The 72,089-nt window shown below is 37.7% G+C and overlaps 1 protein-coding gene across 5 annotated transcripts; it reads left to right on the top strand.

The window, feature by feature from the left end:
• Positions 1 to 14,012: 14,012 nt before the first annotated feature.
• Positions 14,013 to 20,826, top strand: adcyap1b (adenylate cyclase activating polypeptide 1b). 5 transcript variants are annotated; one of them, XM_088918777.1, is made up of 7 exons: positions 14,014 to 14,305; positions 14,809 to 14,913; positions 16,333 to 16,467; positions 16,895 to 16,999; positions 17,638 to 17,772; positions 18,251 to 18,368; positions 20,348 to 20,826. In XM_088918777.1, exons 2-7 carry the CDS (start codon positions 14,810 to 14,812, stop codon positions 20,354 to 20,356), a joined length of 606 nt encoding a protein of 201 aa, XP_088774903.1. In that variant the 5' UTR covers positions 14,014 to 14,305; position 14,809; the 3' UTR covers positions 20,357 to 20,826. The 5 variants fall into 5 exon arrangements, with proteins under 5 accessions (XP_088774906.1, XP_088774903.1, XP_088774901.1 ...); XM_088918775.1 differs by lacking the exon at positions 18,251 to 18,368; XM_088918776.1 differs by lacking the exons at positions 16,895 to 16,999; positions 18,251 to 18,368.
• The last annotated feature ends 51,263 nt before the right edge of the window (positions 20,827 to 72,089 follow it).

A 72,089-nucleotide genomic window follows, 5' to 3' on the forward strand; every position in this document is an offset into this window, starting at 1 on the left:
TCTTGCATTTCTTTGCAAAACTCTATATTTTTTTTTGAGGAGTTTGAGAGAATTGGAAAAATACCAAATGTATGGATACAAGTAACTCATTGTATTCTGAGTGGTGTGAATGTATTTATCAAGAGCAAAAGCCATTTAAAACCAAAACCAAAAGGGTTCCTGGGGTGTTAAGGTATGTCTGAAACTATTTCATCTTTCATTGACAAGATAACTAACGTGCAGTCTCTGGATTACAGTAATGACCAGATCAGTCTTAGATGTTTTCTGTTGTTATACGGAATAATGCAAAGATGTTGAAGTAAAGCATTTTTGGTAATAATGATGTTTACAGCATCGTCCAGAGAAGTGTGACAGAAAGCACCAGAAAACTTGGCATTCTCCTATATTCCAGAATGATTGTGTTCTTCCACATAATTTACCGTTCTCTTTTCCTTGTCAGTGAAATAAAAGACAGATATTTTAATGAAGACAGGCTTTGGCAGATTGAAGATTTACATTCTCAATAGATATTAATTCTCTGTCCTGTCACTGTCTCTGTCTACATACAATCCACTGGACTGAGCAAAACTTTTCTTTTAAAAGTTTCGTACTAATTATCGGCAACTCTCATTGTTCAGAATATTGGTTTTGATGATCCAGCTTTTAATTTAAAGAATTCCAATGTAAATTTGGCTTTCAAAACTCAAAATCACCTAATGATTCACTTACTGTAAATTGTCTCACAGGTGCCATTGTGTGGAGTTTGTTCCAAATGCCTTGTGTATGCTTTTTCCACGGAGGAATATGGATACCTTTTTACACGTCTTGGTTATGACCAGATGTAGTTAAGTTCTAGGAATTGAAAATGTTTTGGTTGGCTAGATTCACTAAAAAGATGTTGACTCAGCTCTCTTCAGCTTGGATCCATGGTTCTAAGGAGTGAGGTGATGGGGTTGTTGGAGGCTAGGAGATATTTTTTTGATCATCAAATCTTATTGGGCAGTGCTTAACTTTAGATACTGAGGCTGTCTGAGTTTATTTATAGTACCCATTGTTAGAAACTTGAATTGAGGATAATAATGATGGGGGGGGGGGGGTTAGGGGCTTAGATGGTTGCATTATTATGTTATGTTTATGGAAAATCTAAAATAAATAAAAATTTGGTCCATAAAAAAACATCCTGTCAAAATGGATGAATAAAGATAATGAATATTCACTGAAGAATAGCTGTTAGTTTAGAGAGTTGTTAAAACGGGATAACATATACAGTAGTATATTCTTACCACTGTTATACTGGATGTATATTGAACATGTATGTACACATGTTTGTTTAATTTGTTAAACTACATTGAGATTCTGACCAACATCAAAGTACTGTCATAAGTTACAAGGAAATCTCTTAACCCACTATCCCAAATACTTTATTACTTTATTTCTAGGTTAGCCTCTAGCCAAACTTAGTGAAAAAAATAGTGATGATACCTTGAATTAAGCTGTAATCAAAGGTATTTTTTGCCATCCACACAAGTTAAAACTTGTTGAGCAGATTTATTGCTTATTAAAGGAGGTAGTATTTGGGTATACTTACAGTAAACATTTTAATGCATGACTCACAAGCTGTTACCAACAGTGTTATTAATCTTCCCGTCAATGTGCAATTACATTTTGTTGGCCTAATTACCATCTTTGCCACCTTGCTTTTAATGCTAAAAGTGATGCTAATGGAATATTGACATACTGCCCACAATTTGTAATACGTTTTTATTTTCCTTTGTTTTAAAGAACGCAAAGGTTCAGCAAGCTTTTTTATTTTTAAAATAACTTTTACAGTAAGTTCTTTATGTGTGACAACATCAAGGCACTAAAAAGCACTACTGCTGGTCAAGATGTTACAGATTTAAATGAGGGCATTACATCTGCAGTACATATAAAATAATACTTTAGTGAAAATGTCTGCCAGCTACAGCTCATTGTCTCGTTTTCAGCTTTCAATGTGTTGTTAGTCAGGAAAACACATATGCCGTCATACAATAGTTCAGGCCACGACACAGATATACAGGGAGGGGCTTTTGAACTAATGTTCCTCAGACATTTAAAATAATTAAGAACAAAAATTATAATATTTGGTTGCATGGTGGTGCAATGGTTAGCATTCCTCTCTTACAGGGCTGTGGCCTGGGGTTAAATTCCTAGGGTGCTATCGGCATGGAATTTATATTTCTTCCCCTGTTCTTGTGAGTTTCTTCTGGGTAATCCGTTTTCCTCCCATAATTCAATGACATACTGGTTAATTGGCTTCTGGTAAAACTGGCCCTGGTGTGAGGGTGTGTGTCTGTGTGGACACTGCAATGGTATGACTTGTACCCACTGCTAGGTAGGCTTAAGCTCCCCTTCACAACTTTGTATTGGGTAAAGTGGTTAGGAAATGGATGGATGGATTAGAATTGTAAAAGGCACTTTTGTATAGTCACCAACGGATATTTAATTATTTTTAATATACTCATGCCACTGTAATATTATATGACGCTCATATGGTAAAAATGCATTCATTAAATATACTGACACGATACATGGAGAGTATTCAGTTAACATTCCACTGCCTAACAAAGCACATTCATTTATGGAGGTATTACAGATGTTATTTTGAATGATAAAATATACATTCCTTTCAACCAAATTATGGACCTAGATGTCTTTTCACTGTCTTTAACCATTAGGACTCAGGTCTTTTTCATATGGCAGGTAACTTCATTGGAACATAAGGTGGTAAAAATGTATGGAGAAAAAATCATAGTGTTTTAAATATTCTCACTGAATAATTAGTCTTAATCTTGCATGGCCCCTTAAGTATACTATATTTCTTCCATTGAGGGTGAGTGCTCTTGAGGCTAATACAATCAGTATCCACATTTATTTTTCATTGTAGGAATTCTGTGAGGCCACCTGGAAGCACTGATTTCCTGTACCCGGTCTGTATCTTCCTCACCACGTGGAATTACTTGTTTCAGTTGGCATTGCTGAACTTCCAAAAGCACTGCAGGAAGTGTTTGTTAATTTTAACACAGATGTACTGTAGATCCTGAACATTTACACTTCTGGTTCAAGATTTTCCATCCAGAATCAATCACAAAGTGCTTACTTTATCTCTCATTTAAATCATGTTCCTATATATTTTTTTCGTTCAATTAAAAGTTGTGCAGATCTAAATCTGGATATTTCTGACCAATGGCCAGCAGCCATATTACCCTGCAACTCACAACTGGCAACCCACTGAAGCTACTGTAAGTAGGTGTGAGACTGACCAGTACTGGGATGTGAGACCTCCTGGGACAAACTAAGGTTGCTGCTGGAAGAGGTGTTAGTGGGGCCAGTCAGGGGTCTGTGTGGGTCCTAATGCCCTATATTGATGTGGACACTATACTGTAAAAAGATGCTGTCTTTAGGATGACATGTAAAACTGAGGTCCTGACTTACTGTGATCAATAAAAATCCCAGGGTAGGGGTGTTACCCTGGCATCCTGGCCAAATTTCCCATTGGCCTTGACCAATTATGGCATCCTAATAATCCCCCATCTATGAATTGGCTTTGTCACTCTGTTCCCCTCCCCACATATAGCTGATGGATGAGCCTACTGGGTGTACTTTGGCTGCTGTTGCATCATCCAGTTGGGTGCTGCACATTGGTGGTGTAGAGGAGTCCCCATTCCCTGTAAAGTGCTTTGAGTGGAGTGTCCAGAAAAGTGCTATATAAGAGTAAGGAATTATTAATATTAATGTTCTGGTTAATGGAGTTCTTAAATCAGTACAAATGCCTGTGTATACGCAAATGTTTGATTTAGCAACCACAATGCATATTTCATGCTGACAGTCGTCAGCACTTGACAGTGAAGAACCTAGCATCCATGGAATGTTAGGCATGCATGGATTGTATGGCATCAATGGATTTTCATAAGACATCAGTAATGCATTGTACTACCTGTAGTCATAAGGCAAAGCTTACAGTGACGTTGTCAGGCCTCTAATGAGCAGATCCAGCTGCAGCATAAGACATTGATCTTCATGGCTCACATCTCTAAGTGCTTAAAGTCCTGCAGGTGATGTCAAAGATGTAAGAGGTGTCTCTCAGTGATGTCCAAAACATGTTGTGTAGAGAACAGGTCCAGGAACATCACTAGCTAAGAGGTGTCAATATTCCTAACATGAATATTGGTGGAAAGTGAAACTACAATAAAAAGTGTGAAATAAACCGAGATATTGTAATCCTAGAAAAGGAATATGTCACTATGATGGCAAGCAAACAGTATGATATAATGCTTGATGATTTTGTCCTGTTTTTACTAGTTCTGACAGCAGTTGTGACATGTCTGATAAACAAAGAGATCAGTTCCGCCTTACCAATGGTAAAGTGGATCCCTCTTCTTTCTTTCAGAAGTGGTTGTCACAGTTGTGTCAACTAATTTGCCACACAGTTTAAAAAATGTTTTTTTTCTTTTTTCAAGTGGTAGATGCCCAAGCTTTAATTACTACAACAAAACATCATGCAAGTTTTTTTAAAAGGGTGACAAATTACATGCTTTCAAATTCTAACAGTGCTTTACCATGCTACTGTTTTAGAGGATTTGCTTGTGATTTATTTCATTCATACCCTTTATATATTTTTATATTTGCTATTTTTTATGAGAGGAAATTAAATCAGGAATTATTACAAATTGCTGACAGCTGAGGTTGATTGGACATGCTTGTTGTTTCCCTTCTGAACTTTGGTTATAAACTTCACATTAAATACCACAGTATGAATACATAGTCCATGAAACATTTCCCTGAAATGTTCTATCATAGTATTTGCCAGACACAAACTGAACATTTTGTTCCTGATATGTGAGACACATTTGTTACTTCTGGTTTCTCTTAGTCTGTAATAGGTACTAAAACTCATGCAATATTTGCTCTCATTATACAATGTCTGTTTTTTTTTTATCTGAACTGATTGCTATCCTCAGTGTTAACTGCACTCTTACAGCTTCTACGCATACACTAGAAATTTGACCTGAGCTATCTGCCTGTGAGCTGTAAGGATCTTGCTCTCCCTTTTTAAACTTGATTCTCTGCTGACATTTTGTATTGTCCCACTGTACTTGTACTCTCCTCTTGGAAGCACAAAATACTTGTTGTATTGATTTTATACACAGAAGGCCTTTTTGTGGGTGAAATGAACCATGACACAACCAGCAACTCCTGCTTTTCCATTCCATTATTCCTCTATTCATTATTTTGTTGTAAAGCAACTCTGAATGCACAAAAGATTTCACACCTCCTCCACATCTTTATGTCTGGCATCAGCTGACTAAGTCACAAAATGTGGGGATGGTTGAAAAACACATATTATGGACATATCACAGATCTGTCTCAATTCTGAGTACAATATAAGATACAAAATGCTGGGATTTTAAAACACTTTTTTGTAAACATATTGTCCTTATTTTTACATGATCAGAAATAGAAAAAAAACGACATTTTTTATGTTCAAAATTTTCAAACATCTTGGTTAAGAAATAGAAACGGTGGTGTTTCTCACCACTGTTAGATCCAGTCCCAGTTGTCAGAGTGCAGGGTTTTCTGACTTGTAGGGTACACTGTGGATTGCAGCCTACCTGTTGGTTGTAACTTCTGTATGCTTACAGTTTTGCATGTGGGCAGCTGAGCACTCAGCCTTCCTGTAGCTTGTTTAAACTCTCCTGCTCTTGGCACCAATTGGTCATGTGACTTAGTCTTCATACTATCCATTCATACATTCATTTTCTAACCTCTTAAGGAAACTGGAGTCTCTCCCAACAAACAATGAGTGCAAGACAGGATAAGGATACACCCTGGATAGGATGTCAGTCCATCACAGGGCAAACAGAAACACAAACACAGACATACAGGTGTTCACACTAGGGCTGCTTTTTACAGAAGCCAATATTCTTACCAGTATGTCTTTGGACTGTAAGAGGAAACTAAAACACTCAGAGGAAACACACGTGAATATGGGGAAAACATATAAACACCACAGAGACAGCAATCCAAGTCCAGAATTGAAGACCCCAGCATTGTGAGGCAGCCATACTAACCACTGCACCTCCATGCTGCCATACTGCCCAGCCTTCATACTGTAGTAACCAAACCAAAACTTTACCTCTAGTTCTTCCACTGGCAAACTTCAAATAAAAGTGTAAATGCAAAAAAAAACAACATGTATGTAGTGAAAGAACACTGTGACAAAGTATGAAATTTGCATGTCAACAAGTTTATTTTTAAAAAAAGAGAGGATGTAAATGCAATAAAATTACTGCTGGGTATGATATTGTATCATAAATACTATAATAATAGTTCAGGAAAATGTATGTGACCTAAGCGTACTTCTTATCAAAAGCTGAAAAAGAAAGCTTTACAGGAACATCTATTTATTTGACATTTGGTCCACATAACAACCACAAAACAAGTCATATGGCAAACATCTGTGTTGTCAGCTACAAAAATAATTGTAATGCCTTTGGCTAATTTAGGACTTTTTTCCACAGAAAAAGGCAATCATACTTTAATGACTGGAATATTTTATATCACTTCCTGACAGACAATTAAATATTTGATGTTTTTACTAAACAAATAACCACCAAGCAGGAACGATAACAAAACTTTTAAGTAGTGTGAAAGCAATTTTGGTAAATGTTTTAGGGCAAAAAAGGACAAATAGTTCCTGCAAGCGCTGTAAGAAAATCTCCGTCATTATTGATTTAAGAAACCTTTTACAAAAAGAGGAGAAATTATGCTTTGTCTCTTATAGGCTATATCCGAGAAAAAAGTAACTATAGTTGCTGTATAACTAGCAAGTCAACTTTGAAATGTTTTAGCTTTCCTAAAAGTTTTGCAAAAATTAACATTATTAAAGGAGGATTTCACAGTACAGGTAACTAAGCTATACAAGATAAACAATGGACTGACATAAATACTTGAAATAGCATAACTGTAGAAAAGGCTAAAGATATAGTAATTCTGTTTAGCATTATTGTTCATATGTTTACAGTTTAGGTTTTGAATTCCAGTATGCCTGATTTGCATTCATTCTGACCAATACTTTTGGTAGTTTGATCAGAAAATATTGAGTTCATCTGGTTTTAGTGGTAGTATCAGCCAGTTAAGTTAGACAAACAATACAACTTTATTTCAGTTAAATCTTTTTCATGTTTTTAATCAGTTAAATGATTAACCAAGTTTCTGAATTATACAACACTCAAGTCTTTGAGTGTTAAATCCATCAAATGTCTAATATATTGAACTGAGAAAAAAAAAATAATTAGAACAATTTTGGTATGTTTTGTATTGTCCTTGTACTGTTTGTGTTGTCATCATACTCAGTTCAATAAATCTCATAACATTACTCAAAAACAGCAAATCCACATTTTAAATGCATTTTAAATTTTTAGAATTTGAGATAGCAATTGTAAACAAATTGCATGACATTTTCAAAGGGGAAGGTAAATTCCTTCTAGTAACAGCCTCGTGCCAATATCTGTCCTTATTAAAACCAATTCAATTCACTTGTAAATTAATGACTATTCGTTATTCACAAAGTGCTTCTTTATTTGGATCTTGCCTGCAGTTCTGCCCCCAAAAAGCCAGAGGCCGCTAATTTTGGTCCAAAAAAACTCACTGATGCGCTTGTTCTAGGCATGAAAACTGAGGGCAAATTATGAATATTATTATTATATTCACATATTTATTTTTAATGATTAAAACAGTATACAAACAGTGCACACCGGAGGACACGCAGTGTTGTAGAGTGTGCTCTGGGCATTTAGAAGATGCGCTTTCGATGCCTACACAAATCATAGAGGGGTTTTAGATTTTCACCTTGGGTTCTTGTTGGGTGTGTTATGCTGCACAACATTGCAGTGCACGCTGGCATACGCCTTCACCATGATGTAGAGGAAGATGAGGACGAGGAGACAGAGGAAGAAAACATTGCTATTGACTTACCGGGAGAGAAGAGAGAGGGACTTCACCAGGTGGGTTTGGATGCATGAAGGCATATAATTACAAATGTTTTTGCTTGATTTGTATACTGTTTTTATTTATGTTTGTGATATGTGGATTGTGTTTGTTATTTTACATTGTGTTAGTTCCGTTTTATTTGTTACATCATTAAATACACTGCATACCGCTTCTTGAGTCATCTCATGGTTCCACTCAATTCAAACTTTATTGTCTTTATGTCAGAGATGCAAAAGAGTGCAAAGCAAAACAAGAAAAAGGGCAACTGGGGTGTGGAGCTATATTTCAAGAAGGAGGCTCCATTTGGTCTGTTGTGCCTACAGTATGTCTGGAAAGAGAGTACATAAATTATTGACACAGCCACAACATGTCATGCTATTGTTTTATGGATCTGTCATACAGAAATCGATGTAAAGCCTATACATCTTTCATTTTGACTTGATTAAATAACTCTCCTTGTTCTGAGGGCAATATAATTGGCACTTAAATGGAGGGCCCGTTGAATTGTGCCTCTGCCAATGCGAGCTGTTTAGCCAGGATGTCAAGTTTTGCCTTCTTTAACAGAACCAGCTCCTGATGGTGCCTCTCCCGCTGCTGGAGCTCTTTTTGTTTCAGCTGGAGCTGTTCTTTCTCTAGCTGAAGCCTCTCTTTTTCCAGTGCTATCAGCTCTTGACTACACCCACAAGCATTAGATTCTCTGTCCTTCTCAGGTGGAGCCCTTTGACTGGGCCCTGTGTGTGAGGGTCCTGGAGATGAGCCAGTACTGGAGCTGGGGGAAAGATGCACCGGAGAGGCAGGTTGTGGTGAGGTAGATGGAAATTCATTCAAGTACACATCTACCCTTTCAGATATTCCTTCTGTCACTGTTGGCCCCAGCATGCCAGGACCCTCTCCTCCTCTGTGGTGAGAGGCATTGTGAGTAACTGCCCTCCACCAGTTTTAGACCTCTCTCTCCTCAACTCCGTCCCCCTTCTTTTCACCAAACATGAACAGTCGCGCCATTTTTTTCTGACTTCTGCTCCAGATCTTCTAAATGCACCACAGGCACTTATGCTGTTTGCAGTGTCGCCCCATTTCTTTTTTTTCCTCTGTGCGTTTGTGAGACTTTTTCGAGCATTGGAAAACAGCACTTCTCTGTTTTTTTTCTACCTCCTCCAACAGATGATTTAATTCTTCCTTTGAAAAGCGTTTTCTTTTACGGCCGCTTTTTGCCATTCTTCCTTATTTATGCAGGGAAGGAACTTTGAGCCTATTTATAGAAGTGTGACTAATTGATTGATTGACTAAAGGATTTTGTGTGTGTGTGTGCGTGTGTGTAATGAATGCTTTTCTAATACTGGTTTTAAAACGTTTATACTTTTCGGGTGTAACAGTGAAGACATATATTTGACACTAAGTGAAATCGATGGTTCAGTTTTCGACTGGCGATTTTCTGATGCAGGGAAGGAATCAACAAAAAAGTACTTCAAACTCAGTCGTTAAATTTCGGATTACGAAACCGTTCGGGAAACACTCGCAGAATTGACAAGTTATTTTCTCACGTCCTTCTTTTGTTTGTTAGTTATTCACTAAGATTAATCGTTTTCGGGAAACCCACCCCTGTACAGTTATAAAAATCTCTGGGCACTGATTAATATAGTGTTACGGCGTGTTCTCCCCCCCTCAGTAAATTTATACCGTCAGCTTCTACAAGACCTGCAAATCCATCTATGTTCTCATTTACTGTATGTCGTCAAAAAAACTGACCTCACAGCCAGTGAACCACAGCTGGATGCTTAAGAATTCCAGTTCAAAGATAAACACAATGCGAACGAGGTTTGAACTTTGAAGTTTATGTTTCAATTACAGTTCAAATAACACTTGTAACACTTCAAAGTTGTCTGTAATCACAGTTAGTAAAAAGAGCAATAAAAACATCAACGTGTATATATTTTGGCGGATTACTGCTTTTCGATCTAGGCAACATCAATAACCATAGATCAAGTCAGTTTAATCTCAGATCTTTCTGGTTAGGCCCCCTACTGACCGGACTGGCAGAGTATAGTGTCACTAGCAGTGACGATAAATGTAGAGCTAAACAAAGCCACTTATGCAGACAAGTGCTCGTTGTTGTACGGACTACAGTATTTAGGCATGATAGATCACGATTCAAGCCTCCTACAGTTTTCGAAGACAACATAGTTCATATTTTTAAGAAAGGAGGAATTACATTGAAAACGAATGGTTTTCATTCATAAATTCAACCAAGTTACTGCGTAGGCTGAAAGCTTTCCAGTGCTGAGCGAAAATGCCCACGCGTACCAAAGAATGGCAGATTCATAACAGTACAAAGTTTTATCCCTCAAAATCAGATTTTTTCTTTTCAAAGTGCAATGAGAACTACAGCTGTAGTTCATAAATTGGAAACTCAAGGATATAACGCAAGTTGTCTGTACAACCCATAATTATGTCAAATTACAATGATTAAAATTTGTATTACTGTAATAATGTTTATTTATTAATATTATAACTATTTTAATGGATCAGAGAATGTTCAAGAAAAGGCTTAGTCTGATTATTATACATGCTCTTAACATTTTACGATTGGGGATTATGCAATAGACTAGATTATGTTGTAATTACTTTTAAAAAATTATCTTTTATGTACACAAGGGTTAAATAATCGTTTTAATTGCGGGACGTTACTACAGCAGTTATAATGAAAAAAAAACTATATATTTAAAACCCGATGGGGTATAAAGAATCTAGACATTATTTTTAAGATAAGTCGCTTAGTCGCTTTAAAATTAAATTGCTTTGTAAACTGAGCAAAGTATAAAGATTACAAAAGTAAATACATGAAAATTAAAACAAACAATTCCATGTTTTTACTCTGCAATAAAAAACCTATAAAAGTATTACTATCATTAAATTCCAAGAGAATTATATTAAAAATGTCTGTTCGAAAACCTAGTAGTGTATTAATCGATATACAGTATAAAGCAAAACATAATTTTATGAAAAGATACTCTAAATCGTTAAAATCACGTAATGTCAAAATAGTGTAGCGCAAATGCATATACAAATTCAACACTATAAAAGCCTAGTAACATTTTGTAATATACAACAATTTCATATAAACAATAAATTATGTAGTACAACCCCTGGTTAAGATCATAGCTGTTCTTTGAGGATTTATCTCAAAAAGCATAGATAGCTGCATCTAATCCATATTTTGTGTCCGCATCAAAATATTCCACTGTTAAAATATTTTAACAGTTCAAATAATTCCTTTCTGATAGATTTATACTCTCCGAATAGCACAATACTGTGAAAAACACCATTTATCACTCTAATCTCTTCTCTTTCTGATGTAATGATAATGAATAAACTAACTTCTGTCTGGATGAAACGTTAAAGTACGTACAGTATAGTGTATGTAAAATGTCAACCAAGCCAAGCATCTCAGTACCACTGAACACTTCATCCCTTTGCTGTGAAAAAAAGTACAGGCTACATGTCAGGAATTTTAGAGAAGGCGGAAAAGGAGATAAGGTCTTGAACTCAGGACGCCTACTATTTTTCAGCCACTGGACCGAGAACTGCCTGAGTTTTAGTTAAAGGCGAGAAAGGAAGAGGGAGAAAGTGAAGATAATATCTAATAAAAAAAGTTCTAGCCCCTTTTTATGCAAAGCTTTGATCTTTCTGTCCCGAGGGCGATTAGAGGACTACAAAATCTCTTCAACTAATCATCAAGTAATTGAGATAGGGCTGGAAGGTTTTAGATTAAAAACGTGACTACAGAACATAATATATAGACGACAAGCAAAGCTTTATGTAAAAAAACCCACTCAATTATATCACTGTATTTGTATACTCTATACATCTAAGACGATATGACTTTCTTAGGACAAATGCATTGATATACAGTATTCGGATTCGGAAATAATTTTTAAGAATTCCAGGAAGAAAAAGATGAGGTAATGACATCTGAATTCCTATCTTCAAAGGGGGCTTGTTAGAAAAAAAAGATATCCCAGATATCTCAAATTACATCATAAGACAAATATCTGAATGCCTTAAAAATCTAAGCTATAGCAAAATTCTTTCCTTAAAAGATAAAATGATTGTACTTCATATTTGAGAGTACACAGAGATCATATTTCTTTTGTAGTTCAGAATTGTAATGTTTTGTAGTTTGTAATTGTAATGTGCAGTCTTAAAAATCTAATGGATTTTCTGAACAGGATAATTAAGTGAAAAACATGGAATCACTCTAATGACAATTCTAATGAAAATGAATTTGGACTGAAAGCTTAAAAGTCGTAAAAGAATTCAGCAGAGATTAAAATCCCAATTAGAAACTGAAAGATTTTATTGGCATTTGGAATTCATTACTGAAAAAAAGGAAATTCAGGGGGTTCATAACAAAACTTGGGAACATAAAATGAATAAACTTAAATCTCGGTTCTATGTGAGAAATCGTTTTTTTTAGTTGTATGGTAGATGCATATAAAAGAAAAATTTTATGATCCGCCACTTGATGGCACTCGTTACATACTAGTTACGAATGGTAGTGTAAGTGAGGATGGGTTGTCGATGTCTCATTTAGAATGAGTCTTGAATACAAAAAAGTTCTATCTCTAGGAACTTTCAAATGTTCGTCACATGACGTCAAAGTAAACTTCTAGCTTAAGACTGGGTGACTCACTTCATCCTTGCACGACGAAGCACATTCGTGAGTCTGCTGCTGAAATTGAATCTTTTAATTTATTAAAATTAACTTTTGCCATCAAGGATTTTTCTTAATTTGAGTCTATTTCCCATTATTATTATTATTATTATTATTATTATTAGTTTCACTAGTGAGTTGGTAGCTATCTGCTGCTGATAAATATATCTTATATACTGTATATTTTATAGATAAAACTGTTTAGAAAAATTATGAAGAATGTTATGAATCACAGAAATCGAACACATATTCTACTTCTTTCTTTATTTATCCTTTTATGTTCCTTAATACAAGACCAAAGAATAGTCACACACTTATTCTCTGAGCTTGACATCCCCTTTGGGAATTTCCGTATTAATTTACTTCGTAGTTTTGATTCTGTCATAAACCGATATAATAAACTTCTTATCCTGGATATTTCAGATATACTAATAGATATTTCAGTTTTAAACGTATTATATACCTTATTGCATCTTTGCAATAAAAATACAAAACAAAAAATACAAAACTGATGATCTTTTATTATAACTGACAATAAGGTAAGTATTCAAACGTTTCATGTGTTATTAGAGATTATTTTCACTACACACATAAGGTAATCCCATTTATACAAACGAAGTAGTAAATAAAATGTAGATGAATTACCGAAAACAACGAAGTGTTCCTAGAAACGGTTCAAAGACTAATTGTAAAATCATCTTATTAAATTCACTGTCGAAACGTGAAATTATATTGACAACATTTTCACGTTGTTTTTATTTTAATAATATATTTTATGGCTTTGCATCGTACTTTTCAATATACCGAGGACACTAAACAATATTGATGCCTTAGTATTTCTCGTGTTTCTTAAATTACTCAAAACGATCTGCATCTTTAACATTTCAGCACCACAGGAATGGACAGCGCCAATAACTGCTAAGAATGCATGAAATTCACAGGGGTTCGGGAAGCCTGTTCGTTTCCACTTGTTATTCCTTCCATAAATGCCATCGAAAAAATAAACATAAAATATAAAACAATAAAAAACTCAAAGTGCCTCGTTCGTAAAGCTTTGAAAACGCCCACATAAAATGACCTCAACTGCCCGTAATATCGTTTAATAGGTACATTGACAAATATGATGACTTTTCTTTGTCTGAAAATTAAGTTTTTACTAAGCATCCTTGTGCGGTTTATGACTCTGACTAGTTCATCGATGAGGAAGGAAAAGTATTATTATATTCCGGGAGGAAGTGTTGATGACGTCTGTAGCATCCTTAATGTGACTTATTGAAAAAAGGCAAGCCGGCGGATTCATGAATAAAAATCCGAGGGAAACGGTACACCAAACAAAAGTTTCTGATAAAGATAATATGTAGACCAATGTTTACACTCCTTTTCACGAAGCGGTGTTTGTACAGAATTCTGATAATTGCATATTGTATATAAAAGTGCGGAGGGTTGGACACGTTGACGGGCACATAAGGAAACGGCAGAGGCGCTTCAGAGAAGAAGTGCCGTGAGAAAGATTTTATCTCATTCTCACAATCTCAGCCTCACCCGGATCGCATCCCGCACTACTGTCAACGTACTCTGCAATAGGTATGTGGCAATGTTCAATCTTTTTAGGCAAGTTCTGCTAAAGACAAGAATTAGAAGGGGGAATTCGTGATGAAGAAACTTGGATTGCGTTGTGGATTTTAAACAAAAGCGGCAAATCGTTCCTTTTTTCGTTTTTCCCTTACCCCTTTATCCTGAGGAGACAGTTACACCTGCATGGTTTTTCAGAAAAGTTTTTTTTAAGGGGGGCGGGAAGAAATATACAATTTCAAAACGTCTTTGCATTTCTTTCCTTTATGGAACAAGTGGACGCTTTATTACATAAAATGAATCTTAGAAACTATAGGGTTAGCTTATTGTTCTTTGTGCACGATTGACTATGACAACATAACTGAAGATGTGTACACGGTGGGTTTGGTTACGCCTTTGTACGTTAATTACAAAACATGTCTTAACTTTGAAACATTAACATGTTGCATGCGAACGGAAAGTTGTGATCGATGCTGTTCAATCTAACTTTTTGGTATATACACATTTTTTCGCAGAATGGCAATGTCTAGTAAAGCGACTTTAGGATTACTCATCTACGGAATCATAATGCACTGCAGTGTCTACTGTTCACCTATTGGGCTTAATTATCCTAAAATTAGGTAGGTAACGCAATTTGAATTATTGTTACTCTTGTAAAACAGTTTTGTGTTATGTGTGCTTTTTTAATTGAATATTTGCATTTTTAGTCTTCGACTCTGCAACAGGCAATTATTGAAGTTGGAAGCGGAATTTGCTCTGTATGTAATATGTTAAGCAGAAGTTGAAGCATTCTATATAAGAATATCAGAGACAACGTAAACAGATATGAAAAGCGTACGAAAATTCCAAGTTTAACTACACGCAAACACCAGTGTTTCTGGTGTTTCTTTTAAAATTATAATAACGCTGGCATTCGAATGTAGGGTATATCACAATATTATTACGACTTTCCTAATCAATCTAATAAAAATGCACCAGAAATTCGATGCTTTAGCTTGATAGAATATAACTGAAAGATTTTAGTGGCATTCTATAAAAAATAAACTCCACTAGAATTTCTGCTCAAAACCGTTCCGTCTCAAATAGTAGAAAAGACAAAGTATTGTCATAAATGCGCTATCATATTATTATACCAGTCTAATTATTGAAGAGAGAAACCATTAAAAAGAGTTCCTAACCACGATGCACTCGTCCTCCTTCAGTAGAGGGATTAATGTGGGTATGTAGACGAAAGTGCTCCCCTGGGTGCTGGTGGAATGGCGTCATTTACCGAGGCATGGGGCGAGGTGAGCAATGCTACCACATTTAAGTACAAGATCATCCAGTTTATTTATTTATGTATTTATTTCGCAGTAGGAATCAATAGTGCGATATTTGCTTAGCATCGTTTTGTTGACAGTAGTCTTACTGTATATTTACATATACTCTTCCGTGGCTATGTGCATCATTGACTTTACATTCGTTTTTTTTTGAAGAAGGTCAGTTAATCCTAGTTTTAGACTGGGCTATTCCGTTCTTTTAACTTTTCCCTGAAATGCTTTTTTAAAACTCGGACAAAATGAAACGTAACACCCGGGACTAACGTCCTGTTCAAAAAGGGCATAAAACATCTCTTTTAAAGGCCTCTTATGACATCGAAAGATGCGAATGCTTATACACGCAACATATTAAACACATTTTGGTATAATTAGATTAAACGTAATTTCCTACAGTAAATTATTTTTTTTCTTATTTAGAGCCACTTAAAATTGCCGTACTGAATTCGGATTAAGAACAAAAACACCTATTGTTTTAATTAAGGCAGTAGTGGTGTAGCCTTAAGATTTTTTTGGTAAATTTACTGGAAACAATCTGCCGGATAATGCGTTTTATTGTGAATTAATGTTAACGTGCAAGTAAATCGCGAAAACTGCGAAACTTCTTCACCTGCTTTTCCCATCCATCTAAGTATCCCTATACAACATTGATCATTGTATTATTAATTTATGAGTAAATGAAAATCCCGGAAGAAATGCTAATTACTGTTTTTTTTCTTCCAGACTTGAAAACGAAGTGTATGACGAAGACGGAAATTCATTACCGGACTTGGCTTTCGACAGTGATCAAATTGCTATAAGAAGCCCTCCATCTGTTATTGACGACGTGTACACGTTATATTACCCACCGGAGAAGAGGTGATTATCTTTTTAAATCTTCATGAAAAGCATGTGGGGCATTTCATTGCTAGGACCTTATTTCTGTTTAACGTGCTTTTTTGTTTTCCCCTGTTTTCGTTGTTGACTGAATGTACTACCTAGACAACACATTTTGCTGGAATCTGACTGTGTAAAAAGCCTGTAGTGCCTTCCTTACAATGAAAGTCAGGAAACAAAGTGATTATGATGTTCCAAAAGAACACGGACAACTCAAGAGAGAAAAAGAGAATGGACGTTATGGCACGCCTCTCTGTAAAGTAATTAAACAGTGCGAATTTGTGTAAATCTGTATTAATATAATTATTAACATGGCCTATATTTTGGATCATAAGTGGCAAAGTAATATTAGTATGCTGCCTTTACGCTTGGTCACTGACGATCTATGTTTGGCATTTTATTATCTCAGAACAGAAAGGCATGCAGATGGAATATTTAATAAAGCCTACAGGAAGGTGTTGGGTCAGTTATCAGCAAGAAAATATCTTCATTCTCTGATGGCAAAACGTGTAGGGTAAGAAGATTTCTTTTAAGCGTTTCTCTTGGTTGACCTGTCTTTTTATGTATTATTTTTATGTGATAATTTCCATTTCTGTGCCCCCTCCCTTTTCATCTGTATCATTCGATGTTTAAGGAATATCTCATTTATCTTTTCCTCTGTGCCTTCTTCTTTAATAATTTTAAGGAACAATAAAACGAAAATAAAATCAGTTTACCAGGAAAGACTATTAAAGCGTAAATTAGGCTATGAAACGTCTCTTTGGAAAGCACTTCTTTACAATTCCCATTGTTTAATATGTTTCTTTAAGGAGAACTGCTCAGAATCCACGTGGGTGAATAAATTACATTCCAAGTATGAATAATTTATATTGATATATAGTCTCTAGGGTTCAACAAAAGAAAAATCTGTTCTTCCTCCTTAAAATCCCTAGATGAGCAAAACATAATATTAGACAATATACTATGTAAATTATTCCTTAATATTTTTCGTTTTTTGGTAAACAAAACTGATTTTCGAAACTTTTAAGCAAAACATTGCAAATTTAAATATATACTTAGAAAGTGAAAGTCTTTTTGCTGCCATAGACTTTGATTCATTGGCGGGGAAAATGTTCGTGCAACTCGGAAACATCCTGGTTTTCCATTTTGCAGTGGGGGAAGCAATATGGAAGATGATTCGGAACCGCTATCCAAAAGGCATTCTGACGGGATCTTCACAGACAGCTACAGCCGCTACAGAAAACAAATGGCTGTCAAAAAATATCTTGCAGCGGTCCTGGGGAAAAGGTATAGACAGAGATTTAGAAACAAAGGACGCCGAGTAGCCTATTTGTAGCGTTCATTTACCAAACTGCCCTGTGTGTACAGCCCTGAGATCAAGTCATTTTGAGATAACCGAACAATCATTGGATCGCTCCTGTGTTCTTTAAACATGTATTTATGTATGAAGTAAAGCCATTAAAAATGAATATTTTGATAATAATATTGTTTTTCTTTTGTACAAAAGCACTTGAGAACGCACAGATCTACTTTGTGGACCAATCTTTTAGTTATATGTATATATAGCTATATATAAAACTCATATAAAGAAAGTGTGCACATGAACGTAAACAGCCTGAGCTCCTCTGTCTTTTAAAATCTATAAATTATATATAATATTGAAAATATACAGAAAAATAAATATATACAAAGACAATCATTGTTTTGAATGTTACACTTATTTTTGTAACTGAAATTAAGAGGTTAGTGTTTTTATTCACAACAGCCCTGAAGACTTTAATTATGACCATATTCTACAAGGCATAGACATTGATGCCCTCCCGGATGGGGATATTGAGGCTTTTTTGGGAGAATGGCTGAAACAGTTTTCTCCCGAATTTCCGGTGAGTTCCAAGGCTCCTTTTCAAAGGCCTGTCTGGAGGGACACTGCCCCTCTGTCTTCTCACCTCAGCTTTGCCCTATGATCTACAATTCTAAATACGTTATCTAACTTCTTACTTTCTTAATCTGTGATTATTGTTTTCTTTAAAAATCAAATCACCCAAATCATTTTCTTTCTATATTGGGACTTTTATGCTTTCAAACTGTGGGCTATTTGGTAGTATAAGTACTAAACAAGCTGCACAATAAACACTATAGGAAATATATGATATCTATGGGATAGGTGGTATAAACTAATTGACACTTTTTATTTTAATGGGTTTTCCTATACTGAAAGTCTGTTCCAAAAAGAGAATCTTGCAACCTCCTCACCCTCCAGAAAAAAAAATCTTCAAAAATTCAGGATATTGTGAGTTACAATAGCAGAGCCAATATACTTCACTACTTAGACCTTGTGCAAAGTATCATGTGTTACTCTCCAGTGCTGTCCATGTATTGAATAAGCTTTAGAAAAACCTTGAAAATGTTTAAGGTTTCTCATAATGATCTTCCCAAATAAAAGGTACCATGGTAATTGCTTTTCTTTCACAACAGAAGGAAGGTACATACTAAATTAAAAGGTGTAATTAGGAATATTTTAAGAAAAAGAAATCTTGGTACTTTTTATGTTGGTGAATTTAATTATATTTCTTGTCTATCATATGAAATTCTCCCAAGCATTCTTAAGAACATAAGTGTTTAATCTTCCTGCTCTTATTATTGTGCCTCACTTTATTGTCATGTGAAAAAATGTAAAGTTAGTATGAAATATTAAACACAATTGTAATAGCTACTAAATCAGTGCAATCTTAAGCAACAAAGCATTATTTGATCACTGATTTTGGTTATATTGTATTGTGTATATTGTAGTAAATGTTTTATTTTTCCAAGATTACGGAAAAAAATCACTATTTTTTCTTTAATGCTGAATGTAAATTTATCAACTCGATAACCTCTTGTCTTCTGATCTGTATTCATGAAGCGGTCAGGTCAGAGTAATGTATAATAGGGCCCTATTCATAAGCATTTCAAAGCATTTCAGTGGGTTTTGTTTTTTATTCATTTTTTTGTTAACTGTAGACCTGTTTTGATTGTCATTGGGCTCCATTTATCAACTGCTGCACAATGATTATTATTTTGTAACATTTTCCCCTTAAAGAGTAAAAACACATATGAAACATTTGAAGAACTTGAGATAAATTGTTTACAACTTGATTTCAAACATTTTTGGGAGGTCTATGCAACTTGCACTTTCTTGCACCTCTGCTTTATAGCAGCGTAAAGGGTGCCTGGATTTTTTAAGTCTCCCTTTACAGATTAGTCATTAAATATCTATTCCTGTGTCTTTTGTAAGAAAGCAAATACGTAGATAGTTGTTATTTAAATCAATGTAATTTCAAGTTTTGTGAACAGGGCTCATTGAGAAACAGAGTAGGTTAAATTAGCACTGAGACAAATCAATTCTCCAGCAGGAACAAGCTGGCTACAAAAGTTTGAAGGGGAGAGCTGAGCAAAAGGTTGCCACACCTCATTACAACAGCGGGATTCAAGTGAATGACTTTTCCTCACACATTTCCTCTGAGAGAAAGTTCAGGTTCAGTGAACTTGACTAATACTAACTGATATGATGAGTGAACCTTTAAAACTGCTGAACGGCTACTCTTAGAGAGAGAAGAGAAGATTTAACATGAGTTCTCAAACAAACAGTGACTGTCACCAGGATTGTCTACTTTAAAGCTCAGAATCAGAAAAATACAAACACTTGTCCCTCATCAACCATTAATGTAAAGTTTTGAAGAGGAAATCCAGTGTTAAGCACACCACGCCATGCAGACACTGCCAGTTGAGACTTTTGATAGCACCACTAGAGCAAAGTGATTCGATCTGTGCCTGAGTCTTGTGTATGAAATCAATCTTTCTTTAATTTTGCATTCTCCTCCAGGCTTTGTGACGCAGGATGCAGCTTGCAGCTTTGGTGCCTTGCTTCGACTTTAAAATCGCCACGAATCACAGATGGCTATTTAGTGGCCCTACAATGCTGCAAACCATCAGCTTACATTTCACTTTTTGGTGCTTGTTTTTGTGCTGGGCAGAACTTTGATTTTAGTAGCACCAGGATTAGACTTAAAGTGCGTTTTTGCTATTTCTTTTTTCAGTTTTTTTGGAGTTCTAGTTTAGAGATTTGATAGATAGTTGCAAGCATCATGGTACTCTCTCCGTATAGCCTACTGTGTATAATTTTGAAAGCGCCAAAAGCCTTACTAAACGTGAAGATTAATTCATATATATATAACTATTGTGTGAAAAATGAATATCAACAAGCAACATCATTATAATTACACACGGAACTCCTTAGGGGTTACGTTTATAAATGTTTAAAAGTGTTGTAAGATTTGTATGAATAAATTTTTGTAAACAACACAATTTCGTCTAATCTTTGAAACACATATCTTCAAAGTTATATAAAGCACATATTTAAGTATAGGTATAAATTCCAGTTGATAACAGACTTTGAAAAAGTACAGTCTGTTACTTACTCCACATACTCTATAAGTGTACACAGTTCACCAAGATATTTCACAGAGAAGGCACACTACTGGTCCCACGTAAGCCAGAATATGTGTAGCAAACAAAACAAAGGCCAATCTAGACTGAGAAAGATAGAGGACAAGTTGAGGTGTGGAAGCTTTCTAAGATTAATAAGGTCTGAGTTCGTCTATTTCAAAGAAATGTGAAATCCAATAAAACAAGTCTTGAAATACAGTAAAAGTACTGTAAACACTGTATCTCAGTTCTTCAACTGGGTTTGAAAAAGCAACCTCATATTGATGGTAAATACTTAAAAAAGTGTATCATGGAAGGTATCACCTTTAAGAACACAGTGGAAGTATTTTTTTATTTTTTAAAAAAACACTTCTGTTAACATAGGATTGAAAAGCAATTAATATTCCACCAAAGTGACTTACAATTAAAGTTGAAATATATAATAGAAGAATGCCAAGACATCAATACTACCTGAAATACTGCAGTTCAAAAAGTAAAGAACAACTGCTGCCGCATACGTTGCTTTTTTGCAGAAGTTGTTGGTTTTTGCAAGGTCATAAAAGGTTATGAAAGTGTATAAAGTGGAGCTTGAATTTGCTGTCCTTGATGTTGGAGACCTGCTGATGATTTTGACAGGAGATGGGCCATGGTGATATCTGTGCTCTTACGCACTGGAGAGGGTACATCGGATGAGATTGATTCACCTCACCTTACCAGAAAGACCACTACTAGTCTCAAGTGATTTCAACAAAAATCTTCGGAATATTAGCTTGCCAAATGCCTGGAAACAGTAAATCTGCTTCCTCCTGGGTTGCACGGCTTGACAAACTGATCACTATCTTCAAAATCTTCAAAAATTAATAATAATAATTAATAATAATTGCTTACACTTATACAGTGCTTTTCTGGACACTCCACTCAAAGCGCTTTACAGGTAATGGGAACCACCACCTGGATGATGCGACGGTAGCCATAGTGTGCCAGAACACTCACCACACATCAGCTATTAGTGGGGAGGAGAGCAGAGTAATGAAGCCAATTTATAGATTTTTTAAATAGATTTATAGATTTAAAGATTTATATCAATTTATAGATTTATAGAAAAACAAGTTTTTTTTTCAAATTCCATCAGAGTTAAATACCATACACTCAGATTCTTTATGAGTTTATAAATGCAATAGCAATATTTGAAAAAAATGACTCCATTTTCTCTAACCACCTTTTGATTTTATACAGCAAAGCCAACAAATTAAAACTGTGACAGTACAAGATATGTACTTTATGACAGAAAGCCACATGTTGGTGTTTTCCATTTTCTCTGTCGAGTCTGCTGAAGTTTCCTTTGTTTCTCTATATGAATGTTCACATTCTGCATCTATTCTGATATTGCACACCTCCTTTGCTTCAGGGCCAGGAGGCATCTTGGTATTTGTTCAAGTTAAGCTCTAAATTGTCCTACAAAGCCAATTTATTATCCATTTAAAAAGACTCACTGTGTCTTACGCAGTTGATAAATTAAACCTGACTCTAAAACTTACTTGGCAGTATCCACAATACTTCAAGATCCAAATTTTGGATTTGGCACAGAACATGTATAGGGGAACGTGAAACACAGGAATGCATCCACACGAGGTGCTCTTGCTTAAGAAAAACAAGCACGTCGGCGCACAATAAAGAATTACTGCAACGGACTGTGCTCGACCACATTTTCTTTTCACTCCTTGGCTTTCCCATAGCTTATCCTGTTAGCGTAATCATTCTGAAGCTAGCCCTGTAGTTATCAGTACTTATAGTACCCTTCACCAGGGGTTTTCAGCTCTGGTCCTGCAGTCCAACAGGCATATACTGTAGGTGGCCTTTAAATGAGGTGTGTTCAATTAGAGATCATTTAGAACAAAAATCAGACATTCTTTCAATTACCCAGGACCAGTATTCCCTTCATTAAAATATTACTTGCTTAATTGATCAATGACAAAAGTTCTCTATCTTTCTTTATGTTCTTTATCTTTAAGTGATTGACCTATTACAGTGACTATAAGATCTTAGCTCTTGTACTAATTTGAATTCCCTGTAAATTTACCATAGTGTATTTGATAAGCTTCATTTTGAATTTATAGTATAATTTAATATATCAAAATGCAGAATGTGATGAGGTTTCAGTTTTGGAATTCAGGCCTATTCAACTACAAGATGTGACTAGACTTAAAACAAATAGATGCATACATTTACAGTACATTCTACCTACACAAGTGGCCACAAGTCTGTAACAGTACTATTGCACGTTAAAGCAAGTGCCTTTTGAGGCCTTTCATTAATTTAAAGTAGAAGTTAGTCAGAGGTGAATTAAATTGGCACACTAGCATTCTTCTGCAAAATAGCACATTTCTTTTTTTATTCAACAAAGCAAAAGTGCTACGAGCCACACATGCAGGCAAGGAATGTACCACTGTAGGAAAGAAGACAGACACCCATTACGAACAATTGCTCTTTTCAGAACAGGATTTATGTCTATACAGTATGTGTGGAAAATCACATTTCAGAGTCCTGTCTTCTGGACCTTGTCTATAATGTGGTCTGTGTCTTCATATAAGTCAATAAGTCAGCAAATTCACAAAGAGCATCACACCTGGATGGGAGCAGTTTCTAAGGATACACACGTTCTGACATTTGTTATTATGAGCAATATGTCATCTTAACAGTGAATGGGGCTGATGTCAAAATGCTACCAGGCTAACAATCAATTTAGTCTGTACTCTGTCTGTTTTTACAATCCCATTAAGGTTAAGTTCTTTTTTTAAGGAAGCAGTGATAGAATTGTGGTTTGCAAATAGCATGCATAAGAATTTGTGTTCTTTATACATTTTGTTAATATTTTGGAATTCTCAGTTGTCTATCAACTTCTTCTAATATTATTCAGAATAGGAATAATGGTTTATCTTCCAGACTATGCAATTCAGACGGCATTTTAATAACATAACTGTGAATCATTTTAAGCAATTGATAATATAATAATAAGTGTCCATATGAACACAGCCTATCAAGCATACAAAGTTCCATAATTTTAAGATGATATACTTTTATAAACTATATTTTGGATTATTATTTTTAACAACCTTATATTTCAAACAGTCCTTGATTCCAGTTCAGAACTGTCATGCTAAAACAGAACCATGATGCTAATTACAAATTTCAATAACTTTTTTGTGCGTATGTAATGTATGATTTCTGAATTAGATCAGATGTTTTAATTTATCAGTTTGTTGTATGATTCCTTATCACACTTTTCACTTGTCGTATTTGGTTTAATACATGATCTCTAATTTCCTATTAACTAAGCTAACTCACTACCTCACTCAAACAAGTGTTATGAATGAATGGGCCACCAGTTTATACAGTACCCTTCATCAATATGCTTTAGATCATGCACTACGGTATTAATGCACTTCTGTTTTAACTACCAGAAGCAGTGCATGTGCACTAAATTAACCCCCTGTACTTTATAAGAACTACAACACAGTGCTCTCAATTACCTTTAATCTTTTGGAATTATGCAGTATGTTAGAAAACATACAGAAGCAATACTGATAATACATCTACAAATTACTATATTTTACTAAGCTATTTAGAATTAAATAAGAAATTTGCAACATCAGCAAAACACTAAGTTATTTTTCAAGAGAAACACAAGATAATGTTGTTGGCTCATACAGTATGTAATACAGCACACAACTTTGTAATTGCTGCCTGTGCCTTTTCTCTGGCTGCTCCACTAATTATACTAAGCTATAGTATTAATACTATGATATAAAATATTATTTTATGTTCTTTGACTCTATTCAAACTACTCAAACATTCACTGAATGTTTTAAGAGACCCGCTGCATCAGACCAGCAATATTGGCTCATACCTGGCAGCCCTTGTAGGCTCCTCTGTGATTTGTACAATGGGGCCCAATGGTTTTTGCCCTTTGAGGGACAATGCCTTGTGGACAGAATGGCCATGATTTAGAAATCTACATGGAGCCCACAAAGACTGACAGTTATAGCCTGTTATTTTAACCTGTGTTGGATCATTGTTGGTCTAATGTTGGTTGTTTTACTGGGTGTACATATTGGGTAAATACTGAAACTGTATTGATCAATTATGTTTTTGTGTTTGACTTTATTATGTAAATAGATTGGTTGTCCACTACCCATGGGATGGATGGCCACTATCCATTCAAACAAGATTTAATTCACAAACGTATGAATTCAGTATTATTTGTTTCTAATTGCTACTACTGTAAATCACACTCTTTGTATCCTATTTGTTTGACAAAAAATCAATATAAAACATGATTGCAGAAAAAAAACTTAATTAGAACACAGGCGTACACTTTATATGGTGGTTTGTTTGAGAGTTTGAATGTTATTCCATTTCACTGTTTCCTTGTAGTCAGTTGCCATCTTAGTGCTTATAAAGAGTGTGGTAGACTCAGCCATTGTGCTTTGCACTAAAGGATAACTTGAAATGACTGCAGAGGTCATAAAGCAATGTGTGGCCACTGGTGAGAAGAGAATTCTAAAGCGCTGAACACAACTGATCTTTGCATGACACCAGAGAAACCTTTTATACATGTCATCCCAGATTAAAGGTAATGAGCTCAAACAGTGCCTCCTCGCTAGAATGGCTCAATTTACCCAATCAATGAAAAGAAAAGCCTGCCAGAGATTAACAGTTACAGCTATTCTAGGTTTTGCTAAGGCCCAGATCAAGTCAAATCTTTCATCTACCTGCAAATCTACCTGAGTAGAAGCAACTAGAAGAGGCTTTATTCAAACCTACTGTATACAGCTGGTATGCTGTGATTGTCAGGTGGATCAAAGACTGCATTTAATCTGCATTTAGATTTTTTTCTTTAGGATTGACTCTTCATCCTGTTTAGGCAGATGGACATCTCAAAGGATTTTCAAGTTTATTTTAATTCTTGTGCTCTTATAATTTTTAAATAATACAAAATGGCTTAGGTGTGAAAAAATATGCATCACTGACTTTTTCATACCACAGAAAGAAAAAAAAAGTGCTCAGTGACCTGAAGATTTGTTTACTCCTGTTAGTGCTTGCTCTTTAGTTTTTTCCCCTCCCCCGCTGGTTTTTATATGCAATTCGAGCATCAACTCACTGCTGCAGCCCGAACTGGATTGAAGACTGATGATCAATGCATGTGTTTTGATCCCACTGCCCAGCCAGATCCTCTGTTAACCTAAGTAACCTAATCAGTGGATGTTGCTGGGCAACGAGTCCCAGAAGGATGTGGCTCAGCCTGTCCAGGGTGGTCTCGCTGGGTTTCTGAGGACATTATTGGATATATTTCACTCAGATCAGCTCTTGCTTTGTTTAATCGTACTGATGGTAATGTGAGGCACAGATCACAAATGCCCCTCTGGAAATGACTTCTCTATTCTATTTGGTAAAAAAGGGGCAGATGTCTGATCCAAATTTTTTATCAAGGATAAAAACCACCTGACACCCTTTAAATGGGTATTGTCATTAAAAGTCATTAGAAACATTAAGACATTTCCTCAACTATTGATTAGACAAGTAACAAACTTTATTTTTTTAATTGTGCTGTGAAAATAACCACTAATACAAATTAGAATTTCATTTTCTGGGTGTAATTGTTTTTGACACAAGATATTAATTGAGACACATAGGGAGTGCTCCCAAATGCTAATTTGAATGAAAATAAAATGACAGAGATGAATAATAAATTGATGTATAGATTAAAATGCACAGAAATTTTGTGTAGTGTGCAAGGGAAAGGTGTATCATTTTAAGTGCTGTATTATGTTTGTTTACCTTTGTTGAAATGGAACCAGCTTCATCAATTTCAAATGTTCTTGCAGAAAGAAGAAACCTGGCATATTTCCTGAATTACAACCAAGTGACAAAAACCCAACTGATTTATATAAAATTGTATTTATCTTCTCCAGAAACATCTCCACGGTGGGCAGGGTATTGTTGATTAACCTAAAACTTGAACCATCAGTCCTCTATTTTAGTTGCTTCTCTCACTCTGCCACTGTAACTTTTATTTGTGCAGCTACCATTTATGGTCTGTATTCTATGATATAAAACACTGATATGCTAATTATTTTTTTACAATTTATCTTCCAGAGTAATTCTGCAGCTGAAGATAATATTTGATATATACACTATACATTGTTTTTAATCAAATTCCTTTTCTGGAACTATGCTAACACATCATACATTTGGTTTCAACTGATTTAATTTTATCAGTTTTATGAACAGTTATCCATTCTTAGGTGGATTCTAGCAAATTTACAGTAACTGTTGTCTTAACAGTCTTCATCACCAGTTAATATTTATGTGTATGTCTATGTGTATCTTTATATATACTATATATAATTTTTAGAGAGGGAAAAGGAAAATGTACAGTATTTGCTGATTGCACTGTTTTTCTTATAGACATACTGAGTCCCACCATGAAGCTCATATTTAATTTCTGTTTGGCTCAATTTAGATATTTCCAGTATCTGTCACTTTTAACTCACGTCTATTTTTAAACCTGTGAGCGAAACACCACACTGCTCATTCACTGCTGTGCTGCCAGATGTGTCACTGAGCCTGCCACTAATGGTGTGAAAACACAAAGTGAATGATTTCAAGGCAGCTCTCCACTCAGCACTTTTCCTCAAATCCACGTTCCGTATTTGCTGTACAATGGCGTGTGGTCTCCCCCGAAGGGGTATCCTCATATTTTTTTTACATTTCATTTTTCTCAATGCCTTTTCAGTCTCATGTGAGTCTCTGTCTGGGTACATTCATGTGGGGTAGCAGCTGTGGGGTGGGGGGGACACTGCATGATGTAGACATGTTATTCCCAGTGGGTTACTGGTTGCTTATAAGCAGGTTGGTGGCACTGTCATGTTGAGCCAAACTCATCAACTCCCAGGGGGTGGAACCATGAAAAGCAAGTCCTGTTTTATTTTTTCTTTAGAATCTCATTAATTCACCAGTGGTCTTAATTTTGAATTAAACTGAGATGGTCATATTAAAAGGTATTTGCAATTAGGTACTTTTAGCACAAAGTAATATTTAATTTATTATCCATTGCCATTTGTAAATAATTTAAAACGAATCCACAGATGTGCTGATTAGTACTCTGGCCCTGTAGTTATGTGCTCACTAGTCTCTCCCATGAGAAACATCTCTGCTATCAGATAGAACTGCTTCATGGCCATAACTCACAGCAGACCTTTTTCAATCACAAAACTGCAATCAAAAACATACAATGTCACAGACAAACTTGGGATAGAGTTAAAGAACTTAAAATATTTTATTATTCACAAAACAGTAATTTTAAATACCCAGTATTTCAATAGTAATATTGTAGATGAGATTGTTTGGTTTTAAAAATGCAAAATCAACCTATTGTTACAACTGGGGGGTTACGAAAATGGTGAAAATCAGGAATTGCCTGAGTGGTTTAGTCAATAAGTTAAATAATAATTCATAACCCCCAACTTGTAGGTGATTTCAACAGAATATCCCCGAGCGCTTGGTATAAATGGAGGCATGTAAATTCTTTATTCTTTGGCACAGCTTTGCTGGAAAGAGTAATAATCCAGGCACACTTGGTTAACCAAATATTTATTACAATGACAAGACACTATGCTACACACAACAAAACATACAACACACAAGTTACACTATGTACAGTATTTACTAACAAGGCGTTTCAGAGGCCTTACATTCTAATCACCCAGAAACCCCCCCAGACTTCTACTAAGTATGAAACTATTAATTAATACCTACAGAGTCCAAATAAGAGATAAGCTGCCTTCTAAATAAATGCAATACAGCCTGAAGTTAAATCTCTCTCTCTGGACCCTGGATGCCACAAAATAAATGGGAGCCTGTTCCCTAAAAACACAGAATAGCAAGCTCTCTCTAACAAGGTTCAAATACTTACTGTAGCTCTAGTCAGGATTTCTTTGGATGCTCATGAAATAGGGGCTCTTGCATGACGCAAGCTTCAAGTCCCAACGCGGGACTCTTGTCTCTTTTCTCTCTTCTTCCCCACTTCTAGTTGTTCCCTCTCTTGTTCTTAATGTGATCTTACATGATCTTACGTGTGTTTCTGTACTGCTCATTGCTAACCATTAACCCACGACGTACCTAGGCATACCAAGGTAACCTTTACAATGGTTTCTGATCAAGGGACCCCCATAACTCAGCTAACATCCTTGAAGTTAGAAGTGTTTACTCTCCAAAGTGTCACAGACGTTAAAATCTAAGAGACACTTCTCAGTCACCTAAAGCTGTAACACTATGTAACTTTCTTCCCATCTCTTATGGTTGCAGTATGTCTAATAATGGATAAAACAAGAAAAGAAAACTATAAATGCAAGAGTTACCTTACATTTAAGATATTCAGTTGTGATGTCACAGGGTATGGCCATCACATTAGGTCACGAAACAGGCGTGTCCACAGCAGACACAGTCCCAACGGCAATCCCTCAGAGCCTGCTGGGGAACACTTTGGCTCCTTTCCTCTACATTTACACACACTCTCCTCTGAGACAACAAGGTTGCTTTTACATGGCCCCCTTGTTTGGGCAACTAGGACCTGAAGCCTCAATATGTAAAGTTCTTTGAGCCCTTGGTTCATGGACTTTCATGCCTCTGTCCTTATCGTGGTCTCCTCTGAGATCAACACAAGGTTTTAATGACTTTGCTCGCTGATTCCTGGGCTTATCAAACCCCACCTCTGGTTCTGTCCCTACTGGAAAAGCAGTGGAGGGCCCTCAACCTGGTCATTCCTGTTTAGCTGAACCTGCTCTGTCGACACGGCTGAGGCTGTTACTTTTCAGGACCTTGATGACCTTAAATCGCTAGGAGCCACCCTGCTCCTAGCTCTCAGCCATGGAGCCTCCTTCTTCTCTGCTGTCACACATTTAACGAGGGCTACTGGTTCACCCTTAACCAGTCAGCCTTCTGACTTTTAGGTCCGCTTCCAGCTGCTGACATCAGCTCCTGGCACCACCAGTTGGGGCCTCCAGTGTCTCATTCATGTGCTCAGATTCAATCCACACATTACAACCCACACAACCTCTCTGATGCCTCACTCTTGCATTCCCAGCAGTGCAACTCACAGCTGCTGGTGCACCTTTCCTTCATACCCATCCACCACTGCCTTTCTGCAAACTCACAGTTTCATACACTTGCTTACATTATCAGTGGCTCTTTCACACTGTTGCCACTGTATGCCCACTGGGGGAGGTGAGCAGCCAGATAGCCCCTTTTCTTTCACCTAGCACTTTGACGTTTCCCGAGTGAGGTCTCCTTTGCCACACCTACTCTCTGATACACACACTAACACACATTACCACACCATGCTACTCACTCAGTGGACTTCTTTTTGTTCTCCTACCTCTGAACAGGTTGGCCCTTTATATCACTGACCTTTCTAAATTCCCATTCCCTCTGGAATTGTCACCTAATCCACCCCTTCCAGGGTTCCTAATGTTATATACTCATTTTTTTCCCCAGTCTCCTCCAAGATTGTCACTACCATTCTTTCTCCTTATCGGGGTTTCTGAAACTGCAGCCAAGTTTGTCATTACACAGACATGCTCTCCTTAAAAACAGTTATGTCAACAGTGTCATGCACCAGCTGCTAATGCATGTAGAACCGATCTGTTTCTTTCTCTATGCTTCGGCCTCACTACACTCACTGTGGAGCCTCAACATGCCTCAGGGGGACACAGTACTTCACTTGTACCAGCCCCCACTCACTCTGTTGTGCCAGGCCTGCTGCTAGTCCAGGACTGATCACAGGACTTGATCTTCACTCACAGAAGTATTCAGCCTGCTCTTATAGGCCTCCCGCAGCTGAATCTAGTTAGCTCACAAGCTCCTTTCTGCTGTGGTCGCTTAGTAACACATACCTCTCTAATGAGAGCTCCACCCCTCAGGGACTCCACACCCTGGATGGCATTACACAGTAATATCAGACACACAATAAATGTGTACAGCTTTTTTGGAATATAAAAAGTGAATACATGATATCTGAAACATGAAACATTTAATCACCAAATATATTGTGGATTTATGGCTGTATATTAAGCATCAATAATTGCTGATCAGAAAAACAGTTTTGAAAGATAACACATCCCTTAGTCTTTCTTTTGTTGTAAACATTGTAGCCATATAGTGCATGATAATTTTCAATTTCAAGTATTTTTCAGCAAATACTGTAAATATCATCAAATGAGCATATTATTAGACTCTCTTTTCTTGTCAAACATTGCTCTCAGAAAATTAAATGTTACATAGTGTTTAACAATCTTTACAGTTAGTTAGATAGATAGATGTTTTGATTTCAGTTGGCTGTTAAAAAGGTAAATCTCTATGCTATTTCAGAGGTTTTCTCATAGCACATTTGTAACAGTAGAGTTCTTTCAGGGCCCTATGCAGACGACACGATCCGGGGTGGAGTGAGGAAAACACAGGGGAAAAAGGCATGCAGGAGTTGGGAATGAAAACAGGGGGTGTGTCCAAAGTGCGCAGGTGTCCAGGGGGGTGAGTCCGGGGCAAACAATCCTGAAGTTGTCCAAACCGGGAATTCAAACCAGGCAAAGTCCAAAGCAGGGTGGTCCGTCTGAGACTAAACAGGATAAAAACAGGAACCGGATCGGAACCGGCAGGGAACAGGAACAGGAATGGAAAATAAAACCATGATGGAGCCAGGCGCATCCAGGTCCCAGGCCCGCACGATACGGGAATCAATGCAGAGCCCCAAAATGAAGGGGCGTCTGGCTTTTAAGGTGGGCTGGGAGGAGGCTGGAACAGGGGGCAGGTGCACAAAATCAAGTCTGAAGTGAAAGAGCCGGAGCGCCCTTAAGGGGGAGGTGTCACAATCGCTACTCCTCCTCTTAAGGGCCTCCAGCCCTTCCTCATTCTGCCTCATTCCCCGCACCTGTTCCTTATTCCAGCCCCTTTTCTGTTCCTCCTTAAAAGGCAGATGCAGACGTCATTCGCGGTTCTTCATTGAATCCTGTTTCGTGAGAGCCTGGGTCCTGCTGTGTCTGGCTCTGTTATGATTTTAACCTTCTGTTCCTGAACACCCCGGATCGCCTGCCTATGGACTCTCGCTTCTGTCTTGATTACCCGTTTGGACTTTTACATGGATTATTCGCCCCGGAATCTCTACCCCTGGACACCTGCACCACTTGGACACGCCCCCTGTCTCCATACCCTCTCCTGCATGGCTTTTTCCCCAGTGTTTCCTCACTAATCCGGATCATGTCATCTGCATAGGGCCTGGAAAGAACTGTTCGTGACAGGAGGGTCTACAATCATGACACATTAGTTTAAAAGTAAAGTGTAGCGGCGAGGCTTAATAATAAGGCAGAATTAAGTGTTTCTGAGCTTCCCAAATGAGGCCCCATTTCTCTGTTCATCTCTGTGGTGCAGCCACAGAGAGACCATTAGGGTGATTTAAGGTTTCCTAGGACAGCTCCCAAAGGGGGGTGCACTTAGCTAAGCCTGGCTATCATGATCAATGGTCATCCATTGGCGCCTATCTGTCTAGGGAGTGCCAGTTGGACATCTGGACTGCATTCCTAAGTGTCAGGAGTAAGTGACTCATATCTCACCGTGGTCAACCAATCAGGGACTGGTAGGGCCGAGTAACCCACGTGGGACTCTGATGCCCATGGAACTTTCAGCCAATCAACGAGCTGAAGTTCCTCCAGGTAAAAACAGGCAACACAGGCCTGGAGACTCCAGATTCAACAAGATTCAGATTCGGGAGATTCAGTAAGATTCTGGAGAGGATTCTGTGGACTGTTCTAAAGGGAATTCAAAGGAGAATTCCAGGGCAGGACGGCCCAGGAGCAGAAGGCTCCCAAGGGCAGGACATTCTCGCAGCGCGCCTCCTGACCATCCCGAGACTCAGCCCGGACAACCACGGAACGGCCAGTGTGTCCGAGTGCCAGAACTTTCCTTTGTTCTAAGAGTCTAGAGTGGAGGTTGCCAGAGAGTAACCAGCAGCAGGCCTCGTGGACAGGTCAGAACTGTGGACAGCTGAATCACTATTCAGAACTAGCTCTTCATCAGGAACGAACCGGTCCTCTTCCTGACTTGCTGGGATCCACAGTCATCTTTTCTCCTGTGCACAAACTTTGCTAGTTAAAGCCAACACTAACTAGCCGGTCAGTGAGCATCAGCAGCGCACCGTCGCAAGCCGCACAGCACAGCCTGGCACGGAGCCAGAGAGCGCGGATTGGACAGCAACAAGCCTGCAGCTGATTGTTTGTGCCTGCAGGAGATCTGAATCCCCAGAAATTGGATGAGTATTCAACTTCAATGCATTACAGCTCGAGAATTCAATTGTTATCCCAACCAGTTGATATCAATTTAATTCCTAAGAGTTATGTACTTGTTTTGAGTATCTAATGTAGAAGTTATAACCAAGTTCATTTACGAAACGGTCTTAATGAATGATATACTGAACGTATGTCCTCTTGATGTGTAACACTTCGTAACTGATTGAATATATACCTTTTGTATTCTGATAACCCTCTCGATAAGATCTGTTAGGTTTACATGCATATTCTATGTATTAATAAATGTATCCTCGTGTATTAGTACCTGTGTGTGTGCGTTGTTTGAGTTATGTCGCATGGTTGGATTCTAAAGCCATCAAAAGAATCAATTTTGTGATTTACTGCTACAATTAATAATTGTCTCAGTAAATGCCCAAACCCTACAGAACTGGTGCCTTCAGAGAGCCACTATGATTACATATTTGGCGTCCCTGAACGGCTATGAAACACTACATTTATGGCGTCCCTGGGTGGGCGTGGCAAGACTGAAATGAATCAACCAAGCGGAATAATTCATATAAAACGCCGCGGGTTTCATACACGATAATACAGTGTGCTGAAAGCCGAAAGAAAAAGTTCCCCTTGCTCTTTAAGCAGTGCTTGATTGTTTTGTGATCTTTTGCAATCTACCGGGTTGATTGCATACTTGATCTTGTGGTTTTCTGTGGTAAAACTGTGATTTCGTACTTAAAAGTAATACTCTTTAAGTTTAACGATGGTTGCTAAAAGGTCTGAATTCGAGTCGCTATTAAGCACTCTCTCTAGCAGCGACAAGTCTGACCACGATCTCTTCCATATCTCCGTCAGCGGAGAAGCTAGAAGGATAAATCTCCATTCTCTGAGAGAGCTAGCGAAGGACATAGAGAGATTTGACCCCGCAGTGTCAGAGAATAATATCGAGAGTTATATTCAGGACCTCAGGTATACCCTGCAGTACCTGCCAAACGCCACAGAACAGGAGAAAGTGTTTCTGGTCAGGAAAACTACCAGCAGAGCTGTACATGAGTGGATGGCTAGGCAGATGAAAGAAGTCTGTAATGATTTTGAGCAGCTATGTCATGCACTTATCGAAGAATACAGTGCGTTTATTGACCCGACTGCTGCGATAGCCGCCGCTCTTAACATTAAGCACGAGAGAGCAGAGTCCCCTCGCGAATATTACGAGAGACTTAGACGAACTTATTTTGCAGGGCGAAATTATGAGGGTTGCGAAGAGAACACACATTTCAAGGGTTTATTCATTGCGAATCTCCACCCGTCAGTCAGAAAGATGATCTTAATGCATACAGATGCACAGACCATGAAAATGACTGATATTAAGAGATTCGCGCAGAAAGCCTGGGAGTATGATGTCCAAAGTCGCTCTGAGCAAAAAGCTGCTAAAGCGACTGTGTTCGCCGTCAGAGCCAGCAGGGTTAATTCCCCCCTGCTCGAAGGAGCACAGGCTCCTGAGCTGGCTAAGCCCCGTTCCAAAGCAGGCACACAGGACCGCACCCAGCGTCCTAAGTGCCATGAGAACACCGGGGAAGGGAAAGGGCTAGAAAAGGCTGAACAAAAGGATTCAGTAGCCGCCCGCCTGGCCAGGCTTGAACAAGCTTTATTAGGACAGGGACAACCGCTCCCCAAGGCTGCCGGAAGCGTGAATGAGCTGATACTCTCCACTGGAGGAGGCGGAGACCCGCCCCCTCTCCCTCCCTCAGTCTATCTGATTGAGCGGAAGGGTTCCTGCCTGGATGAGGTCAGCCACTCCCAAGCGAGTGCTGACTCCACCCCTGAAGTCACAGAGCAGGCAGTAAAACACAGAGGAAAAGCAGGAAGCTTTTACCTCAAGGCTGCCATGGGAGATGTCTTACCCAGTGAGACACTGATTGACACTGAGGTTGAAAGGTGTTTGATGTCACACGGCAAGCTCAAACGGGTAGAAAAAGAAAAGGGTATGCGACTCAGAGTGGAACCTTTGGTGGATCACCAGAAAGGCAAAGTGTGGAAACAGGTCAAGGCTCCTAAGCCTTCTGTACAGAAGGAAAGGGGGGCCAAGAGGCAGACTGTGCTTACACAGTGCCCACCGAACACAGAAGCCTATGCGGAGATTCCTTCTGTTCCCTCTGGACAAGAAATAAAAATATTTTCTTGTTCCCCGGATATACAGGGAAGTCGTGCCCTGGCCAAGGTCCCAACAGCCTCCATGCCACAGGAGCGGTGCTCCGAGCAGCCGCCTGATCCACCAGGTAAAGCACACCCCTTTTACATCCCTAAAGAGGAGCAGATCTCCCCACCTGGCGATGAAAAGGAGCTTTCCCTGTGCACCCTGGCACCCAAGAGGGGTCAGGACCACCACCCTGCAGTGGTGGAAGGGATCCAGATGGCAGGAGAGCAGGTTGGTGATGTAGCCCTCACCCTTAGCCCTGAGAGGTCCTCTATTAGTGAGGATCTGCTTGAGCAGCTGTCACGGGGCCACCGCCAGGTGCCCCTGGTGCAACATTCACAGGTTAGACAGGAGGTCCAGCTGGACGCTGAGACTACTGCGCTGTGGACACACCTGATCCCAGATGCCGATTCCCTCTGCTGTGACCCAGGGAACCTGCAGTCAGGTAACATTATTTCTCACAACTACCAGGTAGTGAGTGAGACTGACCTGATTGTTCCTGCCTCAACGGCAGGGTTTCCAACACACCCAGTCCCCCAGAAGGGACAGGGAATGAAAGCCGAGCCGGTTTTCTTACAGCCACCAGCTCAGTCTGTCAGTCTGAGTCTGACCAACAGTGGTTCACCCAGACTGGAGCTGGATGGTCAAGCCACCCGCCTGCCAGTGCAGGACATCGCAAAGAGGGGTGTCAGAATCCCCGCCTGTACTGACATGGGCCTGGTGGGTGATAGCAAGTTCGAAGACAGTGAACTAGCTATCCCAGTGCTGGGGCAGCTCCCTGAACCCCTAGCGAGGGAAGGGGGGAGCGAGCAGGTGTCCTACACCCACGCCCAGCGAACGATTGTGAACATGCCGATAGAGGGATTCCTCAATCAGGAAGTGTGCAGGGTGGACCGGAACAGTGAGAATGGGGTAACAATCTCAGATCACTCAGGTGCTCCAGATGACCACTCAGCCGAGGGTCAGGCATGCTCCACCGCTGCACCGCCCCCTGCAGGGTTCCTAGAGCACAGGCATGAACAAATCGAAAAAGCAGATGCCCTGGAAATGGAGGAGCAGCATCAGCAGCTGTGTCAGATCTCCCCAGATTTCCAGGATGTTGGTGCCCAAGATGCCACATGGCATACTGAGAAAGACACCATGTACACGCTGCGCCAGCTTAGAAAGGCAACAGTCACTCAGAAGGAGATGACTGGGATCAGCCACCCGAAAAGACTTTTGGGAGGACTGGTTGCTGCCGCCGCTGTTGCACGTTTGCTTTTTCTGGTAGGTTTGTGTGCTACTGGCACTCTCACCCTGACTGCCCCAAGAAGGCAGGTGTCAGAGAGGCCAGAGGGTAGTGACAGACTGTATCGACAGCAGCAAAAGTTGGAAAGCTTAGGGAAAATCCTACAGGCAACTTCCTATGCAACAGGGTTAAACCTTATTCCCCAAACAGTGGACATGATTGTTGGTGTTATACAGTGGGTTTATGCTTGTGTGCAACAGGCCAGAATGTTGACACAAGACCTGTTAAGGGAGTTTAGTGCCACTGTAGCCAGTCTAACCACGGCACAATTCCCAACCCACTTGATTCCACTCTTCTCAGTAGAGGAGTGTGTGACATTAACCCCATCGTTCATAGCTCACCCAGAAGGCAAACCAAGATTGAATTCGGTTCCAAATCTTGAGATGGGTATGGCTACCAAAGCTATCCATTGGCTGTGTCTAAACGATTCACCAATGAAGGGTGTAAAGCTACTAACGAGCAGAGGAAGGTTAATGAACCCCATGAAGAGCAGGTGGGAAGTAAATGGCTGGTCAGCACACCACGTTTAACTGACACTGTGACTTGTGACAGGCATGATGCAGCTACCTAATAAAACAGTTCCTTTAAGTTCCTGAGGAGGCCATAGTACAGCATGGTAACTTAACACTGTACGGTCTAGAACCAGACAACATAAGACCAAACTTGAGGTCATGGATGCCTTCAGATGCCACACTAAGGAATTGGATAGAAATCCAAGAAACAGTAAGCCCTGAAGAGGTACAGGTAGTTTAGTTTGCTTTAATGGAACAAACCTCCAAACCACCCTAGCAGATACCCAACACAGGTGTTGTGGTTTATCGGGGGGCTGGGAACAGGAACTGTTGTTATTGTAACACTACTGCCAGGTAGCTGGATCATGACTGACAGTGTACTCTGAATGATGTACTCTCACATCAAGATGTACTCCGGGTAGCATGAATGAGTCAAAGGTAGCATGTCAAAAGAAAGGAAGTGACTTCTCCCCAAATATCTACCACAGAGGTATCAGATATTGACAGTGAACTTCCTGATGTGTAATTCCTAGACTTAGATAATGTCTCCTACCGTGTTTATACATACTCCAGATGTTATTCATCCTGTTTGTATCCAATGCTGGTTCTGGTATGAATTCTCGAGGAGTAATGTGGACATTTAAGATTAATGTTCTAATGGCAAGGGACATCACTTAACTCTGTTTTTGTTTTGAAGGCAACAACGCCTCAGGACCTCGTGACCTTCAAAAAGGGGGGATATGTAGCGGCGAGGCTTAATAATAAGGCAGAATTAAGTGTTTCTGAGCTTCCCAAATGAGGCCCCATTTCTCTGTTCATCTCTGTGGTGCAGCCACAGAGAGACCATTAGGGTGATTTAAGGTTTCCTAGGACAGCTCCCAAAGGGGGGTGCACTTAGCTAAGCCTGGCTATCATGATCAATGGTCATCCATTGGCGCCTATCTGTCTAGGGAGTGCCAGTTGGACATCTGGACTGCATTCCTAAGTGTCAGGAGTAAGTGACTCATATCTCACCGTGGTCAACCAATCAGGGACTGGTAGGGCCGAGTAACCCACGTGGGACTCTGATGCCCATGGAACTTTCAGCCAATCAACGAGCTGAAGTTCCTCCAGGTAAAAACAGGCAACACAGGCCTGGAGACTCCAGATTCAACAAGATTCAGATTCGGGAGATTCAGTAAGATTCTGGAGAGGATTCTGTGGACTGTTCTAAAGGGAATTCAAAGGAGAATTCCAGGGCAGGACGGCCCAGGAGCAGAAGGCTCCCAAGGGCAGGACATTCTCGCAGCGCGCCTCCTGACCATCCCGAGACTCAGCCCGGACAACCACGGAACGGCCAGTGTGTCCGAGTGCCAGAACTTTCCTTTGTTCTAAGAGTCTAGAGTGGAGGTTGCCAGAGAGTAACCAGCAGCAGGCCTCGTGGACAGGTCAGAACTGTGGACAGCTGAATCACTATTCAGAACTAGCTCTTCATCAGGAACGAACCGGTCCTCTTCCTGACTTGCTGGGATCCACAGTCATCTTTTCTCCTGTGCACAAACTTTGCTAGTTAAAGCCAACACTAACTAGCCGGTCAGTGAGCATCAGCAGCGCACCGTCGCAAGCCGCACAGCACAGCCTGGCACGGAGCCAGAGAGCGCGGATTGGACAGCAACAAGCCTGCAGCTGATTGTTTGTGCCTGCAGGAGATCTGAATCCCCAGAAATTGGATGAGTATTCAACTTCAATGCATTACAGCTCGAGAATTCAATTGTTATCCCAACCAGTTGATATCAATTTAATTCCTAAGAGTTATGTACTTGTTTTGAGTATCTAATGTAGAAGTTATAACCAAGTTCATTTACGAAACGGTCTTAATGAATGATATACTGAACGTATGTCCTCTTGATGTGTAACACTTCGTAACTGATTGAATATATACCTTTTGTATTCTGATAACCCTCTCGATAAGATCTGTTAGGTTTACATGCATATTCTATGTATTAATAAATGTATCCTCGTGTATTAGTACCTGTGTGTGTGCGTTGTTTGAGTTATGTCGCATGGTTGGATTCTAAAGCCATCAAAAGAATCAATTTTGTGATTTACTGCTACAATTAATAATTGTCTCAGTAAATGCCCAAACCCTACAGAACTGGTGCCTTCAGAGAGCCACTATGATTACATATTTGGCGTCCCTGAACGGCTATGAAACACTACAAAAGTAAAAAGAAAGTCAAGGAATTTATAAAGCCTCTTTAACTTTCTGAAGTGAGAACAGCTCATCACAGTTTAGAAGCCTTAAGACGGATGTGAAGGATAAAATATATTTGTGGAATGTAAAGGCAACTATGGCAATCTCTAGCAACTACACTCAGGTGAAAAGTGGTTTCATAACAGACTCCTTTATCCGGAGTCCATTCACAATTCACAATTGGAGTTCACAATTTGTTCAGCATGAGTAAGTTAAAGATTGTGAAGGAAACTGGACTGTAGCAAGTTAATAGTAATAAACAAATTGAATGAAATTCTGTGTCTCAGCTAGAAACCCATAATCATCATAGATTAAAGAGCAGATATCAATGTATCTAATATACCATATGGTATCTAGACCACTGCTCTTCATAATTTATACCAATTATATAAATACCTATATAGTAGATAATATACAATTATACAAATAGTAGACAAATACCATGTCTGAATTGAAAAACCTGTTTAATAAGCAGGTTAAGGTATCTGGTTCTGAATGATTAATACAGTAAGTTACCAAATGTATCACTCAGTTCCTCTGGAATGTTGTACATTCCAGAGGAAGACATTAGGTCCATAACTCTACTAAGACAGATAATTGATCTCTGTATCAAACAATTACAGTGTAAAGTAATAATTATAAATTAGCCATATGCTAGTAAATTAATATGCTTTCCAGTCCTTTGCAGATCTCAAAACTTCATTGACATTGTGGCAAATTTACGAACAAGGCTATACAGGGTTTGGCTTAATAAGCTTGAATAACCTAAATAGGATTAAGTCTAGCATTAACCTATTATTATTGTTGCTCTTGTTTTTATGATGATTTCAAACCTGAAAGTTTACAGTGATTACAGAGAAAAAAACAGCAAGGAAATATAACACAAGAATATCAAAAAGTATTAAAATTATTTATTCAAAAGTGATCCATCCATTTTCTTTATCAATTTATATCCTGGGTGGGACACCAGTCCATTGCAGGGCACACACAGACATCCACATGAGGGCCAATTTTTGCAGAAGCCAATTATCCTGTAAATCTTTGGGCTGTGGAAGGAAACCAGAGCAGCCAGAGGAAACCTATGCAAACACAATGAGAACATACAAACTCCACACAGATAGCACTCCTGGAATTGAACCTAGGGCCCCAGAACTGTAAGGCAGCACTACTAACTACTGTGCCACTCTGCCACCAACAGTGACAAATGAAATTTACAATACTAACAAAGGTTAGGTAAGTCAATCCAGAGTATAAATATGTTTTATATTGTATTTTACTGCAGTAAAAAATAATTTTTGAAGATATCAAATTTAAGTGTGGAGTGAGAGGATTGAACTATTTAAAAAAACTCACTATTTTTTGTATATTAACTCTTTAAATTTGTATAGAAACATACACCATCTCCAATCAAACCTGCTTCATATGTCTTTGTTATTATGATATCCAAATTGTTCAAAATATACATTGTCATAGAAAAGTATTCAGACCCTTGGACAGTTTTCACATTTTGTAGCTTTAAAGCTTGCAGTCATGACACTTTGAAGTAGCATTTAATATGTAACTAATATACAACTTCAAACATTAGAATAAAAAAAGAAGTAAACATAATATGAAGAAATAATGTCACAATTGCACAGACATTAAAACCCTTTGCTGTAGTAAATCTAATTTAATATATGTACACAAAATTCCCTTAATGAGCCACACAATTAATTGAGTGACCTCATTCTATGTATCTCTGTAAAGTCTCTCTAGCAAATAGTACAGTAGATTTCAAGCAAAGATTCAACCATGTGTCAAAGATGTCGGAGGGGCAAGCCATGGAATGACTAGGTGAGCAGTAGAGACCCTATGCGTAGCGGTAAAAGGGGAAACAAGGAGGTTAGCCCAGGCTCAGGGGGTCAGATGATGTCGGTGTAGATCCCTATGCCCTCAGGCTACGGATGTGGCACGACCTGGTAATGGGCGGGTCTCACGACATCCGTCCCCTCAATGCTGATCCAGGAGCAGAGCAGACACAGGAAGTAAATAGGCCACACAACAAGACGCACCAGAAAGACATGAATATTCACAGGGAACTAGGAACAGGACAGAAGTAGAGCGCCCACTAGGTGTACAGGGTGTGACACCACGAAGACCAAGGAGAAGGTAATAAAACATTTCAAAGAACATTAATATGTCATGGAGCATGGTGAATTCAATCATTAAGAAGTGGTAGGCATCAGACTCTTCAAAAATCAGGCTATCCCTTCAAACCGAGCAGCCAAGAAGCTGGGTAAAGAGGAAATTGGTTAGGGATGCCACTGTGAGGCCAACAGTGACCTTGTAAGAGATGCAAAGTCACTAAAATAACTGAAAATATACATGAGTCAGCAATATCCTGGTCACTTCATAAAGGGACCTTGTGTGGAACTGAAAAAAAAACACATCTCAAATCCCACAACAAAGCTCCTAGGTGATGCAGCAGGCATGTGGCAAGAGTTTTTGTGGTAAGACAAGACAAAACTGGATCATACTGGTTGAAAAGCAAAACATTACATCTGACACAAATCTAGTATAAAACATAGTACATTATTCAGCCAGCATAATCTCTACTGTCAGACATAACGGTGGCAACATTATGTTATAGTTCTGTTTTACGTTAGCAGGGACTGAGAAGCTTTTCAAGACTGATGGAAACATAAATGGAGCAATGTATCTGCAAATCTTAGAGGAAACCCAGCTTCAGACCTACAACTGGGAAACAAAAGTTAACTTTCAGAACAATAATGATCCAAAGCACAAGGTAAAAGTTACACTAGAGTGGCTTACAAGTAAGAAAGTGAATGTCCTTGAGTGGTCTATCAAAGTCTTGTGTTAAATACTGTTGAGAAGCAGTGGAAAGACTTGAAAACTGCAATCCATAAGTGATCCCCAAGCAAAGTGAGAGAATTTAATCCGCGAAGAATGGGCAAAATTTGTACCAACCTAGTGTGTAAACTTAGTACAGACACAGCCAAAAACATTTGTGTCTGTAATTGCTGCCAAAGGTGTTTTACCAAATACAGAGAGCATGGATCTGGACACTTTTACAACTTAATATTTCATTTTGTTCTTCAGTTTTAGCTGACATTAACAGTATCTTACCCTTAGAATTCATCAGGTTGAGCATTCAGGTTTTGAATAACATTGGAGGTTATACCTCACATGAGGTACTTTTTCAGTCTGGAATTGTTAGTCAAGAGAAGTCACTGCTATAACCTTTTTATCAGTGAAAGACAGGGGAGGAACCATGAAAATGATTCTCTGAAATGTGCACTGTCAGAGTTTCCCATCATCTTTTATGATGTCTGTCTCACAGTGCCCATAGTACAGTGGGTGTCAGTTTGAGAGTGATGTAACTCAGGTACTGTAAGTTCACAAGAGTGAATCAAACATGAAGATTCCCTGACCAACTCAAACCCTCACACGCTTGGTGGCATTCACAATTCTAGTGTATATTCAGCTAATGTCACAGCCCAGACTGAAAACATTGTTGTTGGAAACATGGGACTCAATATACAGTACGCTTCATACAAGTGAATTTTCTGCCTGACTCTCATGGGAGCCTGTGGGATATGTTGCTTTAAAAAAAACAAAGCTGTTGTTCTTACTTGAAGAACAAATTTACCTGTCTTCAATTATCATAGGGGAGGCAAGTGAAACAAACTGTCAGATTTATTTGACGTAATGATTAAATATCACATTTTATATAGGCACCAGCATCTGTCAAAGCTTTTTGAAACCCATACCCTATGTCTTATGAAGCTGAAGAATTTACCAAAGCTTTACATTACAAAACAGCTGATAGTTTTTTATGAGTGGGGTGAACAGATACAGATTTCTTGTTATTCCCTGAAAAGCAAACTCAGTAGAGAAACAAAAAAAAAATATCACCCAAGCAAAACAAACAATGCTGGATCATTCTTAAAACGTTTAATTTGATAAGAATAAATTCTGTAGCTTTCAGCTTAAAGTGGCTAGAATTCAAAAGAAAAATGAAATACAGAACAGAAGCAATTCTGAAAACTCACTGTAATCCCAGACAGTAGGATATTCTTCAGAAGAATGGTTGACGGCATCCTCAAGGCTAGTGTTCACACAGGTCTAACCCATCTCCACAGAGACTGTAAGCAATTCAGGCATTTTTCTCCTGCTCAGAGTGTCTGCCATTTTTGTCTTCAGAGAACATGTTGCTTTTTTCTAGTGCTGGTGTTACTTTGTCGTGTCCACGATGGCTTGAATTATAGTCACTTTTTTAAAGATTATATTTCACATTTACAAAAATCTACATAGTTATTCTAAATGGAGTTGCGCTAAAGACAAGTAACTACAAAGACTATAATTCAAGAATTTTGTTCACAGCCTACCATCTTTGAAAAGAAGTAGTCACACATTGCACTTATCTAAAGCACATTTACATTCGTCACCCTTTCCAACATATGACAAACCCCACATAGACTGCATGTTTCCTCTATATGCAGGAATTCATCTGGAAGTGAGTGTGTTGCTGCAGACCAAGTAACATTGGGTCTAATTAAAAGGATGGCCAGCTGACAATATCCATCTTGGCAAAAAGCTGTGGCAAAAATTCTGATCTCAGTAACAGTACATTTGTGAAGACCAGCAGCACCAGGCTACCAAAACACCCTCCTGTCAGCATCCTCCTCCACTCCCACCTGTGGGGACAACACACTGTTAACACTGGTGTCTCAAACTCTCAGATGAATGCGCACTCCCCCCACAAATGAAACAAACGCAACAGGAGGGATTCACTAAGCCTTTTACTTCCAAATGTCACTGGCGTTAGCTTATTCCTACTGTACTTTCCTCCAGAACAAAAAACACAGAACAAGAAGTGCCGATTTTTATAACAAATTCACAGACTTTCAATGGCCAGTTGTATAGTTTTCTCTGATTTAGTTGTTACATTCAGTGTTATGAAGAAATAACCAGAACAAGCACATAATTTTGGCTACTAGTCCAATGTTCAACAAAACCATCCTCTGTGTCTACCTCTATCTAGAAATATTGCAGTTAAAAGTATTGATGTTCTTGTTATTCCACTTAAGCTGGCACATCCCTTCTCTGTGATCAAAGCTGCTCTTGTGGCTGTGGAAGCATTCAGCTGTGCTGCTATCTAGTTTGTTGTCACTCATCTGGCACACATGCTGGTCACTCTAATAAGATGGTTCTCCATTTCACCTTTGATTTGTCCTTGCACTGTGCCAAATACAACCCAATCTGTCACTATTTTTTTCATCTGGGTTAGAATTTAGTGGATGTGCTAAGACACAAACACAGGTCTTGTTCACTTTTTCGCACTCTTAAGCAGACACGACAGGCCATTTCTCTCTTCTTTTTTTCTTTTCTTTCTATTTTGTTCAGATCTGTTAGTCATCTTCCCATTTTACAGTTCAGTTTTGGAATCTCCAGTTGCTATTTACTGTGACTCAACACTGCACTAACCTTAGAGAACCCATAGACATATGCATGACTCCCCAGAGATGTGTGTTGTTTGTGTGCTGTACATGATGAACACAGAGCTCTGAGCTGGGCGCTGAACAGCAGCACTGACACACCTCCTGCTGGAGCTGCTCTTGGTCCATTTTGTGCATCTTTCATGAGCAATTTGTGGACTGTTGCCAGGATTTCTCAAGGATTATTCTGAATTGCTCTGAAATTCAACATTTTTCGCCTGGGTGGAGTGCTGGATATGTATCTTAGATCCTGTGTCTAAGTGCCTACATAACTGGGAAATCTCATTACATGTTCCTTGTGTTATATTGGCATTTAAATCTCACTATTTACGGTTAGGAGTAATAGAAAACATGACGGGTTTATTTTCCCAGGTCACAGTGAGAATGACAAAATTTGATTCAGTTTGACAGATATGGGTTTTACAGAAAATGTGGGATTGTCTTTCTGAATCTTGTAAATGTCACGTTCAAATTCTAACAGTATTTCTTTTAACAGCACTTGAAACTTCATTTTGCAATGAAACCCTAAAAACTCACACTTTCATTAAATGGTAATTGAATTAGTGAACATAAAGTGAATTAAAATACTTTTTCCAAAATGCAATTGCATTGATGAACAATAATACATACACCATGTACTAATTTAAAAAAAAACCTAAATGAAAACAGATTTTTTTTTTCATTTTCAAATATCCCATTGTCATTTACTTGCAGCTAAAACTTTCATGGAAACATTAATTTCTCTAGAACACGGCATGTGTTCTGCAAGCTTTGAAATTTGAAATGTTCACAGTGCAGAATCATTCAGTTCTTCTGACAAGACCACAATTAAGGCTGTGATGATGGTATGTGGAATTGATTACATTTTTACAGTTCTTATAAGTACTTTAATTTAAGTCATGTAATGCAATAATGAGGTGTTGATTCTAGTCTGAAGACCAGTGTGTGCTCGCTAAAATATGTAAAAGACTGTATACTGGGTAAACGGATCTGAACCAAAGAAATTCTGAGATGGATTCCAGGAGAGAAGAGGAGAGGAACTTACTGTACATTAGTGTTAACAAGTTGTGAATGGTTCCTCTAGAGGAACAATTTGGGAAAAGCCTTCATCCATTTAAAATGTAAAATGATGATGATGACAACGATGAACCTCACATTACAATCCTAAACAGCACACATCCCTTACCAGTTGAATTCACCAGCAAAAGAAAGATTCTTAGGAAAGTAATGAATATTTGAATATAAATGGTGGCTAGTTTTTAAACTCTTTCCTTAAGTTCTTATTCTTAACTGTAGATATCATTGTGGCTTAAAGCAAATGCAAATTGGAATATTTTGAAAAATATTGAAATCTGTAGCAAACATTTTTATTAAAATAACAAATTTGAAAACATTATTTTGGTGGTCAGAATATTGCATTCATTTAGAGAATTTAGACTAGCGTTCTAACTAAATAGTTGTCCACTATCTTTAAGAGTTTACAAATCGTATAGCATACTGTATATCCCTATACAACACACTACTCTTCAAACTTGTCAATTACAGAATGCTGTGGGCTGTAAGCAGAGGAGGAACTGATCAATGATCTTTACAAACTTTTGTTTGATATTTGTAGAAACTGAATAGCCTCAGTCTATACTTTAAACATTGAAGTTGTCTGACTCACTTTTCTTCATGTCTGAAGACATGAACACACACAAACACAATGAAGATGTTCTCAGAACAAAATGTGATGTATGTTGTATGTATGATGTACAGTATGTTTATGCATGATGTATGTTTATGGGATTTTTGATGAAAATGTGTGTCTTTTAGAAGTCACAAATTCACATGACTTGATAATCTAAATACATTTTTTAACAGCAATAGCACCAAATCTTATTAAATGACAGTCGAAAAAATATAAAATTAAATAGGATATTAGTATAATATAGATGTAATATAAACACAAATTATTACATATATAAATTAATTTCTTTCCAGTTGTAGCTTGAAAATGGTGCTTTGTCATTTTGTACATACAGTACAGTGAATTCCTGGAAAAAAAATGATATCCACTCGGATTTATGCTGTGTTTTTTTCTGCACATTTTCTCTCAGGATCACATGCTTTTAAAATCCAGCCAATCCTGCTGTAATTCAGTTCTAATTGGTCCACCTCCTCTGACACAGCACTGTTCTAGCTCTTTAGTGTTGCTTATCAATGATAAGGAATTTCAATGAGTTTCATGGCACATTTTTTGAATAATTAGAACCTATCAACATTGTGATAACCTAAATTATTTTTGATTACTTTTTCATTCATTTTACATAGCAGGAACTCTTGCAGACTAGTGTGAAACCAATTTACACCTTTGGTGCAGATAAAGCATAGCACGACATGATCTGCTATTTCTATTCTTACTTTTCTGTAAAGAATCTCATTACAAGCATCTCTAAGGAGCTGGTCAGAGGCAAACATTTACATTCAGTTATATTGCCCTCAGATATTATTGCAGAGCTTCTTCCTCTTTCAGCAAGTCTTGTAGAGCTAGAGTCAAGTTAAACCAATTACTCAAATATATAAATTGTTCTTTAAATAACTTAATAGAGGGTAGGATCTTATTATGGAATGTAGCACATGATAAATTATTTTCCTTTTGCTTTCAGTTGGATTCTTAACAGATAAACTTAATGGATTTTGATACCCCAAAGGCAGAAAATAGGTCTGCTGTTTAGTTGGCCATGGCCTACAGTACATTTTTTAACTTCAGACACCAGGTAAGTGTGTTAACATTCTGTTTTTATAAGTAATTGTAATAAAAATTGATTAACACAAATAAGATATAAAAATAGTGAATGATACCATCTTGAATTTTTTTCTACCCATTACTCACATTTGCTCTTTCTCCGGAATTAACTCTCCTGAGGGTTTTTGGTTATTAAGTTTTTGTGGGTTCCTTCTTTGTAATTGTTTCCTAATCACAATAATGATGTCAAAGTTATTAAAGTTGTACTAATATAGCATGCTATTCCAATGCCAAATTGTTTTAATTAACAAAAAACATTCTGTGGTTCACATATAAAGTCTTAAAATATTTAAAATATATTTAATTAAAAATAGCCTACTTACCTTAAAACAGCTGTTATATTAGCTTCTTTCTGATCATCAGTTTTGGACTGAGAAATCCTCAGTGATTTCACTGAAATCCAGTTGAAGAAGTCATACTTTATTGACATTAGAGTTAAATTACTCAGTATGATTGTTATTAGCAGCAGTATTCCACCCTGGTATTGGTTACTGGAAGAGTCAAAAACAACTGTAAGGGAATAATCTGCTTAATAAAACTGCAGAATTTATTGTCTTAGAATGTGAAATAGATGATGTGTTTGCCTCATTGTTTTCCTCTTTTTGCATGAATTCCCCAAACTGAACATGTTTAGTAAATTCCTCTAGTAAAAAAATCTGCAAAATCCTTTAGTAAGTTGGTACTATATTTATCCAGTAGTTTATTCCTTAAAGCTGAATCATGTAGTTCAAATGCAGAAAGCAGATAAAAGATGAAGATTGTCCATGAATCTGTAGTAACCTCTTTGTATTCTTTAGGTCCGCATATAAAGAACACAAAGAGGCTACTTCAACTCTCCAACACCCTTATGTGCTTGTTTCTTAAAATCTCTGCAGAACAGATAAAAGCTATGAAGGCCATCCTTTCCAAGTGTACCCTTTTTATATAAAAAGGATCGAACTAAAAAAATCCAAGGTGCTTGTCTAATTCCAGTTATTGCAGGATTCAACACTTTCTTTGTTTCCTCTGAAAGAAACCCTGGACACCTCCAGACATTTAGCAGCTGCAACAACCCATATAAAAATGATTGTTCATCCCAGTATGAATTCATTAATTGGCAATCCCTCTTTGTTGAGGAGAATTGTCTTCCATGAACCTGAAGATGACAGATAAGGCGTACAGTATAAGGGAATTGGTACACTCTCCCGCAGGAAGCGCAGATTCTTTGAGTAGATAGGGGGAAGTGATCAGTTATGGTCTTTTCTTTTGGTGCTCTTGCTTTGACACCTTTGAGTCTCAAATTGCTGTACCCAAGTATTATTCCTTCATCTGTTAAACTCAAAAGCCATAGGTTCACAGGAATTGTTACACTTCTGTGTGTTTGCTTTTAATGTCTTTAAAACTTGTCTTCTGACCTCGTAGGTTGCAATTGCCTTAGCTGAGCTGAGAGAAGAGACTCTTCCATGGTGCAGGTGATCACAGATTCAATGCTTGTAGTGCTTGTAATTCCTGCTTGGGAATGAAAAAAATTGTTGGTGCATCTTCCCATTTGATATGTAAAATATTCCAAACAGTGTTAGTGATATGACCCCAATCCTTTCAACATCTCCCTACAGTATGTTGTCCATGTTTCAGCCCAATACAATAAGTTAGAAATCATGACTGTGTCAGGACAGGTGGTACTTTAGATCATCAGTTTGGTTTCATTGTTGATGTTGTGATCTTTAAACACCCATTTCCTCAGGCATCCAAAGGATTATTCTTTAGACACTCATCATTAATTCACTAATTCTAATTGATGGCCTCAGGGTTGGTGCATTTGAAGTCTGCTGATAGACATATGATCAATGTTAAGTTTAAGTCCCACCTTTTCATATGTCTCAGTAAATATATTGACAGTTCTCTTGAGTTCCATTTTTGAGCTCCAGGCACATACTACATTAGGGTGGTTTTAGTTTTTGGACTAGAGCAGAAATTAAATAACTTAACATTCCTTCCAATTTACCTGCTACAGTACAGCAGGCAGCTCGTTTGTAATCAAATGGAGTTCAGCACTCAGAAAAAAAAAATCTAGACTTCAAGGAGCTCTGAGGTAGATCCATTAGTGAGGAATTCTGCAAACATATCATTATGAAGCAGATTAAGAATTCAGTCAGATATTAGAGTATCAGGAGGATCTACAGAGCACCTCACGATTCAAAAACATCTATTTTAAGTCAATGAATGCTAGGTACAGAAGGTGGCGTTGCTCCTGACATTTTTCCTGAAATTGATGAGCTGTTAAAGTCATGTTGGACATGCCTCTTGTGGCCCTCAATCCACACTGGGATACTTGGAGAAGCTATTCAGCAATAGCAATTAAGCAGTTCAAGAAGATTCTTATAATCTTCACCATGATGTATAGCAGACAGATCCTTATCATAGTTCCACAGTAAGAAATGTCCCCCAAAAGACACTTTTTCCACAAAGAATTGAGTCAGGCTTGGTGTATAAGTCATTGTTTAAACCTAAAATTGGGGCATATTTGGAAATCACTTAGTAAAGGCCTCCTGCTAATTTTAATCTTGAGACACTCATACATTCCAACAGGTAACATAGGAGAAAGATGATAATTTAATTCTTGATGAAAAAGCCAATCTGATTAAATTGACATCTTCTTCTGATTTTCTCTTCGAGAATACGTATACAGTAGGTACAGTACTTCCACGTTCCTTGAGCTTCTCTTTTTCAGCTAGTCAGGTTTCCCTTCAGCAGTGTCAATGTCACTCTCAGTCTTCAAAAGCAGTGCAGTGTTCAGTATGGTTATTGTCTGAACATTCTAGAGAGAGTCCGAATGTTCCAGGCTCCCTATTTTAATAATTGTTATATATATTTAACGCAAAAAGGTGATGCTTCTTGAAATGGTCATAATGGTCAAAAATTGTAAAAAACATCATAATGATGAATGTTTTTTAGCCTCCTTCACAAAAGGGGTGGGCAGATCAGATCATCCTGAAAGGGGCTCCTTTTTGTGGGGGTGCCATTGTGGTCCCACTTTCAAATGTATCCTTAATCAAAAAAAATTCAAAGAAGACTTCATCTGTGAGGATAATTGTTGAAATAAATTGTTTAATCTGTTCAACTGTCGAGGACATGGACTATAGACCTCCTTGCTGACTATGGGGAGTGTGGTACAATAGTACTTAAAGATAGAGTTTTTGTTTGCTTTAGTGTTGAACGTTTTGGGATCCACTAAGATCCTACAACTGCAATTATTCTGCCCCAGTGTGCTGCGTCTGTGCTTTGAATTCAGAATTAGCTGAATTTTCAACTTCATCTGATGCAGCTATTTTACTCTATACTGAAAGTATCTGATTGAGTGCTGCTATACTGGCTGTTGTGGCAGCTGTCATTCCTTGCTGTCATTGATTTATTTGCTAAATTGTTAAAATATGAAGTGATTTACTGCAATAGCCTGACAATCAACATAAAAAAATGCTCTCAAATCATTTTAAACTTCCACACTTTTTTTCTTTTTAGTCTACTGTCATATTAAAGTGCACTATTACTTAACATTTTTATCATATCCCTGCACAGGTACTGTAAACAAAATGTTGTTTTAATATGATATGCTAGTAAAATAGATTTGTTGTGCTCACAATTATAGATCAGACACATACATATATAGGATACAGAATTTCATGTATAACATTATGGGTGTAGTTTTGTGAGGCCATTATGTTAATCCAGCCCCTCCCTTTCCTGAACTGTGATTTTAAATTTTAGACGCAACATGCCCATGCACAGTGATTTATTTTTTAAAACAATTTCAGTTCTTTAATGCATAAAAGTATAGTATTATTTGTGCATTTTTAATGTAAAGGTCTTTTCTTTGAATGATAAATTGCATGCAGAAGATTTATGCATCATGTCTCAACATGTATTTTTCAATGAGAATAAGTTTGACAGACAAAGCCTTTTCTCTCATTTGTTGTTTCCATGCAGGGAATGTAATATCTGGAGGTTGGCACAAGAAAGAATGAAATGCTTGATAGCTTAATTGATATCCGAGTGTCTGAAGCTTCTTGAAAATTCTCTGTTGAGACTGAAATGTTTGTGTAAGCATAAATCATTTACACGTATCCTCCAGAATATGAAAAATAGCTTAAACAAATGGGGAAAATCAACAATTGTGAAATCTGAGATGACGCCTGTGTAACGATAAACATATTCAACTAATATAACTTCCATTAACTAATGAAAAAAAAAAGAAAAATCCTGAGTATGTAAGGTACAATTCATATGAATATAACTTATATGAAGTCACAGTAGGTAGCTGTGTCAGCATGCGTAGTTCTGCGAAGGAACAAGTAAAGGTTTATTCCATGCTGAAAAGAAAAGAGACAAAACGTAGGCTCCACACCTGGAGATGGCTCCACAGCTGAAATCCCTTTTCTGTTCTTTTCAGCATAAAATAAACCTTTACTTGTTCCCTTATATGAAGTTTTTTATATTTTCAATTTCTGTAAGACAATTACACATAACATAACTTAACATATAATATAAACATAACAAAGAAACACCCCCTACTTGAAATTATCAATTTAATTTGAAGCATTTTCTTACATCTTGAAACATGGTTTGTAAATATTCTTAAACATATAAGTTAAAAAAAGTATTTAGAGTGAGAAGCAAGTTTGCTTTGGTACTTAACAGTACTTTTTGCGTTTCATGAGGTTTTAAAAAATCAATGATTTGCTTTTGACACATTTCACTAGCTCTGTAAAACTCCTTTTATTATTATTTAATCACTAGCTATATTCTTATATTCTGTTGTGTTACAGGGGTCGTGAAAAGAAAAATACCTAGAGGGCAAATCTACCTCAGAGACTAAACCAAGTTCCAAAAAATATTCTCTCCATATTCTGCTGATCATGTCTTCTAAACCCTTTTCCTTTTGAGCTGCCTGGGGGCTCTGACATCAGTACTCAGAGCAAGAAGCAGGATTTATGTTTTGGACAGGTAAAAATCTCCAGTGGGAGACATTTACAGAAACCTTGCCAGGATTTCTGTGGTCATGCTTTTTCACAAACATGTTGTATGAGTGCAGCCAGGCCTTGACAAATATTGTCAACTTTAGCAGTTTAAATATAGTTTTACAATAGCTACTAAAATATGATTTACAGTAGACCCCTGCTGTTCACGATTGTGCCCTTAGCAGATCTGCTTCTTCTGCTTATCAATAACCTTGCAGACTAAATGCCATGCCTAGGTGCTCACACTGTGTAGAATGGAGTATACTGTATGTGCTGCAGCATCTGTCTGTATGCGCCAACATTACATAAAGTTATTGCGCTCAGCTCTCAGATTTTATTGTTGATGGATTTCTTTCTCGAGAGCCCTTATTTATTCTCTGCCAGTCAACTAAATGAAAGCAATCAGTAGTGAGCCTAGTAAAAAGAGACAGAGAAAAAGCGATTTAGCTTATCAATAAAGTTAATTTATTGGAAAAGGTAGGTGCAAATGTAGGCACCTATGGTCCTCAGGGGTCCTGTTAAAGGATACTATAGATTCTAGTGGTACCTTAATACCTGAGTGAAAGAGGAGAGTTTACCTTCTGTTGGTTGTCATTATGGTATCAGCAAGTCAACAACATGGCAGGTAAAAAAAAAAACAGTGAAAAAAATCAGGGTAAATGTTTTGCAAGTACTAAAGTGTCTTTTGTGAGCCAAGATCCTGTCACTGAAAAGACCTTAATATATGAAGTGAAGATTAATTACAGCAAAAAGCGCTGGTTCATAGGCTAATAATACAGTGAGAAGCATAGAAATTGAGACAGAGAAGTGAAATTTGTCATATTCAATTTGTACTGAAATATGTATTTAAGATCAAAATATTAATGAAGCAGAGGTATAGACGTTCACTTTTTGCTTTTTGGGTATTATTGGGTACAATTTAGGTATTGATTTGCATACATGTCATTTCTTGTATTATATCTTACTGTTTTAGGTGAGAATAAATATGTGATTCTTCCTGAGCAGAGACATGATAGAAGAGTACTCCTATCTGAATGAACATTAGAAACAAAAATGGCTACAAATAAGGAATTTGAAAACTTAAATCATAGTCATCTAAAGAAATTCTTTTAACTTGTCAGGGAAGGACATTCCTTCACATCAGGGGATGAAGCTGGTTGCTTTTCTGCTTTATTTGGCCTGCTACAATGCCACAGCTGATACCATTTTTCCTTTCAAGACATGATTGAAAAAGATACTCAGATCAATTAGCTTCTAATAACCAAACAAGCTAAATGAATGGCCTCCTTAACTTTGTAATCATTCTCGTATTCTTAAGAGGGTTGTGATGAAAGGAAAAACACCCATATCAATCACAGACCCCTCACACTCTTGTAGATCACAACTACTAGTGGGTCAGCAGCAAATGTCTGAGAAATTGTGTAATTGCGGAGGTTACCATCTCATGCAATGTCCCTGTGGAGGCACTACATGCTTTTCACTTAGTCTCATCAAAGTCTGATGCTTGTTACAAGTCAAGGCCATTTTGTTCCTGCTTCTTTGGTTCTTTTCTGTCCGTTTTCCACCTTTTTTCAAGGAATGATTGCTGGCTATCTTTAATGCAGTGCATCTAAAGATAACTCCAATAATCCGGTTTTCTTTCCTCTGGCTTGTTCATATACAATGGATCATCACGCATTAATTGGAATTGTGCAGAGCAACAGCTGTCATTTTGTGCTGTTTTAGCTGTCATTCATCTGGAATACTTTATTACCTTTTATACTGCTGAACATCTGGTCTGCATTGGCACACTGCAGTTATATGACACAATAACCTGTCAGGCAGGCTTCATATTTCTGCTAGCAATTAGTATGACTTTATAGTATAACTATCTCTTTAAACAAACCATTATATTCTGGTACATTTTGTCATTCTTATCTATTTATTATATTATCATAATATTATTAGCTTTTGTAGCTGTAAGCTCTAAAGCTCAAAGAACTGTATTTAAATAATTTTTAATATTTAAGAAAAAGACAATTCACAGTTTTGCCATGCATATAGAAAAATCAGTTCAATTTTAACTGAGAATCCCTGCTATTTTTATTTTTCCCTTGAACTTTCCAGATGGAAAGCTCCACATTTTCAAAAGGAATGAAACCCCTCTTTGGTAGATGATATACTCATTTTACTCAGCTTCTGTCTAAAGTCATTTCTTATCTTTTGCAATGCCAGATAAAACCAAATATTTATATTTTGTGAAGCATTTTTTAACAAAACTGTTTTTTTTTCAAACATGGAACAAAAAACAAAGACATGGTGGTGCAGTGGTTACTATTGTGGGCTTCATTACTCTGCTCTCCTCCCCACTGATAGCTGATGTATGGTGAGCGTTCTGGCGCACTATGGCTGCCGTCGCATCATCCAGGTGGGGTTGCACATTGGTGGTGGTGGAGGGGAGTCCCCATTACCTGTAAAGTGCTTTGAGTGGAGTGTCCAGGAAAGCGCTATATAAGTGTAAGCAATTATTATTATTATTATTATTATTATTATTGTTGTTGTTGTTGCTTCGCAATAATGGAGCCCTGGTTTCAGCTCTGGACCTGGGCTGCTATCTGTGTGGGTTACCTCTGGATGCTCTGGTTTCCTCCCACAATCCAAAGACATACTGGTAAGTTAATTGGCTTCTGGCAAAAATTGGCCCCAGTGTGAGTGTGTGCATGTTTACGTTTGGCGTCAAGGGTGTACCTTGCCTTGCACCTGTTGCTTGCAGAGATAAGATCCAGCTGCCCCATGATGCTGAAATGTATGAAGTGGTTAAAAAATGGATAGACGGAAGAAAGCAAGAGCAAAACAACACAGTAAGGGAATAAGTGTTTCAGCAACGGAAATGTGAAAAGGATGCCTGTAATACGCCCTGGATAAAGCATATACAATGGGCTGGGAACTTTCCTTGTATGAAAAGTGTCAAAAAGGGACACATTTAAAAGTCATCTGATGAGTAAGATTTTTTGGGACCGTGACCCTCACCAGGAAAAGGGGAGTGGAAACGGATGGATGGATTTCTTGGGATTTTAATTGGCCTAAAATTTTGAGTTAACCAGATTTTGCCCGGGAAAAGTATTCACCTTCCCTTTTTAACACGGTGAAAGTTTCGACAGCTTTGTATGAACCCTATAATAGAAAAACAAAAGTGAATCCCTTTGTTTTGGCCCTAAAGTCCAGAACATTATGCATTGGATGACAACCTCATCCCCAGGGGCTCCTTGCAGAATGAAGAAGTTAAAATAATACTGAGAGTGCAAGTCCTGCAGCAAGTGAGGACCAACATCATTAAAAAACAATATTAATTATGTGTTTATTCACTTATCATTTTAAAGTGAACATTTCAAGGTGAAACAAGGAAAACAGAATTATGTGAAATGGATTTATGAGCATTATGGAGATCTCATTATGAAACCTCAGGTATTTTTTTTTACCAAATATAAAGTCATGTAACTGTGACTCCAAAATGCAATCTGCAGTGTCAATGGAAAACTAGCATAAATAAAATACTGAAGTATACAGTATATTTGGGGAGAAAAAACATTTTTTGAAGTGCATGCCAGGATTCAGAAATTTCAGTATTCAAATCCATTGGTGAATTATCCCTTTATTGTACCCTTGCACATGGTACTTTGCTTATATTGCTCCAGTAAAATGTTCTGCTGTATAAATCGGTACTCTCCAGTTCATCATTGTGAATGAGAATTTGTTTGCATGTGGATTATCTGGTTAAATATTGTTGTTCTCAACAGGGGTGTTCCAATCCATTACATGAATAAAAGTACTGTTACTTTGAAAAGTTTGGAATAAAGTAAAAGTTTCCTTACAGAAAGGTAACTGAGTAAAAGTAAGAAACGATAATTTCTTACTAAAGTATCAGAAGCAAAAACAATACCCGTCCTTAAATTCTAATATGGGAATCTGTTGGTCGCATAAGTTTCACACCAGTTGTATTTATCATTGGAACTACTATTTGAACACACCTATAGCTGCATGTACATCTAAAATAATAAATGTATTTTAAATTACAGTCACGTTTTATCCTGGAATGAAACAATTCATGAAACAATTCTAGTAAATGTTAAAAATCTATTTGGAAATGATCATTATAATTACAACTGGATAGCTGTCTGTGTCATTGGATTCAGCCTGTAAACTGCCAGGTTTAACAGGTGGCTGGCAAAACACTGGTGTTTGAGTAGCTGGTACATTTTCCATTTTCCAAAACTGACCCTGGTGTAAGTGTCTGCGTGTATGGGTGTATCCCACTTTGCACCAGATGCATACTGGAATAGGCTTCGGCTTCCCTGAGACCCGGTATTGGACAAAGTGGTAAGAAAATGGATGGATGGATCTTCAAAGCAACATTTTACTTCATTTCAAAGAGAATTACACTTTACATTTCATGATTATGTGCTGACATGCCCTTCACCAAAGGTCTTTCTTATTTCAAACATAACTTTTTCTAAACTGCCCAATTACAGCCAGGGAAATTTCACCTTGATTCACTTACACAATGCTTAAAAGTCCTAGCAAATATAGATCATAATAGTCATGAATGGGAACTAGGGCAGAGCACTACACTATTTAAACATGTTACAGCTTTAGGTGACTAAGAGGTGTCTCTTGGATTTCAGATAAAGTTTGTGACACTTGGCAGAGTAAACACTTCCAGCTTCAAAGCCTAGAAGATGATGAGAGGGCTAGGGGGTCCCTTTGAGCAGAAACAATAGTAAAGTGTGTTGTGTTTTATCTTGTGTATTCTTCTTATTTATTGTTGTTGTCATCCTGTAAAGCGCTTTGAGAAGCCAACTTTAAAGGCGCTACATAAAATAAAGTTTATTATTATTACTTCATGATCATCCAAACAAAACTGGACTGGAGCTAAGTATGTGAATCTTGTTTTAGAGAGCATGCTATGGTATGTTTTTAGGAAATTTGGGTTTTCTGGATGAAAGATACTTCAGTTAGAAACTGATGGATAGGGATATAGGCTCTCATTTAGATTGTTGCATTCAGGATGCAGAGAGAGAGATTTAACTGCAGGTTACATTGTATTTAGTTTATTGTATTTAGAAGCTCATCTCTTATGGGGTCTCTGGAGGCATTAATAATTTAAATGATGTTTTAACATTTTTTGTAGAGAAATAAATTTAAATTTCTTGCTGCATTATACATTTCTCAATTTTAAAAACAGTAATAGCCTTTTTTCATGATGCAGGTATGTAACCTGTGGGCAACTTTTTAGAACTGTAACCTATTTCAAATTATTTCAGTTCCAAAGCATTGAATATTTTAGTTTAAGGAGAGATGTACTAATTCCTAAATAATGTGGACATGTAGTGCACTGACAAAAAAAGCATACCATCTAACTATTCCCAATCTTATCTCTGCTATCCATTATTATTTCATGGCATACCCATATTCATATTTAATTACAAAATCTTAAAATACATCCTTCCATTTTGTGTTTCAATCATGTGTGAGTGATTAATGGCAAAAATGTGTTACAAAAGACTTGGATTAAAACCATTTTGCTCTGTGTCCATTGTAAAAAAGCATTTGTCCTTGATTTAAAAGTAAGGGACTCTACTAAGTATTAAGAGCTCCCTGAAGGTGTGAATTTAATTAGTAAAGAAAGTAAAAAAGTACAAATTATATAACACAAATCTATAATTATAGTTAAAAACAGTTTTATGTTTGGTTCCAACATCAAGCAGTTCTAATATTCTTTTTTTTTTCATTTAGCATGTCTAACCAGATGTGCCACTGAATAAATCTCATGGAGGTGAGAAAATCTTTGGATGTGCACAATAGAGAAAGCATTCATTTCTTCTCCTCATTAAAGGGTTTCTTGCACCATTGGTAAACCACTCAATGGTAAATCAATCCCCTGAGGCCTGTAACAGATGGGACACTTTTACACCATGCTAATAGGGGTTATTGAAAGATTAGAAATGCCTAGTTTGCAAGAATAGATACTATTTGTACCTGCAAGTGGAAAAAAAGAAGTAGATTATATAAAAACATGCAAGGAAAGTAATAATATCAAATATAATATTTCAATATCAAAAGAACATTTACATTATATGCTAAGAATATCAATACTAAACTATTTATTTGTATTTATAAATAAATATTTACAATATTTTGTAAAAGAGTATATTTACTTGTAAAAACAAACCCAAATGCAGTATAAAAATCATTTACAAAATTAAACTAAAACAGGCATAGAATTAGGATTAAATTAATTTTAAATACCTTGACATTTATTCACAATTAACTATACTAACACATTGTATTTGGGACAAGCTTGTTGAAGTGATCTCTCAAACTGTGAAAAATGTCAAGACAGCCATCTCATTATATACCCATTTCTATTCACTTGACACAGATAAGACCTCTCACGGATTAACATAATATTTACATCTAATTTTTATTTTAGGGTGTTTATGGTTTCTTCTTAATATATTTAGATTTATATAACATAAATCTTAATATATTTGTATTTAATACTCTCTTATATTTGTACTCTCTGGACCCCTCCCCAGTTTGCTTATTGTCCCAACAGGTCTACCGATGATGCCATATCCCTCGCTCTTCACCGTGCTCTGTCCCATCTGGATAAGAGGGACACTTACTATATGTAAGAATGCTGTTCATTGACTTCAGTTCAGCATTCAACACAACCATCCCCCAGAAAGTGATAGAAAAACCAACGCTACCATACTGAACACTGGAACCCCCCAGGGCTGTGTACTCAACCCGCTCCTGTTTACGCTCGTGTTGACTCATGCTTAAACAACAGTCTGTCTCTGAATGTAGATAAGACAAAAGAGATGACTTCAGGAGGGCCTGTGCTGATCACTCCCCACTGCACGTCAATGGCTCCCCTGTGGAGACAGCTAGAAGTACTAAGTTTCTTGGTGTGCATATCACAGATGACCTCACTTGGACCATCAACACCACCTCCCTAGCTAAAAAAGCACAACAACATTTCCACTTCCTGCAGCGACTGAGAAGGGCAAACCTTCCCCTCCCCTAGCCCATATTATCCACATTCTATAGAGGTACCATCGAGAGCATCTTGACAAACTGTATCATTGTTTAGTTTGGAAATTATAAGGTCTCAGACTGCAAGTCCCTGCAATGAATTGTCAATGAATTGTGAATATATCAGGAAACATCATTGGAGCCTTCCTTCCGTCCATTCAGTACATATACTGTACTACGAACGCTGCACACACAAAGCTTCCAGTATTGTGGATGATCCCTCCCACCCCTCCTTCAACCTTTTTGCCCTCCTCCCATATGGTAAAAGGTATCGCAGTATACAGGCCAGCTCCACCAGACTCCGTAACAGCTTTTTTCCACAGGCTGTCAGGCTCTTCAACAAGCTCCTGGTACCTTCTGCACCTACTCCAAATCTGGAAACTTCGTTCTTTTTTGCCTAATGTCAGGCATAACATTCTTTGCACAATTTGTACAATCCTGCACTATTCACATTGCACTTTATGTACCCTGTACCCTGTCAGAAATGTCAATGTCTACATTGTCTATAGCATTGTCTTGTCAATGCCTTGTCTGTATTCGCACTGTAGACCTGGAGAACGATATCTTGCTCCTCTGTATACTTGTATATGGCTGGAATGACAAATAAACTTGAACTACATTCATATCATTCATATGGAAATACATCTTTTATGTCACTACTACTCTGTCCTGTCCCTAGTTTTCTGTGCTTTGCTGTCCTTCCGGTGTCTCTCTCTCTGGGCCTATATATTTCTGGGTCTCTCATTCACCTTGGCTCAGCATTGACGTTCGGATGTCCTGAGACCCGCCTAGCACCAGGCTGCCACTCCGTCCGTGGCCTGAGGGCATAGGTTTCTATACAGCAATTCCAGAACTCTTTGCACTGCTGAGCCCAAGTTAACTCCCCGTTCCGCCGCTTCGCATAGGGTCTTTTTCCGCTCTCCTGCCATTCCACGGTTCGTCCCTTCCGACATCCGTGACAGAATGCTGAGCCATCTCCGCGGTGCTTTTTTGTCTTTCTGCAGTTTTTTTCTTTTTTTTTTGCTGGGCCTTTTTTTTTCAGTTCTTCTATTCTAATCGCGGGATGCTACTCCTGACTTCTGTGCCTGTGAGCGGGTCATTCAGTGGTATGCCGTCCCGACATCCGCTTACGAATACTTGGCTTTCCTCGGGTTGTCTCTCCCAGCATCTGTGATTGAATGTTGAGCCGGCTTTCCTATTCTTATTGCTGGATATCACTCTGGACATCCGTGCCTGTGAGTGGGCTTCTTGCCTGGCTCTCCTCGGGTTGTTCATTCCGATATCAGTGATAGAATGGTAAGCTTTTTTCCGTTCCTCTATTCTCATTACTGGATATCACTCCGAGCATCCGTGTCTGTGAGCGGGCTTTGTGCCTGGCTCTTCTCGGGTTGTTCATTCCAATATCAGTGATAGAATGTTGAACGTGTTTTGCCCAATCTCCGGTATTTTTCACGGGTTTTTGTGTTTTTATTCTTGTTTTTTGCTTGGTGTTTTGATTTTTCACTTCCTGGTTTCCCCTTCTCTACGGTCCCCCTGTCCCGTGTTGTCTTGGAACTTTTGGTTCCTATCTGTTTTTGTGGTTTGTTTACCTGGTTTTCCAGGTTTATGTTTGTGCTTGTGAACTTGGCTTTTTTTTTGTTTTAAGTCTCCGAAGCTCTACCTGACCCCCTCCTTCCTCTACCCAATAAAGGTTTATATCCTGGAGGAGGGGGCAGCTCTCAGCTGTGGACTCCCGGAGGTTTCCTTTCAGTTAAATGAGGTTTTCTTCCCCTCAGTGCTGAGCAGCTCACTTATTTGTATGGGCATCAGGAGCTGCCCATGAAGGGGGGGGGTACTGTCACGCCCTCTGCAGCCAGGGTGCGTTCTTACTCTGTCCTGTCCCTAGTTTCCTGTGCTTTGCTGTCCTTCCGGTGTCTCTCTTTCTGGGGCTATATATTTCCGGGTCTCTCATTCACCTTGGCTCAGCACTGACGTTCGGATGTCCTGAGACCCGCCTAGCACCAGGCCGCCACTCCGTCCGTGGCCTGAGGGCATGATTTCTATACGGCAATTCCAGAACTCTTTGCACTGCTGAGCCCAGGCTAACTCCCCGTTCCGCCGCTTCGCATAGGGTCTTTTTCCGCTCTCCTGCCATTCCACGGTTCATCCCTTCTGACATCTGTGACATTTTAATGGATGTTTTTAACTAATGTTCAGAAGTAATGACAGTAGCCAAAGTCTCCCTTGTTTCTGCTACTCTAACTCATATTCCTCCATGTCGTCACTTCCTAAAAAAACTATACATACCACAGTAAGCATCTTATTATGTCACACACAGAGTCTGTTTGGGTTTACAATGCTGTTGCACTTATGTTTTGGGGTTACTGCGTTATGGCAATTCAGTGCCCTGGCGGGTTCTTGTCTTTTGCTGTAAGTTCCAAGACATGCATAATAAAGAGCAAATGTCTGCAAAAGCTGTCCACCTCAGTCCCTGGTTTTCCACAGTTTAACACATCTCTCTCACATTTATCTTTCTGCATCCTTTCTCCACCCCATCTCCACCTTTTCAGCTGCCCCTGGATTAACTCCTCTCTCCGTATACAGATCCTAGAGCCAGGTGGCTGGCCCTTAACCAAGCTGGTGTAGCAAAAGTTACTTCTGCTTAATTACTCAATAAACATTCCAAAACACATTTTCTTATTTCTTGCGAACTTTTATTTATATCAGAAGGGGTGTTTGGTTGTTGTCGACTACAACATTTTATAACTTCTATGGTATAACAGTTATAGCACAATCAGTTGTGAGGCATGTGAATTGTATTGTCAAGTATGACAGTTTTTTATATATTCATATTTTAATATATATTTTGTATATTTTAACTGTTATGTTTATAATTATCCAAATTATATATTTAGAATTTTTCCAATGTTTTAATTAGTAACATTATTATTGTAAGAAAACACTCACATTTAAAAGTAAATTAATTTAATCTTTAGGACAATGTACCAGTAAGTGCTATCATCTTTTAAGCAGCAAAAATATGTTATGTATTTATTGTGAGCAGATGACATACTGTCATAGCAAACATTTCATACAAAAGGCCTAATTTCATTACAATGTTACTGTACATGAGTTTGCAGAATATCAACTTTGAAAAGACAAAATATACTGTATATGGAGAAGGGATTTAGAAAAAAATATTTTTCACTTCAAATCTGTTTGGAAATTTCTGTTATATTTTATATTCAATTTGGTTTTATATTAAATCACAAAAGTGGACTGAATGTGATCCTGGAATCCCCTGCCTTTGAAGTTGTTTGGGAAATGTGTGTTGTCAGTGTTTTATGTAAACATAAGAACATAATAATGAATGCAAATGCGAGGAGATCATTCAGCCAGTCATGATTGTTTGGTAGTTTAGTAGCTAAATAAAACTTAAATTTTGACTGAATGTTGCTTAAACGTGCCCAGAGTGTCTACATTCTAAATTAATTTTAGTTTCTAATTTTGATCCCAAGTCCTCTACTGAGTCTGTAAAATCTTCTTTTATAACTCCATTAACCTGCCCATGGGATGAGGAATCACTCTGTTCATCTTCATGTAGCTCTTCTTTGAACTCATTCAAGATTATGATGTACTGTATTTTCTGTGGCGTGGTGACCAAAACTAAACACACTATTCTAAGTGACATCTTACTGGTGTGTTTTAAAGCTTAAGCATAACTTCTCTGGATTGTGCTATATACTATACCTAAATGTTTTGCTTGTTTTTTTTATTACAACCAGATATTGTCTTGATGAGAACACCTAGATAAGATATAGAAATATACAGACCCCTTTTTAACATTAGGTTCTAGCAGCTCCAATCATAGTGGTTGTGAAGTAGATATAAGACAGTTTAAAAAAATGCTAAATAACTAAAACAATAATAATAAAAATCCCAAATAGCTTCTGAGGTTTAGCTCTTTACCTGGATATAAGTAAGTCTGTGAAGGTGCTAAATACATTAGCTAAACAAATGGCTGGACTTATCTTTTTTTACCATTATAATTTGCTTATAATTGTTTTATAACCCAAATATGGAAATGCAAGTTAAATTATCTAATCTCTCTTATCCTGAGACCAAAATGAAAAGCATGACTACTGTGTGGGCAGCATAGTGTCGCAGCGGTTTGCATAGCTACCTCGCAGCACTGGGGCCCTGGGTTCAATTCATGGGGTGTTGTATGTGTGGAGTTTGTGCATTCTCTCAGTATTAAAGTGGGTTCTCTCCAGGTAACTCATGTTCTCTCTCAATGTCCAAAAACATACTGGTGAATTGACTTTTGGAAAAATGGACCCTAGTGTCCCTCTGCATGCATATGTGTGTGTTTGTAGCTTTTGTGTCTAAATTGTGTCTGGCCTACGATGGACTTCTGACCAATCCAAGGCGTATCCTACCTTGGGCTCTTTGCTTGCTGGGATAGGTCCTGGCTTCCCCAAGACTCTGTATTGCATAAAGCAGTTAGCAAATAGATGGATGATATACTGTACTGTATAGCCCAGTCCTGTTCCTGGTTTAGGATGCAAAGCAAGACTAACACACAGTGAAAATTTTGACACACCTACAGTATTAACCTACTTAGAATGTTTTTGGGAGGAGGGAGAAATCCATGAGCACCTGGTCAAAACCCACAGAGACTAGAAAGAACATGTACAGTAAGGTGCTTGTAGGGACTTCATTCAGGTATTTAAAACCTTGAAAGTGACTAAACAGATCAATTCAGGAGAGATCTGAGTTGACAATTAAAAACCAGAAAACTGAAGCTTTTAAGCTAGTACAGTACAGTGAGCTTTCTGTCATATGTCTGAGAAGTCGGAATGAAAAAAGATCACAAGTACCCCAGATCTTTAAATTTGTTATTTTTAGTGGCTAACATCAGGATTGTTTTTAAGCCAAAATAAGTCTAAGGCAGATCTCATACAATAAAAATACACACTTCAACAATACAAAATATTAACAACTGCAGAAGGAAATCAGGGAAAAAGCTTTCCCTTCTATGTTCTTCTAAGTTCTTCTAAGTATTCCATTAAAATCTTTTTATGTAGCTCAGTACCAAACAGAAAAAAAAAGAAACGTAAAATCATGCACTGCAAAGAAGTCCATTAATACAGCATTATTAGCTTTAACCAGCATCACCATTGAACCTCAAGTTCTGTTAAAAAAACAACTTTAGAAATAATATTCTAAGAAGAAGGAAAAATGAACAATGTCCTTGGGTACTCTTATATTTCTTCCATAAAATTCCACCACAAAACAAAGTACAACTTTTTTTTTTCTCTGGAGCAAAGCTGGTAAAATTTAACATTCATCCATAGAGCCTAACCTGTCACTGGGAACAGGGGAATCTGACACAGGAGGAAAAGGACGGACCTGTCATCCTGCCCAGACAGTTTTGAGACATCGGTTATGTTAGTCAGCAAGTGCTTGGATGGTGGTAAAAAACAGGCACACTTGGAGAATAAGACACGTCAGCACAGGGCGATCATGTTATCTCTACGCAGATGGTGCTTCAGTCCACAATCAAACTGAGGACCCCAGATCTGTGAGATAGCAGTACTAACAGCCATGTCACATGCTTCTCTGAAACACTTTGATGTACAGCATATTGTAACAATAAACGTGCTAGTGACTGACTTGACTATCAATAAGAAACTAAGGAATGGGGAGGATTTGAGAACTGATTTTTTTTATAGTACGTCAATTTCAAATAGTCTATCAAGAGTCGAAGCAGTTGGTGGACTCAGTTTTCCTTTTAGTTGTGGTGTACACTAAGAAAAGAAAAAAAAACACAGAAAAGGGGGTTTTCCAAGAAGAGAAAGTTCAAAATTATATTCCAGATTTGTTTTCAGTCCATTTCTTTAGGCCATATACTGTAGCATCTTCCTTCTTTCCACCATATTATAAATTTTGATTTAATTTAATAATATGTATTAAAGAAATAAAATACTTGGATAAGGACTAGGTAGTCTAGTGAAGCTTAACACATTAGTACTAAAGGCTCAGCAGAAACAAATACATTTCTGACCAATTTACTTTATTTAGACATCACTCTCTATCAATTCTGCTGTGTTCAATCACATTACCACTAGAGAGCGAACCCAAGTGAGCTAGACATCCCTCTTATAATGCAGTTCAGTTCAGTTGACCAATTTCCATTATAACGAGCCATTATAACATATCAGGATATAATAAAGCCAATGATTGAACACAGACTTGTCGTATAATAATTAATCAAACAAAGTAACAGAGGCTGTTATTCATTTCAGCCAAAGTATCATTTAGGAAAATAATATGAATGTATTTATTGTATATAAGTGGTATTTGCTATAATGTTCCATGAAGGCATTACTGGCATACATTTGACAGGCTGCATTACTATAAAATATAACTTCACTTTTTTAGCCATTTCTAGCATTATCCACGTACAAAATATTTGTGTTATTACTTTGTCACAACCCAATACTAAATTATGAACAATTTGAAGTGGTAAAAGTTATTCCAAGAAATTAGAGAAACTGCAGAAATTAAAAATAATTTTAATAATTCATCACCACTGTGAGTATACAGCACAGAGCACAGTCACAGACTTAAAATAGTCTGAAAAGGTAAAGTGTAAGAAAACACAAACATAACTGGAAAATCAAATCTTTTTGCCCAGAACTTAACACACCAGTCTAATCCAGATTGTTACCACAATAACATTTTTCTCCAATTTTCTTTATTTTAATCATGTATTTATTTGAAACATGTAATTTTATCTAGAGCTGTTGTATTTTGCTGTAAAAAATGCTTTAAAGTTCATGTCTCATGATGCTGCTGGTGAATGAAGCCACCAGGGCAACACTCAGCAGAGCTGTGTGTGATTTCCAGTGACAGCTGGAAAGGTGAGCATCTTTAGTTGTGGACTGACCGCCTGTAGATTTTCCTATTGCTTCTTTACATTCAGTGCCTTGCAGACATAGCAGGATGCTCAGATAGTATATATTAACCTTTTCCACTGTCACGACGGGTTATGTATTTTGTAGAAGCATGTTTATCATAGATGCCAAAACACCTTCCAGTGCTAACAGTTGATTTGAATAGTTTCATTTTCTTCTCAATTTATGTAAACACTGTTGTGTTTTGGGTTATGATTCTAAGTAAGCTTGTGATTACAGCTTTGTTCGTGTGATTTTTTAACAATGTTATTTTTATGCGTAAATGCACCTTCTGCTCAGTGAGGTACTGTCCTTGGAGTTCATCTTCTTCAATTTACAGAGGGTTCTGATTTGGTAAATAGTTTTTGACTTGTCTACATGTTGTTGGGATCCTCCTTTTTGATAATGAATGTCAAGCAACATAAAAATGCATAAGAGAGCATTAAGATCAGATAAGATAGTGGTTCTTGTCTTACTCACTTTCCCCATAAGGCGATGGAGGATAACTCACTGTCCTCAGTCACCTGACTAATTGAAAGAGGATGAATGACATTGAAAAACAGAAAAGCAGAGGGTTCCAGGGGCTGTTGACCTCTGGTAGCTCAAATATCTTCTCAAAACAAGGTTCAAATTGTGGATTAAAATGTGAAATGATAATACTATCCATGTAAGACAACTTTGCAGCGATTTCAACAGTAGCTGATTTGTGTAGACAACCCCACTGTCAAAGAGTATCAAATTGCTTATATACATATTTTCCAGGTCAAGTCAATCCACACGTCCAGCTTGTTTGTTGCAAGACTTGCTGATAAAATGCACGTTTTAATTTTTTATGAAGAATAATGGAATAAACACATCTAAATGACTTTAAAGATATTACTAGCCAGCAATTATGTAATTTAAGTACAGTTAATTCTAATTTTCCTTTACCATTATCATTCAGATTCTGTGTCAAGATACTACCTAAATGGTTCCCAATAATTTTCAAAGCAGACTTTGGCATTAAGTGTGTTTTTAGTGCGATTGTTTCCGAACCTCAATTAAAATGAACTGTACTACCATAAAAGGCACAGCAAAAGTCAATGCAAAGAAGAATGGAAATAGCATTGCTTTAATGGTTAACAGCAAGAAACAATTATCCCTTTTTATAACAATTGATGGATTTCTACCAGAAACTAATAAAAATGACAAGTTTGTGCAAGGAATTGGGGAAAATGTCAGTGCAGAAAAATGTACTGCAGATTCTAATTATAGAGGCATAACATTTGATATCCCACATCTCACATCCCACATTATCAACTAGCTCCCACATTTTATAAAGTTGGATTTATTTGACTTCTAGCACCTTTCAGAGAAAAGTAATGAAGCAATAAAAATGTGGTCTGTAACCAACTGTATTGAATTCATAAAGAGTGAAATGGAAAGCACCGGAGTGAGTTTTTATATGGTCTTAAAATATTTAAGAATACAAAATAAGTAATGAGCAGTGTGCTGAAGGTCAAATAATTGTCTTAAACAAATGAAGCACCAATTAAATGGTATAGAAAAGTAACAGAAATATGTGTAAAACCCCAGTGGTAGGGTGCTTCACTCCCAGTAGAGATTACAGCTACAAGATGTCACAACACTGATTCCACTTGGTGTTCAAATGTCAGAGAGTAGGGCCACTCAGAAGTCTTCTCTTGAGGAAAAAGAACATTTGCCTCTTCTTCAGACAAAGCTGGTGTCTGAACCTTTCAGTGGAAGCTTGCAACAAGAGTTTTGAGGTATATAAGGATTTCTTTTTATGACAGCAGTTGCCTGTAAAAACCACTAGAGCTGAGTAGCTGACACATTAGTGAGATTTACTATTCCTTCAGGTTTCCTTCAGCATGTGGACCAACAATTATGCAATAATCTTGAAATTATATACAGTACACCAGCCTTCTTTCCTATCGATCTTCAGGGATCTTGAGCCACCACTTTGAACAGATTGGGTTTCTATGGAACATTCCAGTCCAAAAGATCCTATTGCAGAGATGCATGTACTGCAATACATGTATCATCTCCTCTGTTTTTCTTTTTGGAGTTCAGATTACTTAAGAGGTTTCAGCCCTCATAGAGAAGGCCTGTAGAAAGGCAATGCTCACTCAAGGGCAGTGGTGTAGTGGTAATAGAGCCCTTTAAAAATATTTAACTTTTGAATATAATCCATTTCAGCAGAAGCAAACTAAAGTTGTTCAGCATTACTTTGCATGAACTTAATCATGCAATTAAAGGAATAATTAAATGACCAAGTAAATAACGATACTACAACTACACTAAGTAAGCCATCCATGATCATGCTCTTTGTAATTTTTTTTTGGCTTTTCAGCTTCCAAAACTCAGTCTCTTCAAAGCCCATGTAGTGGATTTGTTAAGCAGTCCGAATGTACTGTTCAATATTTATCTTCTCATTATTATTATGTTCATTATGAGATCATAAAACTCAATAAAACTACTACTACATCACTGCTCCTGGGAATCTTGCTTCTTCAGTTCCAGGACAGGTGAGAGAAGGAACTATGGTGGCCAAACCTCTGATAAACTGAGCTGGCCTTCTAAGTTGGCCTTCGTCTCTTAGCTTGGGTATCATTACTATATTAGGTCTCCTTGACTCTCCTTTGTGTCTCTGCATATTTGTACCTCCCACTCAAAGGGAAGATGGTCAATAAATGTGGATGATCAACTCTAATTTCTTTTTCCAAGGCCAACTGAAAACTCATCTCTAACTGAACTGAGAGATGAAGAGAATGCTCTGTGGCTATGCAACATATATTGGAATAACAAGCATACCCTTGACAGATGACAATACAAAATAAATAAAACACAATTTTCAGATCTGATATTGTGAATGGACGAATGTGTTCACAGAGTTACAAGAATGACCTATACAAACACTTAAGTAACAATCATAGTTTAATAACAACAAAAAAACAGTGGATAACAGTGAATATACAGAATACAACTTTAGGACATCTGACAATTCACAACATCACAATAAACTGGAGAGATCTGGAGAGAATTGTTGGCGGAAGGAAGTGAAAAAAAAACACGATTGACAATTAACCTCATCAGCCCAAAGGTTCACAAAAATCAATACAGGATAACATGAAACAACAGCTATTAACAAAGCTTGGCAAGTGTTTGAACTGATTGCATGACCTGAACACAAACTATGCATCACTAAACAGTATATGTTATTGCATTTTTTTTGTATTAGCTGAAAAGCAGCTTTTTACCACTTTTTTGAAGAAGGTGTACTTTTCATTCCAGAGAATGTTAACTACATATCGACTGGCATGGAATATTCAAATGAAGTAATGTCAATACGCAAAGAGTGGTGGATTCACATATTGTTAACTTAATTTTTTATGTACTTTCTTAATGTAATTTTTAAAAAGCTTTGGTAATAATTTTCCTAGCAGGGGTTGCTGCATTGTGGGTCAAGTATAGTACTTTCCTGAATGGTATATATCACTCCCTGGGATTTGAACACACTACTTTCCAGTCAGGAGTCCCACACCTTAACCTCTTTATCACACAACTACCTCCCTGTAATATAAGAGTGAATAGGGAAGATCGTTTTTATGTAGTTTACTACTTTGGCACTGAGCCTCAGAAGTTGTGTTTTGGACAGTAAGCTGTAAATATCTGTAGGACTGCCAGGGCTGTATTTATGGAGTGTGAGGAAAGAGCTTACAAACCTCAGTGAATACTTGGTAATTTGAATGGATTTATTTACTTTTCATTCCAGAGAATGTTAACTACATGTTGACTGGCAGCACTCATGCCAACAACCTCCAATTAAGAGGATATACTGATGTTACTGTATATTAAGAAGCACTGATGTACTGTATAGGACTGGTGGAACTTTCTGTGTATTTGTGTTTTAGCTTGATTTCAGACAAACTTGTATCTGTATACAGTATATCTGTAAGTCTGATCTGCAGAACTGCAGTGAGGATCTTTTTATTGCTCTACTCTAATTTAGTACTAGAGAATTTATCCTCTGCATATGAATAAAAAATAGATTATTAATTAAATTACCATACAGTACCTTATATTCAAATCCTTGCATTTAAAAACTGGTTAGGGGTGCCACTGTGATGCCAATAGTGAATTTAAAAAAGCTACAGAGTTCAATGTCTGGGATAAAGCACAATGTCCATCAGTCAATGTTGGGAAATTGGCAAGAAGGAAGCCATTACTGAAAAAAAACCCCATCTGAAATGCTGCATGCTGTTTGCAACAAAACATCTGAGTGATACTGCAAAAGTAGCAAAATTTGTTTTGTAGTTGTAATGGACGGCTGAACGCATCTGAAAGGGGTGCCGGTCCGTGTCGGAAGGAGGATCCTGGTTAAGGAGAAGACAGGAGTTGAGCTTGAAGAAGGTGACGTAAGACTGCAGGGCTGCTGGAGCAGGCAGGCAGGCAGTCAATGTTGGCTAGCAGGCAAAGCAAGTCTAGATGCAACAAGGACACAGTTGCTCAGCCAGTCAGCCACACAGTGGTTGCAGAGCTTCAGGTACAAAAGTACACATAGGCAAATCCAAGAGAATGGTTAGGTAGGAGAGATGTCCAAAATTCACAGAGTCAGGCAGTCCAGGTCAAGTATAGGAAGACTAAACAAAGCCAGAGTTAGATCTAGGAATCAAGGTCAAGGAATAAAGCATTGAGTCAAGCTGGAACTGGAATACAAGCACAGGAGAAACAAAAATTGGGTGATAAAGCAAAGGCTAAGACCGAGCATTGCAATGTTGGCTGAGTGGGAATAAATACCATGCAGGTACTGAGGTAAGTGCCATTTTAATTATGAGCTGGCAGTATTGACAACCTACTGTATCTGACCACGTTGCCATGGGATAGGGCAGATTGATTGAGTGACTGAGTGATTGACCACTGGCGGTGGTGTTATGGCATCTGGAAATGGCATCTGGGATCTGAGCACGAGCATTAAAGTGAGACAAAAGTCTAAATGCAAAATGTTCAGTCTGATGTGAACAACATAGTACTACTTCCAGTCAAAGTGACATTGACTAAGAAAGTGAATATACTTCCCAGAAAAAGTTCTGATTCTATTGGGAACCAGTGGAAAGTCTAGAAAACTATTATCCCTTGTGAAATAAGCAATCTCCAAGTAATGTGAGAGAACTTGAGCAAAATTGTTAAGAACAGACAAGAACTGCAAGAAGCCAGTATGAAAAGTTGGTAGATACTTAACTCGTAAAGACTTGTGGCTGTAATTGCTGT

The sequence above is a fragment of the Atractosteus spatula genome, chromosome 6, assembly GCF_055471065.1.
Source record: "Atractosteus spatula isolate fAtrSpa1 chromosome 6, fAtrSpa1.hap1, whole genome shotgun sequence".
In the NCBI taxonomy this organism is placed as follows: domain Eukaryota; kingdom Metazoa; phylum Chordata; class Actinopteri; order Semionotiformes; family Lepisosteidae; genus Atractosteus; species Atractosteus spatula.

Bases quoted from the DNA above. Each gene is read 5' to 3' on its own strand.
- adcyap1b (XM_088918775.1), top strand. From the start codon at position 14,810: ATGGCAATGTCTAGTAAAGCGACTTTAGGATTACTCATCTACGGAATC. The intron at 16,468-16,894 runs GTGATTATCTTT...TTATTATCTCAG, and splicing joins TATTACCCACCGGAGAAGAG to AACAGAAAGGCATGCAGATG. The intron at 17,000-17,637 runs GTAAGAAGATTT...TCCATTTTGCAG, and splicing joins CTGATGGCAAAACGTGTAGG to TGGGGGAAGCAATATGGAAG.